This window comes from Oncorhynchus masou, chromosome 30, assembly GCF_036934945.1.
Source record: "Oncorhynchus masou masou isolate Uvic2021 chromosome 30, UVic_Omas_1.1, whole genome shotgun sequence".
Classification (NCBI taxonomy): domain Eukaryota; kingdom Metazoa; phylum Chordata; class Actinopteri; order Salmoniformes; family Salmonidae; genus Oncorhynchus; species Oncorhynchus masou.
In genome coordinates this window covers 34,330,870-34,402,958 of record NC_088241.1, presented here as the reverse complement: position 1 = coordinate 34,402,958, position 72,089 = coordinate 34,330,870, and the positions used below count along the sequence as shown (strand labels likewise).

Sequence of the window (72,089 nt, the reverse complement as noted above, 5' to 3'; positions counted from 1 at the left end):
CCCGAGCTGACAAAGTACAAATCTGTCGTTCTGCCCCTGAACAGGCAGTTAACCCACTGTTCCTAGGCCGTCATTGAAAATAAGAATTTTTTCTTAACTGAATTGCCTAGTTAAATAAAGGTAAAATAAAAAAAAGACCCGGATTCCACACTGACCATCCCAGTAGTATTAAGATGTCAACATACCTGTCTTAGGAGCACAATGACTCAAGATAGAATGCATCATCATGACAGTTGACAAAGATATACTAACATGCTTCGGAAAGAGTGATATCATAGACATGATTGCACAGCTGACAAATGCTACCCTCAACTGGTAAGTAGTTTTGTTTTACTGTAGTAAAGCAACACACAAAGAGTTGAGGTTTTACCTACAGTATAATTTTTAAAATGTAATTTCTAATCTGCATGGATGGACACTAACATCCTATTACTGTGTAATATAACCCCCAGTTATAATACAAGTCTACTGTGAATGTGAGTTTACGCAGTTCCATTTACAAAATAGCCTCCAACACTCTTCTCAACAAATTGCATGCAGTCTATCACAGTGCCATCCGTTTTGTCACCAAAGCCCCATATACTACCCACCACTGCGACCTGTACACTCTCGTTGGCTGGCCCTCACGTCATACTCGTCGCCAAACCCACTGGCTCCAGGTCATCTACAAGTCTCTGCTAGGTAAAGACCCGCCTTATCTCAGCTCACTGGTTACCATAGCAGCACCCACCCATAGCACGCGCTCCAGCAGGTATATCTCACTGGTCACCCCCAAAGCCAATTCTTCCTTTGGCCGACTCTCCTTCCAGTTCTCAGCTGCCAATGACTGGAACGAACTGCAAAAATCACTAAAGCTAGAGACTCATATCTCCCTCACTAGCTTCAAGCACCAGCTGTCAGAGCAGCTCACAGATCATTGCACCTGTACATATCTCATCTGTAAATAGCCCATCCAATCTACCTCATCCCCATACTGTTTTTATCCATCTTGCTCCCCAGTATCTCTACTTGCACATTCATCTTCTGCACATTCTACCATTCCAGTGTTTAATTGCTATATTGTAATTACTTCGCCACCATGGCCGATTTATTGCCTTACCTCTCTTATCCTACCTCATTTGCAAATGCTGCATATAGATTTTTCTACTGTATTATTGATTGTATGTTTGTTTATTCCATGTGTAACTCTGTTGTTGTATGTGTCGAACTGCTTTGCTTTATCTTGGCCAGGTCGCAGTTGCAAATGACAATTAGCCTACCTGGTTAAATAAAGGTGAAATAAAATAAATAAAAAACATAATCCAAAAGGATGGCAGCCTACAATCTCAATCCTGCTATATTGCGTAACCACAACATGTTGTGGTCTAGGCTGCCACCCTTATGACAGAACTGTACAGTGTGCGCAGCACTGACAAACTCACATTAGTTAGGAGTAATATGACCAACAAGTTTTTTTATTGCCAAAATAATGCTAAATACTTTTTCTTCATGGAAAATTACAATAGTCATGCACTTGTAATTTGTACTTGCTAATAGATTTTATCAATATTATTAACAGTAGCTATGGGTTTACTGACCACAATCCATTTAATTAATATTAAGAAGTGTTGATTATTACTGCGCAAGTGTTAGAGGGGGTGACAAAAGACTTTAGGCAAGCCATTTGCTCGACTCACGACCACACAGCACAGCAATGACTTTCAAAAAGTTGAGGACAAGCGAGAGTGGGGACTGTAATTTCACATTTATGTCAGAATATTTTGAAATATTTTGCGATCTGTTCAAGTCTCTAGAGTGAAGCTGCTAGCTAGCTAAGTAGCTAGCAAACTTTACAACACAGACAGAAGTGGGTAGCTAAATATATTAGGCCAGCTACAAAGCGTGAAAGTATAACTAAGTGATTTGCTAACTATTTAACTTGCTGTATGGGTTAACTAGCTATCATAGTTTGTGAGAGATGGGCATTAATAAGCCACTAAGAAGGGGAGATGAAGACAATGAGTTGTCCATATGTAACTACTTAGATAGATAAGCACTAATGTAGTGGAAATGTCCTGTATTACCAAATCACAAGAGAGCAAAACCCACACACAAGTCAGATATCATAAAGTCCATCTTTAATTATATGAGCTCCATAACAACCCTGTGACTCTCCGATCAATTCAGTGTCTATAAATGAATTCTCTGAGTGCTTACACATTGCAACTGAGATCCTTTATAGCAAAGACACATAGCCAGACAGCATTGGCTATAAATTATCGTTCAGCTTTGTCTCCTAAACTATGTTCTTATCTCACTCTTGGTACCAGTCAGGACCAAAAACAAAACCTCATCCACTAGCATATATCAAATACACCCCTCCTGGACATCAGAGACAGTGAGCCTCCTAGGCCATATACTAAATCAAGATAAGGGCAACCTAATATGGGACATGTAAATAGTTAGATACATTCCCATAAGACAAGCCTAACCTCTCCCCAATGGGAAAAGTAGGGAGTGACTGGCACACAGACATTGTGGAGCCAAGAGATAATTGGTTCCCCCTCAATCATCCCTTCACATGGTTTAAAAGATACGTTTACATATGAAAATTAATAAAACATCTTATTTAGAAATGTTACCTAAAGGTTTCTGATTCTGTCACGACACTAATCAGGTCAACATTTTGTTTAAACCCCCTCTCGGTGTGTGCATGTATGTCTGTGCGCACTCTCACTGACAAAAGCAAGAAAAAAAATGTTGAGCTGTGTATTCGCCTTACAGGTGTTTTGTTAGGCTGTTCTGCACTTCACTTTATTGCTGAGTGACAACTGTAATAGCTAGCTAGTGATATTATCGTCATACCAGTGGCATAACTGATTAACGGTCATGGTAGGATAATATCAACAGAACTGTTTTTACAATATGTTGCTATGCCAAGGCTTATTTGAGCTTTTTTCACAGATCAGCATGGTTTTGGTGGGCTGTTACACAAGTTACGTTTTTGCATAAAACACATTTGAATCATTTATTCTATAACACTATATTATGACAATCTGATACGTAATGTAGATACGATACAAGAATGCGTTTTATTTATTCATGAATTCTCAGTTTTACAAACAGAGATAATGACAGCAAACAATACATTGAGAATACCCCCCCACCTCTCAACTGGAGACAAAAAAAAACAGTTCTTAAAGAATTGGCACCTTGCTTCATTGATATTTGACATGCAGTACAGTATAAGGACTATGCTCGGCGTTTAAAATAATGACTGTGGATCAGAGTTGGTTGCATGTTGTGTTGCCCATCATCACGTGAAAGATAGGCAATAAATGGCTGACATATCCAGAATGTGTGCAGTTTGGTGCATGACCAGAAGAGGTGACCTAGGATACCCTCGGCAGAAATGCACTTAGGGCATATCGGAGAGACCGAAGGGTAAAATGAGTAATTTGGTACAGGAATATTGTAGTTTGTGAATCACTTTGTATTGAATAAGTTGGTGTCAGGAGTTTATTGAGCACAAGTGAATATCTTTAAGGCAATCAGCCCAACATTCATCAGTAATCTCCATACCAAGGTCTTCCTCCCAGGTCTCCTTCAAAATGTTGTGTGGATACAGAATATTATGTTGTAAAGTGATCTACAAATATGGAGATCAAACTCTTGGAGCCAGGGGCGAGGTTAATGAAAATATACAATTGGTGGGCAGTTGTAAATGTGGTATATTTAAGCGAACGTAGTTTCTTATCTGAAGATATCGGGAAGAAGTTAGATGCGGGGAGATCGTACATTTCCCTCAACTGTGCGAATGTGGCAAAAATATTATTGATGTAAAGGTCTGCAATAGTAGTAATGCCCTTTCTCTTCCAAAATAAAAAAAAGTGTTGCAGTTAGTGGGGGAGCATGGTCAAATAGGAGTACAGACAGAGGTCTCCGGGAGACCAAACGTTTTCCTTATTTGATACCAAATGGCATGATTTTTTTTGCATGAAGTTATTGCCGTAATACCTGTTAGTTGATGAAAAGAGAAGTCCTGGAAGAGAGATGTTGTGTTTATCTTGTTCAATAGCAAGCCATGAAGGGGTGGAGGGTTCTACTATGCCAGGGTATGCATCCTGCCAATAAAGTCAGTGCTCTAGCATTTGCTGCCCAATAATAATGCTGAAAATTTGGCAGGCTCAGACCCTCTAATTGTTTGGGCTTGATTATATGTTTAGAGATACGGTGTACTTTGTATCCCCACACAAGAGGCAGATAATAAAATCCAAGGATTTGAAAAAAGCTTTACTTAAAAATATAGGCAGATTCTGAAAGAGAGAAAGAAATCTGGGGAATGTTGCGCTTCAACTTAGAGGTAGTTCAATTTAGAGTCCTTAGGGATGATAACCCCTAAATATTACATTTAGTCACGTGTGATTTGAAAGGTATATGTTTAAGGAACTCTGGGTTTAAGTCACCTTAAGGAGGCATGAATTCACTTTTATCCCAGTTTATGGTGTACCCAGAGTTGTCCAAATTATTCAATGAGATCCAACTCGACTCTTCGGGGCGTGAGACCAACAAGATGATGTACATAGAGCGAGAATCGGTGATCAACCTTGCCTATGTTTAGAGGAGCAATGGCAGGATGGCTTCTGATACTGATAGCTAGGGGTTCCATAGCAATGGCGAATAGCAATGGACTCAAGGGGCATCCCTGGCAGCAGGAACGTTGAAGTGAAAACTGAGGCGATTTATTGTAATTAGTGAAAACTGAAGCAGTCGGGCACGCATAGAGTATTTCAACCCAAGAGACAAAACTCACCCAAACCAATCTTGGTTAAATGCTTTTTGAGCGTCAAGTGTAAGTATTGCAACTTTAGAATCTTTGTCATGTCTGGAATACATGATATCCAGTCGACTAACGTTGGAAAATGAAAATCTGCCTGCGATAAAACCAGTTTGGTCATGATGAATTATAGTCGAAATGCATTTATTTAGTCTGTTCGCGAGTATTTTAGTAAACACCTTGAGTTCGCATCCGAGGAGGGCAATAGGACGATATGAAGATGGATCTGTTTCAGCTTTGTCTTTCTTTAATATTAGGGAGATATTAGCTGAGTATAAAGATTCTGCAAGTTTCAATGGAGTGTTTAAACAGAGGAGTAACCTTTTCTGAATAAACTTTGTAAAACTTCATACCAAAGCCGTCAGGGCCAGTCGCTTTTCCATTAGGGAAGGAACGTACTCTAGAGACAACCTCTTTGAAAGTTCTCTGCATTTAGCTCCCTTTGAGCAGCGCCGCATAATTTAGGTAGGGAAAGGGAATGGCGGAAATCAGACATTTTTGCGGTATCTGCAGTGGTCTTGGAGGTGTAGAGGTCTTGATAAAATGTTGTGAAACATGTTAATTCCTTTTGGGTCCGTAGTAACATCTCCTGTACTAGATTTAATTCTATGACTAGCTCTATTGATTGGCCTGTATACCTCTCAGCTGTTTTAGTTTTTCCCGGTTTGTCACCCAACTCAAAGTGTTTGTTTAATCTTTAATAGCATTGTGTTTACTTGGTTAGAGAAAATAGTGTGGTATTCATTTGAGTTTTATGACGTCATTCAACTTGGCGCTTCTACATTAACTCTCTCAAGCTCCGGGAGCTGGGCCTCAATTTCTAATCTTCTCTGCACCGAGGTAAAGAGTTTCAAGTTGGATATTCGACGGATATTCTCGTTTTCAAACTTCAATAGCTTTCAAACCACTTGAGCCACGAACTCCAAATAAGTGTCATGATGTAGGAAAAATTGCACGAAACATTGCACTGATCATATTTTCACGATTTGGAAATTTAATCACTTTCCAAAGCTAATTAACATTTGGAAATGTGAGCGACATTTTGTATTCCTAGTTGAATTAGTTAGGGAGTGTAAACTAAGTACAAACTATTTTTTACATTTGAATTTCAATAGCTCCTTGGTCATATGACCTACTGACCTCAACCAAGGTTCAGAATGTCCACTGACTACCAGTTAGTTTGTCCATTTTCACTCGATTTTACATGAATTTTTATAAAATGTTACATTTCAGTAGCTTCTTGGTTATGAGACCTACTGACTTCAAAGAAGGTTCAGAATGTACACTCAGTGGGCAAGTCAGATCCGTAATGTCGGGTTTAAGGATTGGCTCTAAGGGCTAGGTCAGTCGGGCTGGGGTGCGAAGCGGGACTCGAGCCGCGGCTGGGGAGCAGACGCTCCGTCGCCCTCTCACCGCCGGAAGTTCATTGTGCGGCCCATCTCGCGGTCTGTTGTGCATGGTCTCGCAAGTGGATGCGTGCGGATTCGTCAGGGTGGTGTCCGTCAGCGGGCTTGTATCCGCGGACAGGGGTTGGATCCGGCGGTTGGTGACGGCGACTCTGGACCGCGCCGGGCCCTCGCAGATCTCCCCAGCTACGGCGCTCGCCGGTCCTGTTCGTGCTGGGTCTCATCGTCGTCTATCAGTTGACTTAGAACTGTTGATGCAATGTGATTTCTCCCCAGTATTCTGAATGTCAAAGTGAAGAAATTCAATGAAGCGAAGTAACAATAACTCTTAAGGAGTCCTTAGCCTTAGTAAGGGAGATAACGAGGTAGCCTTCTAGCAGGGCTCTTCGAATCCCTCCCTGTATGTCACCTGTTGTCGCTAACGATGTAAACCAAAACGGGAGTTACCTCGTTACTAGTCTGTACGCAAAGATAGTCTTGCAGATGGTGATGGGTGTAGATTGTTAACGGTAGGCGGAAGTCGGTCCTGGAATATGGGACTTTCGGTCAAGCATAAAAATGTGAGGGGGGTTCCACCAGACTCAATGATTTGCTGCGGGGCTCTTGTAAACGAATCCTGACCTTGACAGGAAGCCAATCAGAGAATGATGTCTCAAAATCATCCCTGGCTTTGGCTGGGAGGGGGGTTTAGTCCTGGGAGACGGCTGATGAAAGTGTACTACTGGCATCAGTCTGATCACAGAGCGGCTGTGGTGAAACGTTTAAACACGCGTCCCTTAGCTAACTCTAAACTGCGAAGGTTTGAATCGAATGCGGGCATCGGCTGGACCCACTAACAGTGGAGCACTAAATTGAGATGGAATGTGCTTCGCGGTTATGGACACCGCCATGTCTCAGGTCCGCCTGGGTGCGGGACTCTACACATTCTATGTGGGAGCTCTCCTCCACGCTCTTTGGAGCATGTAGTGGAGATGGCATGTGCCTCACCATTAGCTGACACTACCAGGCCTCAGGCTTGCCTGAGGGCAGGACACCACACATTGTAGGTCGGGAGGTCTCCTCTATGCTCACTAGACTCGAGGCGGAGACTAAACCCATTGGCCCTGCAGTGATAGAGCATTGCATGGATCATGCCCTACGAAGTAGGGAGAGGTATCTCCAGCTTGTCTGGGGAGTGAGGCCTACATATGTTGTGGGTAGTACAATCCACATCCATTGATTTGCTGCAGATATGCACGCTCAAGTTCTCCATTTTTTTTGTTTTATTTCTTGTTTGTTTCACAATAAAAAATATTTTGCATTTTCAAAGTAGTAGGCATGTTGTGTGAATCAAATGATACAACCCCCCCCAAAAAGATCTATTTTAATTTCAGGTTGTAAGGCAACAAAATATGAAAAATGCCAAGGGGGTGAATACTTTCACAAGGCACTGTACACATTCTGTATGACTCAAAAAGGATAAACATGACAATGAGGCTATCCCCACGTCTTCTGAAGGTGTTTAACTAAACTGACACATTGTAGTGAGATAAGCCCTAGTCTCTTGTGACAGACCGTTACCAGTACTGGGTTCTGAGATTATACACTGCACAAAAAAATAAAGGGAACACTAAAATAACACATCCTAGATCTGAATTAATGAAATATTCCTATGAAATACTTTTTTCTTTACATAGTTGAATGTGCTGACAACAAAATCACACAAATAATCAATGGAAATCAAATTTATAAACCCATGGAGGTCTGGATTTGGAGTCACACTCAAAATTAAAGTGGAAAACCACACTACAGGCTGATCCAATTTTGATGTCCTTAAAACAAGTCAAAATGGGCTCAGTAGTGTGTGGCCTCCACGTGCCTGTATGACCTCCCTACAACGCCTGGGCATGCTCCTGGTGAGGTGGCGGATGATCTCCTGAGGGATCTCCTCCCAGACCTGGACTAAAGCATCCACCAACTCCTGGACAGTCTGTGGGGCAACGTGGCGTTGGTGGATGGAGCGAGACATGATGTCCCAGATGTGCTCAATTGGATTCAGGTCTGGGGAACGTGCAGGCCAGTCCATAGCATCAATGCCTTCCTCTTGCAGGAACTGCCGACACACTCTAGCCACATGAGGTCGAGCATTGTCTTGCATTAGGAGGAACCCAGGAGGAACCCAGGACAACCGCACCAGCATATGGTCTCACAAGGGGTCTGAGGATCTCATCTCGGTACCTAATGGTAGTCAGGCTACCTCTGGCGAGCACATGGAGGGCTGGGCGGCCCCCCAATGACTGACCCACCGCCAAACAGGTCACGCTGGAGGATGTTGCAGGCAGCAGAACGTTCTCCAAGGCGTCTCCAGACTCTGTCATGTCTGTCACGTGCTCAGTGTGAACCTGCGTTCATCTGTAAAGAGCACAGGGCGCCAGTGGCGAATTTGCCAATCTTGGTGTTCTCTGGCAAATGCCAAACGTCCTGCACGGTGTTGGCCTGTAAGCACAACCCCCACCTGTGGACGTCGGGCCCTCATTCCACCCTCATGGAGTCTGTTTCTGACCATTTCAGCAGACATCTGCACATTTGTGGCCTGCTAGAGGTCATTTTGCAGGGCTCTGGCAGTGCTCCTCCTGCTCCTCCTTGCACAAAGGCAGAGGTAGCGGTCCTGCTGCTGGGTTGTTGCCCTCCTATGGCCTCCTCCACATCTCCTGATGTACTGGCCTGTCTCCTGGTAGCGCCTCCATGCTCTGGACACTACGCTGACAGACACAGCAAACCTTCTTGCCACAGCTCGCATTGATGTGCCATCCTGGATGAGCTGCACTACCTGAGCCACTTGTGTGGGTTGCAGACTCTGTCTCATGCTACCACTAGAGTGAAAGCACCGCCAGCATTCAAAAGTGACCAAAACATCAGCCAGGAAGCATAGGAACTGAGAAGTGGTCTGTGGTCCCCACCTGCAGAACCACTCCTTTATTGGGGGTGTCTTGGTAATTGCCTATAATTTCCATTTGTTGTCTATTCCATTTGCACAACAGTATGTGAAATTTATTGTCAATCAGTGTTGCTTCCTAAGTGGACAGTTTGATTTCACAGAAGTGTGATTGACTTGAAGTTATATTGTGTTGTTTAAGTGTATAAGGTCTGACTCATGGCTGATCAGAAATTAGTCTACACAGTTTGAGACAATTTACAGATGTAGGATCTTAAGGAATGCAGATGAGCTTCATGATTTCCATAAATTCACTGAAAACCAGGCCTTCCGGGTGGCGCAGTGGTCTAAGACTGTGACACTAGAGATTCTGGGTTGGAGTCCAGGCTCTGTCACAGCCGGCCGCGACCGGGAGACCCATGGGGCGTCGCACAATTGGGGAGGGCTTGGCCGGCAGGGATATCCTTGTCTCATCGCGCACTAGCGACTCCTGTGGCGGGCCGGGCGCAGTGCAAGCTGACTAGGTCGCCAAGTGTATGTTTCCTCCGACACATTGGTGCGGCTGGCTTCCCGGGTTGGATGGGCATTGTGTCAAGAAGCAGTGCAGCTTGGTTGGGTTTCGGAGGACGCATGGCTCTCGACCTTCGCCTCTCCCGAGTCCGTATGGGAGTTGCAGCTAAGAGACAAGACTACTACCAGTTGGATACCATGAAATTGGGGAGAAAAAAAGGAGTGAAAAAAATAATTCACTGAAAATCCACACTAACACATAGTTATATTAACTCTTTTGCACTTTTCATGTAGCCTACTTTTGACCAATAAAAATATTACCATTTTGGACAAAATTTAAAAACTAAAATCTGCATTTATTCACATTAAAAGTATTCTGTCTTAGATAAGATATTTTCTTGCACACATTGTTGTTTCCTCACCCTCTCTTCTGCATGTTCTTCCCAGTGACTGACTGCCTTCTTTTCTGATGCAGTGGTACGTCTACTTTTAGAACCAATGATCACGTTTCCTTCAGCATCAGTCAAATAGGAGGTCACTCCCAAGTCCCCTTTGACTTCTGTTACAATCAACTGGTAATTAGAAAAGGTTTTAGGGTTAACGCGCGCACACACCACACACTTTGCAAACACATTTTCCCGAGCTACTTTTAAAAATTGTTTCGTGAATAAAATGTTCAATTTCATCAAGCCATGTTTGCAAATGTGCTCTGCTTCAAAGACAACTTTGTTTGCATTTGAGATTACTTACCAGACTGAAAAACATTCCTAATGTGATTTATACAAATGTAAATGACATTAAAACTCATAACTTTAGCTCATGTCTGAAAGCAGAGAGAAGCTTTTTCTACCACATAGAATTGCCTACAGCGAAAATTTTAAGAATACAACAGAGATAAGTGACTGGAACCTGGGCCCCTATTCATAAAGCATTTCAGAGTGCTGATCTATAGGATCAGTTTGTTTTGGCCTTTCAGAGTATAATGAATATGAACAGGTGGGACCTGATCCTTGATCAGCACTCCTACTCTGAGACTCTTTACGGATACGGGTCCTGGTATGTTTGTTTCAGACCGATGGTCATATGGTTCATACTGGCTCACCCACATCCTGGTCTCTCCACATGTTAGAGGTATGTGACAGGCTGCTCTCATTATATTCTGGTGACTTAACGCATCATATGTTTCTACCATCCATCTTTTCTGGTGGCCCAGACAGACATGGTCATGTGTGTAAGATGCGGATACGTTGTTTCCTTTATCGTGGGGGATTGGCGCACTGTTGCATCATAGCCCCTATATAGCAGTTTACAGTGCAGTCGGAAAGTATTCAGACCCCTTGACTTTTTCCACATTTTGTTACAGCCTTACTCGAAAATCGGCACACCTGTATTTGGAGAGTTTCTCTCATTCTTCTCTACAGACCCTCTCAAGCTCCGTCAGGCTGGATGGGGAGCATCGCTGCAAAGCTATTTTCAGGTCTCTCCAGAGATTTGATCGGGTTCAAGTCCGGGCTCTGAATGGGCCACTCCTGGACATTCAGAGACTTGTTCCGAAGCCACACCTGAGTTATCATGGCTGTGTGTCTAGGGTTGTTGTCCTGTTGGAAGGTTTTTGCTCTGACATGCACTGCCAACTGTGGGACCTTATATAGACAGGTGTGTGCCTTTCCAAATCATGTCCAATCAATTATATTTACCACAGGTGGACTCCAAATCAACTTGTAGAACCATCTCAAGGATGATAAATGGAAGCAGGATGCACCGGAGCTCAATTTCGAGTCTCATAGCAAAGGGTCTGAATACTTATGTAAATGTTACATTTCCTGTTTTTTTTTTTTTTTAAATACAGGTCTAAACCGGTTTTCGCTTTGTCATTATGCAGTATTGTTTGTAGATTGATGAGCATTTTTTTTTCCATTTAATCCATTTTAGAACAAAGCTTTAACATAACAAAATATGGAAAAGGTCAAGAGGTCTGAATAGTTTCCGGCTGCACTGTATAATGTCTGCCTCCCAAAGACTCCCTATTTATTATTTATATTTTGACAAGGGCCCATAGTTCTGGTGAAAAGTAATATGAGGAATAGGGTGCCATTTGGGACACAGGCAGTGTAACCCACATCCTACTCGTGGTCAATCCTTGATGAGAAATCATGAACAATAACATGAAGGGTGTCTGAGGGTCACTCAGGGGATTTGTGCTTACCTTTCAAACACTCAGTACAGAGACATGTGATGAGAAGACCGGTGCTCACTGGAAGTGTGTGTGGACAGAGACAAGGTACAGTTAGCTGATTGTATTGCGAGACAAAGGATATGGTATAAAGCAGCTGGGTTGTCAAGTCCTCAAGGGCCACACATCTGCAGCATCAACACACCCGATTTCCCCAGGTGTAAATGAGACAAAGCAGCAGGAGTGCAGCCCTCAAGGAGCGGAGTTTGAATCCCTGGTGTAAGAAGAGAAGTGTGTGTGTGTGTGTGTGTATGTTCCTGATAGATGCCTTCTTGGCCTTCGGAGACTCGATGACAGACAATATCAGACAAGGGACCAGGAGTGCATTGGTGAAAAGGAGACTGAAGAAGAGTGTGAAGAGTGGAGGTAGAGAACGGAGAATGAAGAGTGGGGTGCCATTGAGAGGGAACAACGCAGTGAAAACAGAGGTGGTGAGGAAATACATGCTCCATTTTATTAGCCCTTCCCGTGAGATGGGACAGAGGAAGTTAATTCATAATCACTACTACGTGTCAGGGGAGGTGATGTCATAATCAGAAGGCATGGTGTCATAATTCAAGGAAGTGGAGTAAATCACTACAGTGACAGGAGTGATGTAATAACACTACTGAGTAATTTGAATTAACACAAACTGTCTACGTGCCTTTTAAGTACCTAAATTCATATTTTTGTTAGCTATAGCAACATCCCACTGGGCTCAGACGTCAATTTAATGTCTGTTACATGTTGGTTCAACTTAATTTCATTGAAATGGTGTGGAAACATTGATTCAACCAGTGTGTGCCCAGTGGGATATTGTAATTAGGGCTGTCAAACAATGAAAAAATGTAATCAAGTTAATGCCAGGATTTAATGTGATTAATCACAAATTCTGAATTTGCTCAAATTGAGCTGTATTTTAAGATTTTGTCTTTGATGTTGTCCAAAGTAACAGTATTCAAAATCAAGTAGATGAATTAAGCACTTTCTTTAACCTAAATGTCAACTTGTTTTGACATCGCATTGTTTTTAGCTGAATAGGTGATGTATTTGGGATGTTTTCAGTGTATTTTGAATGCTTTCAGACAATATGATTAGTTGTGAAAAATAAGTGTGTGTGCACTTAACTCGAGTTAGCTGATTGACAGCCTTAATTATAATACATGGGGAAAATGCTATTAATGTATAACTAAACTCATAGTTGTGTCAAGATAAAGGACGATTGGACCGTTGGTATATATATATTTTTTATAATTCTGAAAGATAAAATGCTGAAACGGCTCTCTGATTTCTCTCTGAACCTTTGGACATTTCATGCTCAGAGTAAAACGATACACCTTTTCAAACTGGAGTTAAATACTTTGTATAGTCCCATAAAAACCATCTCAAACCAATGCTCAGGACTCAATCTGTTTTTTATACATGATATTTACGCAAAGATTGAGGTCTCCCTTATTTCTTGCCGGCCTTCTTTCTTTCTCCCTTATTTCTTGCCGTCGGGGCTGAAGACACTTATGGTGAAGTCTGCGCTCTCTGTGCCGTACTTGTTCTTCACCAGGATGCTGTACTTGCCCGAGTCTGTCGTGTTCACCGTGGTGATGGTGAAGCTGGCGTACTTGCCCGACTCGAACTTTATGATGTAGTGGTCGTCCGACACTATCTCCCTCTCGTTCTTCAGCCAGACAACCTCAGGCACGGGGTCGCCTGAAATGTTACAGGTCAGGTTCAGGGCCTGGTGAGAGAGAGAGAGAGACACGGGATCACATACATATACAGTAGGGTACCGCCGAAATGGCACCCTATTCCCTCTATCGTGCACTACTTTTGACAAGAGCTCTGATCAAATGTAGTGCACTATGTAGGGAATATTAGGGTACTGTAATGGGACATTTTTTGAGTTCTCCTTTTCCTGTATTTGATATGTAATAAACATGATTGTATGTGCGGGGAGATGCACACCGATGCATTCCCTTGGGGAATGGAAACAGGAGTTAACCATGCATCTTTAAGTACCATATTTAAAGTAGTTTTGCGCCCAGGGGTGGAAAGAATACTGAAATATCCTACTCAAGTAGAAGTTATTTTAATCAAAAATTAAATTAAAATTACTTTAAAAACACACGTGTATGTAAAGAAAAAAAAAAGATTTGTCAAAAATATACTGGTGTTCTTTTGCCCATCTTAATATTTTATTTTTATTGACCAGATTGAGATATGGCTCTTTTTTCCTCAGTTGAGGACTTGTGAGATGTCTGTTTCTCAAACTAGACACTCTAATGTACTCAGTTGTGCATCGGGACCTCCCACTCCTCTTCTATTCTGGTTAGAGACGTTACAGTCCTGTAGCTTAGCATCCGCCTCATCGGACCACATCCGTATTGAGTATATCACTGGTACTTCCTGGTTGAGTTTTTGCTTGTATGCAGGAATCATGAGGATAGAATGGTGGTCAGATTTACCAAATGGAGGACGAGGGAGAGCTTTGTGTGTCTGGAGTAAATTCGTTTTTTTCCACCTCTCGTTGCGCAGGTGACATGCCAGTAGAAATTAGTTGACAGATTTCAGTTTTCCTGCATTAAAATCACCGGCAACTAGAAGTGCCGCCTCTGGATTAGCATTTTCTTGTTTGCTTATATACAGCTCGTTGAGTGCGGTCTTAATGCCAGCATCGGTTTGTGTTGGTAAATAGATAGCTTCGAAAAATATGGATAAAACTCTTAGTAAATAGTATGGTCTACAGCTTATCATGATGCATTCTATCTCAGGCGAGCAGAACCTTGAGACTTCCTTAATATTAAATATTGTGCACCAGCTGTTGTTAACAAAGAGACCCGATGCTGCCGTTCTGCCCTGCCAATGCATAGAATAACCAGCTAGAATATTATCCATGTTTTTGTTCACTAAATATCAGAGAAACACAGGATATTAGTTCTTCAGGTCACATTGTTAGGATAGTCTCGAACGGAGCTCGTCCAGTTTGTTCTCCAGTGATTGTACATTCGTCAATAGAATAGAGGGTAGATTATTTACTTGCCAGCATAGTTTCATCAAGACAAATGCTATTCAATTACAGTAGTTATAATTCGTTACTTTACACCTCTGTTGGCACCCGTTAGTCTATAATTATCTGTTGTTACTAAGGATTGACCTGTTTAACTGCCAGTATCAAATGTCTGCCAGTGTTGAAAGTTATGTTTAAAGTTTGACACCAGACTAGATTCAAGGACACACTGATAATGTATCTGTGACACTGTGTGATTCTGTATTAGCTGATGTTATGATTTCCTACAAGCCTGACAGGCTGGTGTTTACAGAACATTCGGTGCTGTGTGATTAATATATAAAAGGGCCTTCTCAGAGAGGGCCCTCTAGACATTTTCTCTGCTTCTGTTCTGGAGGTGCCTCCCTGTTACAACTTGTATTAAACCAGATTGATTTTGATTGGCTATCTGTGATTGTTCTGCTGTTGTATTCACTTTGAAAATCCCTATTACAGGTACCATTTCAGATGCAACCATAGTAGTGTCATACACTATCAAGCCTGCATGTTCAGTTTGGGACTGTGGACATGCATACACAGATACAGATCCATCCAGACATGGTTACCTTGAGCTCCTGTATGGTGACAACATCAGGCAGGCCTCCCGCCACACGAGCACGATCTTAAAAAAGGAGCACCAAAATTAGGCCACTGAGCTCAGATCAGTTTGAAAATATCAGTACCCACTAAAAATACAGTGAGCAGTCCTCTCATCACCATCTTATAATAACGTTTTTAAAAGTTGAGGTGTGTGCGTATGTGTGTGTGAGAACTTACTTCTCTCTGCAATTGCGGCCGCTCTGACAGTGAAAGAGACAGAACAAATTGAAGAACAAAGATAAGAGAAACGAATGCAGAGAATGTGTTTGGAGCCAGGAAGCGTGTCTAAGCAAAGACTTCATCTGTCTACCCACTTCCCTTCCTCAAGTCCTATCAGAGACTGCCTGCTATTTAAACAGTACATGCAAAGAGAGAGTGGCTGGGCAAACAGGGAGGAACACCAAAAATAGCAATGACATGAAAAGAAGGACAGTACTTACTGACACATCCACAACATGTGGATAGGCTTACACAATGTGTTTTTTTGTTGTTGTTGTACAAAAATCTACACATTTCGGTCACTTACTTGAGCCTCTGGAACTCAGCATATGCATCATCAAATGCTGCAATAAAAAAAAGATGGTTAATAAGCCTATCAAAGCACTGTGGTGTGGTGGGAAGCTGCCTAATTCAAACCTAGATTTAGGCCGCATCCCAAATGGCACTCTTTTCCCAACATAGTGCACTACTTTTGACCACAGCCTTATGGGCCCTTGTCAAAATTAGAGCACTATATAGGGAATATAGGGTGCGATTTGGGAAGCAGATGTAGTCTCACCCTGGCCGGCCAACTCCACAGTCCTCTTCAGACCGCCCTTCCCATCGTGGAACTCAATGGCATATTTGCCCTTGTCTTTCTCTGTGGGTTCTGTGATCTGTAGCCACAGCTGCTCTCCTACCACACCACTCTTAATGCGGTCTGTGAAGGCTATCGCTGAATCCCTACGAGAGAGGAAAACAGGTCACTGACTTACACACATATAGGCTGCATCAGACGACACACACCTGAGAGTTAAATTTACTTGCAAATATACTCACACATGCAGACGCGCGTAACGGACTTCACACTGTTTGCTTAGCGAGTGCTGCTTCCTCCTGATTTCGGCTCACACCGAGGCTCAAACCCAGGACCGCTGCCTTGCTTGCACATGTGACCGCTCTCCCGAAGCGTCTTAGCGGTCAGCACCACCAAAAAGCTAGCTATTCTGCAGTGCTAGTAGGGACACTTCAGGCTGAGGAGCATGTTTCAAAACATCTCCATGCACTACATTCACCCCCCAAACTTACAACACAGCGGCCCCAGTGTTGAGCTGAGCACAACTGCAAATCCGGGTCACGGCACCATCTGTAACTGACATCACGCTGCTTGCTTAGCGAGTACCATTTCCTCCCGATTCACCTCACACAGAGGCTCGAAACCCAGGACCTCTGCCTTGCTAGCACACATGAACGACATCCCAAAGTGTCTTACCAAGTCGGCGCCACTGAAAGCTTGCTATTTGGCAGTGCAAGTGGGGACACTTCAGGCTGAGTAGTAAGTCTTTATGTGCTACATGCACACACACACACACACCAGAGGATGGTGGGTTGAGCTATAGGAGGTCAGGCTCATTGTAATGGCTGGAATGGAATTAATGGAACAGAATCAAACACATGGGAACCACATTAGACTCCGTTTAAATTCATCCATTCCAGCCATTAAAATATGGCAGTCCTCCTATAGCTCCTCCCACCAGCCTCCATTGACAGACATAAACACAGAGACGTAAGGAGAGTACACACTTGTGGTGCCAGGTGACCTGGAGCGCTTCGTTGTAGTAGCTGACAAAGGAGTACAATCTGATGCCCTCCTCTGTGCTCTGGATCTTCAGTGCGGTGGAGGAGTTGGCTAGCAGAGGTTACAGAGACGTTACACAGTGCAACATTATAGAGAAGTTACAAAGTGCAACATTAAAGACTTTACACAACAAAGTTACACAGCTCCACATTACAGACGGACACTTTAGGGATGTTTTGAACACAAGTAAAACTTAAGATGATGCTTCTACTACGACAGTGACACATGTACTTACCAATATGACTGAACATTTCATTCATCAAGTCTCTGAAACCTGGAGAACAGAAATGTGACCATAATAGAACTTGGTAAAAATGACAGACTTGTAGCATTACTGTACAGACAATGAGGTATGGCTTTGAGGGTTTAGTCACCTTGGTCTGTCAGATTCAATGTAGATGTGTCCTTCCCTCTGTCATCCTTCATAACAATCTCATAGACACCGGCATCCTTCTTTGAGATCTATAAGAGAAGGCTAGGTTTGAGACACACACACACACACATCTAAAATGCACAGCCACCATTTTGTAAAGGAAGAAAATGAAAATCTCAAGCAAAAAGACAAGCTTTTCTCCCCTGCTATGGGTGCTGCAGGACACATTTATAGGACGCGAAAGCAAAAAAAGCATTCTCAAAAACAAACAAAAAACCAGATGGCAGAATGACCACTTTTGGCAGGGCTGGGCAATTATTTTCCACGGAGGGCCATATTTTTGCCATAACGGGCCAGAATCATATTACATGATTATACATAATGTGCATGACTGTTGACAGCTATATCTACTGTAAATCATGTCCAGATATGCTTCTTATTTTACTTTTTTAACATGCACAGAAATAAACCACATCCATGTTCTCCTTTTGATAGGAAGTTTCATTATTAAAACATGCAATGAACTACACTTAGGTAAAAGTACACTTTGCATTCAACACCACGGACAGAACTCTTGTTAACGGGTATACACAAAAACACAAGGGAGAGCTCAACATTACATTTAAACAACCCAATCAGTGTGAGGAGTGAAGTCTCTGATGGGCATTGACTAGAGCAGTGAAGTCAGGTATAGTTTTTGACGTCGCTATGCGCAGGATTGCTGAGAGGTGAGTCAGTAAGAGATGATCTGTGCCTTGACCTGTTATAGTTCCTCACAGAAAATGTCTGTTCATATACAGAGATTGGTGAAAACATCTCCTGAGCATGACTCATAATCTTTGGAAAGTTTTGCTCATCGAGAGATGCATAGAACCTTGTCAGTGACATTGGAGAACTATTCAAAACAATCACTGCATCAGACTGAAGATCTATAAGCTCAAGTTGCAGGTCAGTGGGAGCGTTATCCACATTGAAGGTGGAAGGAGAGGAAACCAACAGCATGTCATTTTCCAACACTTCGAAATCCTCAAAACGACGAGAAAACTCACCTTTCAAAGCACGCATCAGCGATGTATACTTCTTCCGCTGGTCATCTGATAGGGAACAGACTAGTAGTGTCGGAAGGTGGGTGAGATTGTTGGCTTCTACTTGATAGGTCAGTAGGAGTCATTTTCCCTTGAAGGCTTTGATAAAGCTGTACATCTGAAGTGAAAAAAGTCCCTTCCCTTGTAGTTTGGAATTGGAGTTTATTCACGAGGGCCATGATGTTCATGGTGAAGGCAAAATCAGACATTTTTTATCTTGCAGTTGAGGGAAATCCACATATTTTCCTTTCATTTGCAATACTCCTCCTTTTAAGCACCTTCCCCAAACTCAGCCATCTCACATTTCTGTGGTAGGGAAGATCTGCAGGACCCGACTGTCTCTTCCAACAGAGACTAACTGCCTGTGGTTTAAAGACTTTGCCACTTTAGTGACTGCATCCACAACATGGCTCATTTTCAGAACACATTTACAGAGCACCTCCTGATGAGTAATGCAATGCAGGAAAATACTTTTCTGATCTGGGTTCAGCTCAGCTAATTGATCTTGCATCCTTTTCAAAAGGCCAATGTTTTTTTCCTGTCAAGTTTGGTCACCCGTCAGTGGTCACACTGGATAACTTTTCAAAACGCAGTCCCAGCTTTGCCACACACTTATATGAACCTCCCCCAATAAATCTTTCCCTGAGGTTGTGCTCTTCATTGACTGCACTGAAGCTCCTCTGTCATTTCAAAGTCTGGGGTTTTGCCTCGTAAAAATATCAACTGTGCTATGTCACGTGCATCACTGCTCTCATCCAGGGCCAAAGGCGGAATCTTGTCTTTCAACTGTTGTTCCATATTCTCAGTGACAATGTCCTCAACGCGCCGTGTCACTGTTCAACTTGACAGGGAAACATTTCCAAACAGCTCTTTCTTGTCGGGGCAAAGTATTGCTTCAGAGCCAATTAAACATTCTTTAAATGAATTCGCCCTCAGCGAATGGCTTGATATGTTTAGCAATTTTGTGGGACAGTACATAGCCATCTCTCGCAATTCCGTCATTTGCTGAATGCAGTTTTGTGAAAAGTCCTTGCTGCTTGTGTGCGCGAGCGTTGCAAAATAAATGTACACATACATGTTTTTCAATCATTGCACCCACACTGCTCGCGCCCGCCAATGAGCGTCTGTGTTGCCAAGCGCTAAAATAGAAGTCAGTTCTATTTGTGACGCTGAACCAGTGCAAGTCTTGCCTCTCCCATCTCCTCATTGGCTCCTCATTGGCTTTTAGAAGCACACACAGTCAAAAAAATTCAGAACACATACTCATTCCAGGGTTTCTTTATTTTTAGTGTAAAATAATATTAAAATTGAAAACATCAAAACTATGAAATAACACATATGGAATCATATAGTAAAAAAGTGTTAAAAATCAAAATATAAGTAGCCACCCTTTGCCTTGATGACAGCTTTAAACTCTGGGCATTATCAAAACCAGCTTTATGGAATGGAATGCATTTCAATTAACAGGTGTCCCTTGTTAAAAGTTCATTTGTGGGATTTCTTTCCTTCTTAATGTGTTTGAGCCAATCAGTTGTGTTGTGTCAAGTTAGGGGGGTATACAGAAGATCTCTATTTGGTAAAAGACCACATCCATATTATGGCAAGGACAGCTCAAATAATCAGAGAAATGACCGTCCATCCTTACTTTAAGTCATGAAGGTCAGTCAATTGGGAAAATTAGGAACTTTGAAAGTTTCTTCAAATGCAGTCACAAAAACCATCAAGAGCTATGATGAACCTGGCTCCCATGAGGACCGCCACAGGAAAGCAAGACCCAGAGTTACCTCTGCTGCCGAGGATAAGTTCATTAGAGTTACTGTAACTTCACCTCAGATTGCAGCCCAAATAAATTCTTCACAGAGTTCAAGTAATAGACATCAACTGTTCAGAGGAGACTGTGTGAATCAGGCCTTCATGGTCGATTTGCTGTAAGGAAACCACTACTAAAGGACACCAATAATAAGAAGAGTCTTGCTTGGGCCAAGAAACACGAGAGGTCTTCGCTATTATTCTACAATGTAGAAAATAGTAAAAGTAAAGAAAAACCCCTGGAATGAGTAGGTGTCTCCAAACTTTTGACTGGTACTGTATAAGGATGTTAAATTATTTACAGAAGCGTGGCAATAATGTGCCCCAAAAGCTGTCAGAATCACCAATGTCTGAAGATGTTAGGATCAATAATTGTTATATTCTTGAATTAAATTTTCATAATAGATGGGTTGTTTTAGCAACAAAACCGACTGGGTTGGCTTAGATTGTTGTCATGTAAACTATACTTCGTCTCCAAACGTTTATTGAAAACATAAATACATTTGCACTTGTTGTCTCAAATACATTGTTGTTGTTGTTTAACTAGCTACTGTAGTGAGGCTTTTCCATATTATTAGTATAAAAATGACATGAGTCAAAACAAGACATGGTAGCAATAACAAGCTACAATGAGCTGAAACAAGCCACATACGATTCCCCACATGACAACTTCTTGTCATTGTTGCTAGCTATCTGACAGTTCAGAATCTTAACGCCACATGGCTCATTGATGTGCAGGCACGCATCATTTTTGTGACCGTCAGCCAACCCCTCTACAGCAAGGACCGATGATTTGGTTAGCTAAACTAACAAGTCTCTTTGTTTGGTTACAAAGGCAACTACTGTAGCTACCTAGTAAAATTGCTAGCTACTTCAGTGGATGTTGGAACACATTTCTAGCAGCAAATGGGTTACATTATAGTGTGGTATAATCAAATCGGGGCTCTATACGTTCACCTTCCACGTCATGCATTATTCTCCATAGAACACATAGCTAGCACCTCATAGGGTTGGGTTAGATGCTGGAACTGGAAATGTGAGAATTAGGCTATTGTATAAAGACATTTTTTTAAATTAAGATTACTGTAAAATAAACTTCTTTAATATAATAAACTTCAACCTCTTTAGACCACCTGATGCTCAACTTATCACCAATGAACCTTGTAGCCAGTAGAAAGTAATATGACGTGTGAGGAACATATACAGTATTTATGATATATGAACAGACGTGCAATGATACAGTTTCATAGTTACATACAGTATGCAAATGAACAACACATAATGTTTGTATAACATCACTAAAATATTCAATACGTAGTATGTTAATACATGTGCCGTATAATCATTGAAACATGATATTTTCCAACCTTTACCTAGCCTTTAATGTACACAAGAGCCATTCAAAAAGTATACAGAAATCTGCAAAACAATACTCTCTAAGCTGTAAAGACAGGTGTTGTGCTGTATGGTCTTACAGTCCCTGTACTTTCTCATGTATGAGGTGCATGAAACATTAGAATTCCTCTCACCTGAGCAATCTCCATGTTGAGCACTCCCTCTGTGAAGGTGAGATTCCCGTCTCCCTTGACCTCACGCCCATCCTTGTACCACAATGCAACCGTCTCCTTCTTTATGTTTCCAACCTGCGGGAGGCGAAAGACACCTATAATGTTCAGGTTGTTGTCCAGATGTTGCCCGGCTGCACCCTGGTAATACCATCTCATCTGGAAAGTTGAGAGCTAAGCTGATCGATTTTCATAAAACTCATACTTCACTTTGTGTGTTCTTTTCCTACCTTGCACTTCAGGAAAACACAGCATTCTGGGGTCACTTCATAACTCAAGTACTCAACAAAATGAGGTCCTGCAAAAAACAAAACAAAGCAGGAACTATTCAGTAGTCTACAATTTTGTGTCATAACATACCGCTATTCTATTTTCTTTATTTAAAAAAATCCCACCTTGCTTTCTGTGCCACTCTTTGCACATGAACTCAGACTCCTTCTGCAGCCCTTTGAACACTGGGGAAAGGAAACAAAACTGTATCTATAAATCATATTCTTTCTTGTAATATAGTCACTATGATGTGTTTTGTACATTGATGTGGATATTATTTAAACAAATACATTTTTCATACATTTGTATGTAGTTCATTCATAGAAATATTTTACTGCCCCCTAGTGGAGTATGTTAAGATGTAACTTCTGATCCATAGTGGGGCTTGTTTTTTTTCTTTACAACAGAGGGGTGATAGCCTGGTCCCAGATCTGTCTGTGCTATTGCATACTCCATTGCTGTACTTGTCAAGACATGACAATGAGTTGGCATGATAGCACAAACTGGCACTCAGGCGAGAGTGAGAATGATGGAAGGTGATTGGAGGAGGCGAAAAGGACAGCCGGAGTTAATCCTACCTTCTTCAATCAGCACCAGGCTGGACTGGTTGGTGGCTTTTCCGTCCTGCAGCTGGAAGGTGAAGGTTCCCTCGTCCTCTTTGAGCAGAGACTCCATGATCATCTCAATCACACCTGTGTCCTTGTTAAAGTTCATCTTGTATTTCTGAAAAGAAAGAAAGGCCACAGACAGAGCATTTTCAGTATTGTCTAATATACTTTACCTGAACAACATCAATTACAGTAGTTTTTTTAATTCTATTTATTTATTCTTCCAAGACGTCTGAGGTCAGAAGACCTCTTTCGCACACGTGTCGGAGAGTATTTTTTCATTTCAGTCCCAAAGCGTGCCAACTTACCTCTCCCTGGGAGAGAGTGTTGTCATTAAACACATATTCTATTTTGCCATTAGCAGAGATCTTCTCAGCCTGCAGCCAGAAGCGAACTCTGCCCTTCTCCTGCAGCTCCACAGCCAGCTCGGTCTTCAAGGGAATAACTGGAGGGGGGGGAAGGAAAGTGCAACAGTACGTGAGAGCAGGGACGGAGGAACATGTAATAATGAACAACGGGAAACATTTTTGAGAACATTGGTAATAATGTTACTTACTGGGGAATTTGTGGTCATGGCTGATCTCCAGCAGTTTTTTCAACTCTGTCCAAAAAAAAGGACAAAGATTAATCAGAGATTAGAAAGTATAAATGAAACCAGAAGCAATGGAGCTCTGCTAACCTCTTAGCCTGCTAAGTTAGCTTCCAAAGTGATAACGTGGACAGTGTTACAGTACCACGGACACACGGTGGGACTCACCCTCCGCTGAGAGGGTGTAGCTGGAGGATTCACCATTGGTGTGGGTGACGGCACAAGAGTAAATGCCGATGTCATCCTCAGCAGGCATGTTAAAGATGGCCTTGGACCTGAGGGGATACAATTAACACAGGCTACTGTAGAAACGTTAGCAAACATTATATTCTTTCACACACACACACACACACACACACACGCGCACTTCTCCCCACTGGTTGCCACAGTAATGCGGGTTTCGTCAGTGATCTCTTTGTAGTTCTTGGACCACACGAATTTGGAGTCTGGAGTCAGGTTTGAGCATGCAAAGTTCATGGAGATCACGCCATCATCATCAATGTCCACAACAATCTCCGTAGTGCCTGAGAGAGAACACAACAAGAGTCAAATATGGATGGAGACTCAAAAGACACTAATATGCAAAGGTGCAGGATTACATAAAGGTATGACTTTACTGGTAAAACAATGTCATTCTCTGTCCATCCCTCCCTCCCTCCTACCTGCTCTGTTGAGGGGTCTTTAACATGGTCCTACCTGGTTTGGTTTCAGCCAGGACTGGTTCTGTGGGCTCAGAGGCCTTTCCGACACCTGCCTTATTCTGAGCACGCACACGGAACACATATGTCTCCCCCTCCTTTAGAATCTTAATCTGTTTATAAAAGAGTCACATTATAGACATGTTAGTCACATACATCAAATATGTTACTACTGATACAAACTTTCTCACATAGAAAAGCAGTAGTGTTGAAAATCCCTTTACACGCACCCTCTAACTGACAAACACCTCCACCAATCACATCCTATTTACATGTCGACTATGTCACAATATTGCATCACACAATCTGGATTCAAATGTTTAATTAGAATGCTCAATGGTATGACTGACTAAGTGGATAGAAATAGTGTAGTTGCCCTTAGACGCTGATCCTGGGTCAATTTAGCATTTTCAACACTAATGGTTAAGGTTAGTATTGGGGGAGGGGGAAGCTGAAATCGGTTACAGGGGAAACTTTAGTGATTGGAGTGATTGGAGGGGATAGGGTCCTGACCTTCATGTAGTTGGTGGAGATAGCCTTCTCATTGACTCCTCTCCAGGCCTCCTCCTCAGCATCAGCCTCCTTAATGTCAACGTAGAATCCGTTGACTGGGTCACGGCCCTGGTACACTGGTGGCTTAAAGAGCAACACCAGAGTGTTGGCGCGCACCTCTGTCACCTGCAGATCATGGGGAGGTCCTGTGGGAAATTAGGGGTAATATGTTTCAGAGTTGAAGAAAACTGACATATCATAGGCTAGTGTCCCAACTCGCACCCTATTCCCTTTGTAGTGCACTACTTTTGACCAGGGGCAATAGGGCTACCATTTGGGACGTAACCATAGACAAGGTAATGTACAGAAATAATGTCCTATTACCACAAAAGATTATAATACAAGTCAATGATTTCATTTTTTAAAATGTATTTTTACACGTATCTTTTAGGTGCAACTTGTACTGTGATGTGTTATATGTTAAAGTGTAATTATCATACTTCATCAGGCTTGCGAGTGAATTTTAGTGGCACTACCCACCTGGCACAGCAATGGTCCACTCCTCACAGATAAACGTCTCACTGGGCAGAGACGGGATGCCCACACCTGCCATGTTGGCAGCGCGCACTTGGAACTGGTACTTCCTGTTCTCCTTCAAGTCGGACACCTGGACAGACAGTGAAAAATCATTCTCCCTTTTCTCCCGATATGACAAAAGGTGGCTGAAAATTCAGGTTAAAGAGTGTAGCGAAATTATAAAGAAGCAAAATGGCTGACTCACTCGGTAGGCTCGGTCGCTAACAGCTTTGACATTGGCCTCGTGCCACTTCCCTGGCACCCCATTAATGACCTCACGGTAGTCCACAAAGTAGCCGGTGATGTCAGCACCTCCGATGAAGGTGGGCTGCTTCCAGGCCAACACCATAGAGTCCCGCACGCACTCCAGAACGCTGATGCCATAGGGTGGAGTAGGGGACGCTGGAACAGCAGAGGACTCCAGTTAGCATCATGCTGTGTCAACTCTGACACTATGAAGTCATGGGAGACAGAAGCTTAATGCTCTTGGTTGAGCTTCAGTCTTCCATCACTTAGACCTACTAACATTCTCTTTTCTTAGAGCAAGTATTGGGCACTCATTCCCTTGTACATTTCTGAACATTCCACTGGGCACAGACGTCAATTCAACGTCTATTCCACGTATTTTCATTGAAATGAAACAGCATTGATCAACCAGTGTGGGCCCAGTGGGTTGGTTCGAAGTTCTTTAAAATGTCAGTTAACATTATTATGCCATACAGTTTGTGTCACAGATACTGTTTGTAAGAACCTTTAACCTTAAGCTATGGTTCAACCAGACACTATGTCATAACACATTGACACAATTATGGGGACACACATTTCAGGGACCTTGACTGAATGGGACAAACTATTTTAGCCACAGGAGCTGTGAGGACACATATGATCTCAGTGGCTGGTCTTCGTGGGGGGGGGGGTATTTGATAGAGGGAGCGCATATTGCTGACTGGATAATATTACATATAATAAATTGACCTGTCACACAGTCACATGGACATGGTGTTCTCCATAATTTGGGGGTGGGGGTATGGCAAAGAATTGGACTTGGAAGTACACTACCAAAAAGGTCTCAGGTCATAGGTGTCCCTTTCTGTCTTGTGATTGGCTGACCCACTTCAGAGACAAGCTGTGATAGGCTAGCTCCAGCTATATCGCAGTGCCTGTGTGTTCATGTGCACTGATCTCCCAAGGTGACGGTGGGCCAAAAGAGCCCAGAGTGTGCATGAGCCAGCCAGACTGCAGTAAGTTGAGAGGTGGTCATCACAGTGCCTGAACACTGAGGGTGTGGAGGGAGGACCAAAAGCCCCTCTGTATGTGTGAGGCAGCCCTGTGCTAGAGGTGGCCAGTAGATCGCCTGAACGGCACGGGTGACGGTGTAGTTAAACCTGTGAAAGCTGTTATAGAAACTTACCTTAGGGTAAAAACTGAATTTTACCAGTTGAATACTTTCACTATAGATATTGTTTTAATGATTTACCTGTGAATATTACAGTAGAACCACATGCATTCAAACTGTGACCACAATACTAATATTACAATGGCAGATTATTTTTTCAAAAGTCTTCTACCTTCTTACCAAAGTGATAAAAATGTTTCAAGATAGATTAATAAAAACGGTTTAAAACACGAACAAAAATCCTTGAGGTGAAAAGATTACATTTTATTTCTGAGGACATAAGGGTTGGCGTGGCCTGAATGAGTGTAGTTCCATGTGGCTCAGTTGGTAGAGCATGGTGCTTGCAACATCAGGGTTGTAGGTTTGATTCCCACAGGGACCCGTACAAAAATGTGTGCACTCACTACTGTAAAATCACTCTGGATACTAAAATGTACATGTTCTCACCTGAGTCTGTCCTGGGCTGATTCTTTCTCTGTCCCCTGTTTGGCTGAAGCATCTACAGAGGACTTACGTGTTTGCCTGGCCACTGGCACTAACCTCATTGGAGGTCTTGGCCTGGCTCTGACCAGGCCACTGCCTCCCTTGCTTTAAATTACTGCAGCCTTGAGGAGCTTGAGCTAGTGGCCCCATGCCACAGGCACACTGTCAGTCTGAGCATTGAACTTCAGCGTAGTGTTTGGGGGTTACTGAACAGCCTCATGCGTTCCCGTCCAGCGTTAGTCAGCCCACGCTACCACCCGTTGGTAACTCCCCCTCCGGCAACACACCGTGAGGAATACCGCCCCCTACAATGAGTTAGCAGAGAAAAGCGAAAGCCATTTTACACGGGCAAAGAAGAACAACCATTCACACAACCAAACAGCTCAAATCAGAACACTCAGAAGGTAGAGGAGAGAGCAAGAAATGTAACCAATACCCTATCAAATGCAGTAAAATATCTTCATCTGACAGACTATGAAAAATGAAGACAAGATGACCAACAAGTGACATCTGCGTGAGGAAGCAAGTTGCGGAGTTAAAAGACAAAGCACGAGCGTGTGAGGGGAGAAAGTGAGTGTGTGCGGTCTTTGTGCCAACCCTTCATGAAATAGCCACACTATATGCCAGTGAATTTCATTATATGCACTACATTGGCCTAAACTGATCAAGTGTATGTACTGGGAGACAACTATTGGAAATTGTTATGAGTAAGATCTATGGTACAGCTATTCTTTCCTAATATATTCTGATAACATGTGTGACAGAAAAGTTCACTAACAAAGGAAGGAAAGGGGATACACCAGAATACATTCAACCAAAAATGTGTCTTCCGCATTTAAAACCAACTCCTCTGAATCAGAGGTGAGGGGGGGCTGCCTTAATCGACGTCCACACCGTCGGACCTGGGGAGTAGTTGTTAATGGAGGGGGGGGGGTTAACAATACTAACCCCGCCACAATTGTGAGTATTATTTACCTTTCATCGTGTAAGACACTACCACAAATGGGTCTAAGCCCATCTACAAACTGCTATTAGTTGTAATGGACTGTGGAGAGAAATCCATTGAACTTGTCACTAAGTGTGGGGAGAACAGAGCCTGATGCGTGGCAAAGCTTGCCAATGACTGAGTGACGTCTCACAGCTGGAAGCCTGGTTAGTCACAGCGCAAACTGACATTATGGGACAACTGTGTAAAGGAGCAGGGCTGTCAGGATAGTATATATCCCTAGCTCTGGTCCAGGGCATTAGTGCACCTTGTATCACTGAGCCGCACTAATGCCCTGGACCAGAGCTAGTATTCCCAGATGAGAGTGAGTAGAATGGACAGACACGCAGCATAAATCAGGGGGATTGGTGGTTGGGCGTAGGGGGGGGGGTACCTTTAACAACAGGTGGGGTGGTGGTGGCTGACACATCTTGTGCCCAGGACAGGTAAGGGGTGGGGATGGTTGGTTGTTTGGGTAGGGGGTGGATTGTGCGTGACAGAGGAACCAAGGGGGGCTGGTTTGTAACAACCGCGGAGCTGGAACACACTGACCCAAGTTAGAGGAAGTCTACAACTCCTGACCCTGGCCACGCCTCAGGTTGTGCAGGGAGGGTGGGATAGATGACTCATTGGGGGGGCATAGAAAATAACATGTGGGAGGAGTCTAATGCTGATGGTACACAGAGCTGACAATGTGATGTCTTGATGGACAGAAAAAAATAGAAGGGTACAACACATCAGCTCAACCCATGTTCAGTGTGGGCACATTGCATTTCTTTCATCATGAACATAAACTAAAAAGTAACAGTGAAGAATATGCAGAAGACTCAATAATCAAATCTCCATAGAGCTAAGAGGCTTCCCTGGTCCGACCATAACATCATACCTTACTGTAGATCCCTTCATAGTATTTCATCAAACATAAACAAAAATAGGTTCCTTGTATAGGCCTGTGGCTCGTCATAGTCTTCCTAAAAAACACTACCAATCCTATCCTGTTGTGAGGGTGTGCCATAACACCCTCTGTCTCACTCACCAATAGCAGCCTTCACCTTGATAGCCTCAGACTCCTGAGAACACTCGCTGAGCCCAGCGGCGTTCAGTGCCTTCACTCTGAACACGTAGCTCTCTCCTGTCACCAGACCGTGGCAGACAAACCTGTGAGTACCAGGACACAGAAACGCTTTGAGAAAAACATGCCTTTTCATTTTATACATTTTTGGACATTTTCATTTGAGTGAGGAAATTGTTTTGTCAAACTTGAGCTCAACATAATTTACGGTTTTAACACCAAATTTGAGTTTACGGTCAGCATTTCTGTAAAACAACAATTGAAACAGAGAGGACAGTAAGAAGGACCATTGTACCTGGTGGCTTTGACAGGCTTGTTGTTGCAGGGTTCAAACGTGTTGCTGCCCACGATGCTGGCCTCGATGTAGTATCCCACCAGCTCCTTTGCATTCCTGGAAGCCTCCCAGGACACCACCACGGACGTGTCAGTGTTCCTGGTGGGAACTACACGGCCTGGGGCAGATGGGATATCTGGGGACAGAGGTTTATTCAACTAAGATCAAATGAAAGCACATTAGGATTCCATTTTGAATGAGTGCGTGTCAAATTAGAATTATAATGTTTATTGATAGCTTGCTAGAACCCAGGTAGACTGATAAGGAGGGGATTGCACATTAGGCAGAATCCTAACTTGAGGTATAGATGCATTGATCTAAATGCAGGATGTACAGGATGGTTTGTGTTACATGTGTATATTTTACATTTTAGTAATTTAGCAGACGCTCATATCCAGAGTGGCTTACAGTACAGTAGTGAGTGGATACATTTCTGTACTTTTCCTGTACTGTATAGAATGTTAGGATTCGGTCCATAGGTATTCGTGTTGCAGGGCCGGAGGTTGGTGCCGGTGGCGTGTGAATTGTGACCTGTGACCCCTCACCCAGCTTGTCCACGACAGTGGTGGCCTCGGTGGCCTCTGAAGGCTCGCCCACACCAGCGGAGTTGCAGCAGCGCACACGGAATCTGTAGGCCTTCCCTTCAGCCAGGTCAAACAGGGCGTAGCGAGGAGACTTCACCGGGATCTCTGTGTTCACCCTCTGCCAGCTGTCTGTACCGGACACACACTAACCACACAATACAACGCAAAGCAGTTAAGAGTAGGGCTCCAACCCTCCAAAAACCAACCCTCCAAACCTGCAGTACCACAGTATATAATACTCTATTTCCAGATAGAAAATTAAATTTAAAAAAAATAACAGAATCATGATTACTTATTGAATTATTTTGATATGGTGGTTGTTATGGATAACAGTGATGGTTAAGTTGATCAGATGAGTCACGCTACAGATAAGGTATATGATTTCAGTATTTATTCCTCACCTTCTCCACATAGTACATGATGCCCTCGTGGCCTCGCTCTCCAGGGGGTTTCCAGCTCAGAACCACATAGTTCTTGGTGGCCTCAGTGACCTCCAGTTCTTTGGGTCTGCCAGGGACTACACCCTCTGATAGGAAGTAATGTGAAAAATAATGTATAAGGGGTTTGATCTCAAAGCCTGGTCCCAGATCAGTTTGTGCTCTTGCCTATTCCAGTGTCATTGTTAAGCCAAACGTGACAATTCCACAAGGAGTTGGCAAGAGCAACAAACAGGCAACCAGGCTATTGATCTAAACTAGAGCTTTCATTATCCTTCCAATCAAAGAACACTAGGTATTTTTTTAGAACTATAGCAGCATGAGAGTATTGATCATCATTGAAGAGTGCAAAAGCATTTCCTTCCTACCTGCAGGCTCCTCCTCAGTGACAATGATCTGGCCGGTCCAGGGTGCAGAGGTACCTGAAGGCCATGGGAAGAGGAGAATGTTACTGATGCATAGTTACAAACAAGAAAAGATATGCATAATACTAAAACCATTTAGACATCACAAAATTACATACTCACGACATAAGACTTTAGCAGTACCATAAGACAATGAGAGAGAAGACAGACAGACAGGGAGGGGCAGATGCCAGATCGGGGTGCCCACCATACCTCTCATACGCGTGCGGTCGGCAGGATCCATAGCTGCCACCACCTCAGAGGTGCGGGACGGCCGACTCATGCCAGACTTGTTGACGGCACGCACACGGAAGGTGTAGGAGCGCCCCTCCACCAACCCAGTCACGGGGAAACGGGCAAACTTAATGGGGGTGTCATTACACTGGCTCCAGTGTGTGGTACCAACCTCACACCTGAACACAGGGCGCAAAGAGACAGAATTCATTCCATCAGACATTCGGTAACAAACTTGGTACGGGCTTCTTGATAAGGCCCGGAGTTAGGTCTATTGGTAAGATCGGGAAAAACTCTGGGCCCTTGTTATAGCCATAACGAGGTCATTTCACGTTTTTTTTAGAGGTCAGGTCACATGATCAAGAAAAACATCTGTCCCTCTTCTTCTAGGTTATCTGCAGTTGTAACTGGAGTGAATGGCGGTACAAGTGGCGCTAAAAAAGGGAGAGAAACGTTCTCCTCGCCGTGTCATGATAAGCCAAGGGATTTTCCCTTCGACTCCACTCTTGAGGTCTCTCATCCGGGTGGCACGGTGGAGCCTAACCTTAAGGTTAGGGGCCCTACCAGAACGGGCATGTAGTGATGGGGGATGGTACTGACCGGTCCACAAAGTAGCCCAGGATGGAGTTGCCACCGTCCACAGCTGGCTGCTTCCAGGTCACGATGACGTAATCCTTATTGGCGTCCTGACATGTCACATCCAGTGGGGCACCAGGGGCTCCCTCCACCTCCGCATCGGCATCTGATACAGGAACATACACATTGCCAGTCAAATGTGCTGATGTAGCATTTTCTTCCTCCCTTCTCATTAGTTCTCGCTCTCTCTCTCGCAAACACACACAGTAAAATATCTTATCAGACTAACACAAAACACACAACCAGAGTGTGTACAGAACATAGTTGATGTACATCTCCTTGACTTTTTTGTATTGAGTTATAGGCATAGAATTACATATAGAATCCATAGTGCATTATAAGATCTCTATAGTGTACAGTACTTTTGATTGAGGCTTGTTGTTTTGATACAGTGCCGACATATAGTGCTGTACCCCGCCTGCTGAACTACGTGGCTCCACAGCTAAGTGCCAGGAATGCTACTAGCCTTTAAGTTACACATCCCAGTAATAGCAGCAGCGTGCCTCTCAGTTAAAGGGGACAAGAGAGGTGATGCTTAAAAAGACAGAACACATGTTTTCAATAAAGTGAGAAACAAAGTTAGCCACTTATGTGGTCTGGGGACTGTATGTCTATGTATATGTCTACGTTAGCTGTATATACTGTAGGACTATATACTGCCTGGTATTATATTTTACTGTGTGTGTGTCTGTAAGATAGAGAGAGTGAAAGAGACAGATAAAAGATGGAGCGAGAGAGCGAGAACAAGAAAGCCCTGTGGCTTATAAGGAGACTCAGTAGGCAACTGTCTCTCCTGGAAGAAGAGACATATACACTATCTACCTCTGTTCCTAGCCAAACCCATTTCACATCTGAGCTCACTGAGAATAGCCTAGCCTTGTCCGTCTCTCGACTGCAATGGAGTCTCTGTGTCCACAGAGAGCGACTGTACATGGCCTCTCCTTTACAGAGCAACCCTGAACCATGACAGAGAGAGCAAGGCCGATTTCCATCCACTCTACAGAGCACAAGTTTCATCTGTTAGCAAGAGAATGAGTAACATGGAACAGAGGTCAATACACTCTTAGAAAAAAAGGGTGGTTCCAAGAGGGTTCTTTGGCTGTCCCCAATAGGAGAACCCCTTTGGGTTTCATGTAGCAAGCCTCTGTAAAAAGGGTTCTACATCACAGGAGGTTTGTGGCACCTTAATTGGGGAGGATGGGCTTGTGGTAATGGCTGGAGCAGAATCGATGGAATTGTATCAAATACGCCAAACACATGGTTTCCATGCGTTTGCAATTCCATTCGCGCCATTCCAGACAATATTATGAGTCATCCTCCCCTCAGAAGCCTCCACTGTTCTACATGGAACCGAAAAAGGGTTATCTTATGGGGACATGGTTCTAGATAGAAAACAAAGGTGCTAAGAGTGGACCTTAATGAATAAATTGGCAGCGTCAGTGTGCATCATTTTTCCCATGATACACAAAACCAGGCCAGAGATTGTGACAGGAGTTGATTGACTCTACTACAGTCATAATGAGTGAGTTCCATTATATGCGGAGGTAAGTTTAACCAGAGACTGCTATGGTTCAACTCCAATGTATATTTAAGAACACACACACACACGGACCATGACGACATTGTTATCTGGTGCCAGTTGAATGTCTGCGTGACGTTGATGATAAACTGTTAATCACACTATAGAACATGAGACAGGCCAATGGAAACAGAGAGGGGGTAAACAAGTGGCCATACTGTCTGCACGCAAACACACACTGTGCAAAATAAAATCAGTTAAACTTGCAAATCAGTAAAAAAGGCATGTATTCGACTGAGGAGTGATAATGTGACAGAGAGCAGTGGTATTCAGTTTTGCTCATGGTAAAGGTCCCCACCTCTGACAAAGACGTAAGCAGAATATGTCTCATATTTAGTCTTGGTGGTAATGCGCAGGGTGTAGAGCCCCTCGTCCTCCTTGTTCAGGTGTGTCAGGGTCAGCGTGGCCTTGTCTCCACTCCAGTGCATCTGACACCACTTGGAGGGCTGCAGAAGAACATCTGATAGACAAAGAAGCAAAGGAGAGCGATCAGGTTAAAATGGCTGCATCGTCAGAGGCCTTCCTCATCAAGGAGCATCTCAAATAAATCCCATAGCCCAGGGGCATATGTATCAACTAGCTCAGAATAGGTGTGCTGATCTAGGATCAGATCTTCCCTGTCCATGTAACCTTATTAAACCTCCGCCAAGAGTTCCTAGAGCTCTGGGGCGTCACCTACCGTCTCTGTACCACTGCACCTCGGGCTGGTAACGTGCCAGGTTGGGGGAAATGATGACCATGGCACCCAGGCTCATGGTCTCGCCCTCCCGTCCGAATGACACGCCAAACCCGTCCACGATGTGGGTCTCGAAGGTAATGCCGTACTCAGAGACGATGCCATCTGACAGGAAGGAGCATCAAGTAACATTAGGTTAGAGATCAGGTTGCTATTTTATTCCCATCATGCAACAGTATGCGTTGTGTGACACACCTCAAATTTAGGAAAAAGGAAAGGGGGATACCTAGTCAGTTGTACAACTGAATGCATTCAACTGAGAATGTGTCTTCCGCATTTAATCCAACCCCTCTGAATCAGAGAGGTGCGGGGAGCTGCCTTAATAGACACCTGTCTGCATTATTATTCAAATCAAAAGGGATGGACGAACAAAGAGCAAGTAAATACTCTTAAAGGGATAGTTCACCCAAATTCCAAAATAACACAGATTACTTACAGGGAAGGAAATCAATGAACAAGGTTAGACAGCAAAGCCATGCATTGGTTTTGTTTACCTGGCCACTGTCTCTTTGCATGTGTCCAACAACCAAAGTCAGTATCTCCTATAGCAGTGTCCACGAGTATCCTCAACAGGACACTTCTTTTGTAACTCTAGAAAAGCACACCTAATTTAACTAATTGAGGGCTTGATTAGTTGACGAATTGAATTAGGTGTGCTTGTCCGGGGCTATAACAAAAATATGTACTATTGGGGTACTGACGAGTTGGGAAACACTGGCCTATAGCATTTTCTCCCATTCACATTTCATGTCCATCTAATAGTAACTTTATTGAGATACAAAATACATTTTAGACACTTTAGAATGATTGATGATGTAACTAAATATTATCCGGTAGCATTACATTTTAACCTTCCAAGAACAAGTGAAATAAAAAGAAGCCTACACAGACTCCGGCCAAGCGCTTCAAACAGACAGAGGCGTGTACAGGGAGACCATGTACCTCGAAGGACAACACAAAACCCCCATTATCATCATTAAGTAGTGTTCAGACACTAAAAGAGTCACTACAGATTGTGTACAAACAGCACTGGGGAAACTGGGGGGGGGGGGGGGGGGTCACATCACACAGTAGACAGTGATGCACATTTGACATATTAAACCCAGTAGGAGATAAAGACTTCAAACCCACGTGTCCGATTTTAGAATCCTAAAGGGTAATGAATGTGACTAAACAACTACTAAGTGCAGTAATCTATAGTCTCAAATCAATGATCCAGGTTGTAAACTACCGTGTACGTGTCTCAATGTATTCTCTATGTCACTCTAGTTTACAGTATTTAACTTTCAAGGCTCTATGACTTACATACAATTTCAAAAACCCCACACTTGCCAAAATGTTCAGGTATTCGGTTGTTTATGTTTATGAAAAAAGCACCACATTTGTCATGCCGAACCATTGGTGGGTCTTTCCCAGGCAATTGAAAGATATTATCACAGGATCTTTCCAAACAGATGCACATAATAGGGATTGTGCACACACATTGAGTGACACTCAGTGAATTCACCAAGTTGACCAAAACCAGCGCAGAGCTTTAGTGACCCTGTTACCTTCGTTGTCTGTTGACTTTCCTGCACCCAGTGTCAAGGGAACGAAAAAGCTGTTTGTGCAATAGCACCCATAGCATCCCCAGGTCCCCCCCACCACCTCCCTCCAGCCCTGTCCTCAAAACTCACCACAGTGTTCCAGCTTAGCATACTCTGAATAGGTTATGTTAATACTGTATAGTAAGGTGGTATGCACACATCCATAAATACATATGGATAGGTATTAATAAAATATATTATTTTATGAGTATTGAGTATATTTTTCCAATAAATGATATTCCTCTGACTTACGTCTGGGCATAGGGAGAGCCTCCTCTACCTCTCCTTTGAATCCTAGAGTAGAATGAACACAGGTACTTATTATTAGCATGTTATTGCGGTGTTGTAGTCAACAGAAATATGTGATCCTTTCACACAGAGGAGACTTGAAACCGGACCAAGTTAAAGCAGCACTAAGAAAGATTGTAAACTAGGTTAAATCACTGCATATCTACTCAATGGGGTGATACTGGGGTATATTGTCTAGTTCATTGTGGAAGCACCAGACTTTGAGAACTATACTTTATAAACATACTCTTAACAACGACAGAGGCAAAGGTAGAAAGTTCTCCCCTGCTGTTCATGGCAGAAACACGATACTGTGCAGTATCATCAAAATCACATCTGAAACGAGAAGAGAGAGAAGACCAGCTGAATCAATGTCTCGTATACACACACACGTTTCTGTCTCCTAATGGTTCAAGTGTACATAAATACCCCCACCCCTCCCAACTCAGCCATATAAATCAACACACAGCAATGTGAGCTGGGACTGTAAAATGCTCCAGAACTCCAGGCTGGGAATACTCTGGGAATAAATAGACACTGATGTCATAACGTGTCAGGTGGTATGGGTTTCTGTATGAAAGTTATGTGTGGTTAGATTCTGTCACAGAAACATGCTATCCAACTTTCCATAGCTGATTACCTACACTGCTTAGTACATACAACACATATGGTTGTGTTTGAGACTGAGAGAACTTCAAAGCCTGTTCTGTCTGAAACAGCTCGAGACACTTAAGTGTTTAGTCCTTGGTGAAATGACTTAAAAAACAAGCCACAAGAGGATCCCTCTATCGCCAGAGAATTTATCTTTTGACGTCCTCTTTGTTATCAAAAGGCAAGCTGCGAAAAGGCCCGGTTAATGTATGGCCTTCACCAACAGCTTTCTGATGTCTGTCGATACATAACAGAGCAAAGGGCACTGACGGATGGACAGGCAGACGGACGGACAGACAGACCGACAGATACAGTGTGAGTCAGAGAGGGGTATTGATTTCACACATTTCAAATCATATTTCTAACAACTGAAATCCACTGTCCCACGAGTTCACAGTGTGAGCCCATCCAAGCATTCCCACGGTTGTCAGTCTGCCCACACACGCTGGCCTACTATGACCTTTCCTGAGAGGGGTGATTGTATTACACCATGAAGGGGTGAACTTCTACAGGATCGGTGGGTCCCTCGCAGGACGGTTGAGCTAACGTAGGCTAATGTGATTAGCATGAAGTTGTAAGTAACAAGAACATTTCCCAGGACATGGACATATCTGATATTGTCAGAAAGCTTAAATGATTGTTAATCTAATTGCACTGTCCAATTTACAGTAATTATTTCAGTGAAATAATACCATGCTATTGTTTGAGGAGAGTGCACAGTTATGAAAATGTATAAACCAATTCGGCACATTTGGGCAGTCTTGATTCATCATTTTGAACAGAAATGCAATGGTTAATTGGATCAGTCTAAAACATTGCACATACACTGCTGCCATCTAGTAAATTGCGCCTGGGCTGGCATAACATTATGGTCTTCTCTTGCATTTCAAAGACAGTACAAAAAGAAATACAAAAAATAACATTTTTTTTCCTTTGTATTATCTTTTACCAGATCTAATGTGTTATATTCTCCTATATTAATTTAACATTTACACAAACTTCAAGGTGTTTCCTTTCAAATGGTATAAAGAATATGCATATCCTTGCTTCAGGTCCTGAGCTACAGGCAGTTCAATTTGGGTATGTCATTTTAGGCGAAAATTGAAAAAAAAGGGGCGGATCCTTAAGACTTTAGGGACGTGGTGGTGACATCATACTGACATTAAACCATGGCCAGAGATGGCTGTTGTTTAATAGTATCTGTTAATTCACAGCAATGAGCCACCACAGAGAGAAGACCTGGCCCATATGCAGTGTCAAGTTGTTTCCACATATATTCTTCTTTAAAATAACTGATCTCAGTCCTCTTTAAAGTGAACTCTGGGGTAAAAAAAAAAAAAGCAAAATAAATCCGTTCTCTTTGTATTCACACTGCCCTTACCTTTGCATGAGGACTCAACTCTTGCTAGTTAACTTCACCTATTTTGTGGTCTGAGTCCTGTTTGCATTGACATTGCTATGTTTAGCATTCACTCAATGCCCCTCATTTTGGGGCGGCAAGTAGCCTAGCGGTTAGAGCGTTGGGCCAGTAACCTTAAGGTTGCTAGATTGAATCCTGAGCTGACAAAGTAAAAACAAGGCAGTAAACCCACTGTTTCTAGGCTGTCATTGTAAATAAAAAAATTGTTCTTAACTGACTTGCTTAGTTAAATAAAAAGGTGAAATAAATCAACAACAAAAAATGCACTCTGGGTAAATACACAGTGCACGACAAGCCATACCATCAGAACCTGTTATCAGACAGCCAGAGATGTACCTACATACATTTGGGAAGTTAATAGTTTGCATTCAGTTTAAAAAAATAAGACATACAAATTATAATTAAATATAATATTTGCATGTAAAATTACTGGTAATAGGATAAATGGCAGAATAATTGCAGATTAAATAATGCTTTAATTGAAAATTGTGTACTCCAAATTGTACTGCCAACCTGCACATTTGTTTTTGGCACCAATCTGATGGGTTATAGCAGGGAAAACTGTGTTACAGTAGCCTAGTGCTAGGTGTGAGAATAATTATAAATGAACCTGGTAAGCTTTGTGTTCACATTCTACTAAAAAAGGGAACCAAACCGGAGACTTCAAGTGAACCGAACTCAGACCAGCTCTCGAGATGGTCTCAGTTTGGTTCGCTTTTGGGTTCTTTGAGTTTCTTTGGAGCATTCACACTGCACATAAATTTAAGCAAACCGCACTCAGTTCACAACAATTGGCTGAAAGGAACCAAGTGTGAAAGCACCCTTAGTGTATGAACGCAGATCTAGGATCAGAGCACCACTGTCCATGTAATCTATTTCATTGTGATCTAAAAATGAAAAACTGATCCTAAATCAGCACTCCTACTCTGGGACGATTGACACATACTGAAAGACCCTGTGGCTTTGGGGGTGTGCCTACCTGTCGATCTCCAGTGAATGCACGTTGTAGCTGCTTTGTAGCTTATACTTGCCGGGGCGGGCCATTGGATCGATTGTCACATTGTTTTTGTACCTTGTTGTGAAATGAGGACAGGAGGAGACAAGAGAAGGCACGGGAAGCAGAGAGGATTATGAAAAGGAGGAAAATAGAGTTCAAAAAGTACAGATCAGAATCAAGGAGAGACAAGACAGAGAAGCTAGGTAGACACCAGAGATGTATAGTGCGTTTTATAGTGTTTTAGTGCAATGACATGGGGATAGGATTGAGAGGACAACAATTGCTGATGCTCTATCCATAAGGGATTGATTTGGTGTGTATTGTGTTAGTGATCAGTTGGTCACGTCAAGGTTTATCCAGGGTGGTGTTTGTGTGCGTGCGTAAGTGTGTATGTGTGCAGTACTCACCAGACAACGCGTGGGTCAGGCCATCCAGAGACGGTGCAGTGCAGCCTGACACACTGCTTCTCCCACACCGTGTGGGAGCGAGGCTTTATCACAAACTCCGGGGCATGCATCAGGCTATCCTCATTCATACACTTGTGGTACTCCTCGTTCTCATAGATCTGGGGATCAGTGTGTTCAATTAACCTTTATAGAGCCTTCGTGTGGCATTTAGAGCCTTTACAATAACACATTCTCAGGTGCAACTGTAAAACACTATACCCCCAGAAGTCTGTAGAAAACATTTGAGGCATCCCATGACTTCATAACACATTTGCGATGCATCCTTGAAGCAAACAAAGCATTTACTAGGCATTTGCTTGGCAATTCATTTCTTAGAGCTGAATCCAATAACCCTCAACACATAATCCTATAATGCTCTCTGAACACTGAATGTAGCAACCAGTGGCATGAAGTGCTGGCAGAAAAGCAGAAAGCTTTTATGATCCTCCTGAGTGAATGGGGCAGGATATGCCTTGACATAAACATTTGAATGAGGGACACAAGTAACCTTCCAAGGGAAGGGGAAGCAGAGTAGAATTAATCCATGGAAAGAAACATTGCTCTTATGACAATACATTTCCTGTGATACTTTGCTAATATATTTCTTACGGTATTCCCATCTATGATAGTAATTTAGTGATTATTCTCCTCTGTGATGTCACAAAAGTGAATATCCTTCTCTGTGATGTCATAAAGGTGAAAAGGTCGTTATCAATAACATGTCATAGTGTAAAACAGTGCAGAGCGTTTGATTTGGCTGCTGGGGGCCAAGGAGACCCCAGCTCCGCTAAAAAAAATTGATAACTACGTGCCGTTTAAGGGATTGTTAAATAAATGTTATAACTATTTGGTTTTAATATCATCACCTTGAAGAAGAGTATAGTCAGAACTACGCATTTACGATTATTCCACATTTAGCTCTATTATACTGCATGCTTTTCATGACCAGTAAACATTCATTTATCATTTATTTTCTATTTTAGAAGCCTTTTAAAACCTTGAATACATTACAAGTTTGCATTTACTGCTGTCTAATTAACAAAATGTTGATCAAATTAAGATCATACATTTGTACTCTTCTCTTTGTCGATGAGGGAAATAATGTCGCTCTGTGGTGTAACAAGAGAAGGTATTGTTCAGTCGGAAGTCATCAAACGACCCCCTTATGATGTTACGAGGGAGAGCATTATCCAGCATTCCCCAATGTGATGTCACAAAGGAATTCCGGCATCTACTGTAGGGCTGCACGATATGGGCCAAAAAACCTAATTGCGATTTGTTTGACCAAATATTGCGATTGGACATGCGATATCATTCCAAACACGTCGGCAAACTGTTGGAATTCTAGAAATACAATTATTTATATTTAAAGAAGCAACGTTCATGTTTGGAACAATACAGGGGTTTGATTAATCTCACCTGGCACCTGTGTAGGCGTGATTTGCACCGGGCAATAGTTGATTGCATTCGTTTTGGAACTGGGCTGCCTCCCAGGCGTGAGCCAGGTGCCCCGTTTAAAACACACCGCGAAAATCGGCTCAAAACAAAGTGACGTAGAAGCAAGTGGAGTAATGAGTAGGATTCACTCAAAGAATTTTGAATTTTGTGTTTTCACATGCAAAAGTGGATTGCCCTCAAGCTTTATCTCCCTTCCAAATGAAAACGAGTTAGAATTTTCTAACATTTAGTTTTTGGAAAAGAGATGGTGTATGTTTCTTGGCGATGCACCGTGCTGCTTTGTTGACAAAATGTCAGAGCCGCACAGGTCTGTTTGATTTGAGAATGGCGCTCCTCCTCTTCGCCCGAGCATAATCTAATCCCGCCCAATGTGTTGACTGCATTTGACCTAACAAAACAGCATGCAACTTTAGCGTGAATCTAACAACTAGGAGTGACTGCGCTGCTTGAGTGACAGGGGGTGGGGTTTTGTGTGACGCAGCTACAAGAGGGAAGAGTGGGTAGCTGCAGTCCAATATTGCAACCGGAGTATGGGCGAGTGGGTGTGTCGAAAGGAAAGTAGTGGGCGTGTGGAAAGGAGTGGGTGTGTCGAAAGGAAAGTAATGGGCGTGTGGAAAGGAGTGGGTGTGTCGAAAGTGCTCTGCTATTGGTTAGACGGTTTTGATTGAGCTGTGTTTTTTTGTACTTACGTTTCTTACCATTAAACAACCTTACATTGATCTACCATACCGCGAAAGATTGTACCTCTGTTTCGAAGCCAGAGGATGAGTCGGACTTCACTGTTAGTTTAACACAAATAATTGTGCATTTTCAGTTATAAACCTATACATGTTTTTATTAAAAGTACTGATGGGTGTACTGTTGCTTCATGAGTTTGCTTACTTTGACTGTTCCCTTGATTTAGGGTATTAGGTAGCTACTTCCCACACCATTGCCAGACGGTAGTGCTTGTCAAGCTGGAGCGAAGGGCACTCTGTCCCATTTATTAGTAGGCTGTATGTAATCAAGGTGACATCTAGATGGTTATCAATATTAGTTATTTCTTGTGTAGGCTGCTATTCTACTTGACATGAAATAATGTGAGAGAAAACAAATTGGCACGATAGCTACCGCCGGCAACACGATCGTGATACCCAGTAAGAAGCAACTCGGTTCGGGTCGCTCTGCAGCCTAATCAAACCCATAAAACAGTCTTGAGTGGCAACAAATATGCCCAATTAGCTGATTTGCTTTACATACACCCACTCCTTTCGACACACCCACTCGCCAATACTCTGGTCACCAAATTGGACTGCAGCTGGAGGAGAGCCTGTTACATGCGGCTGAGTGGCGTTTCAAAATATTGAACGCTTCTGCAAAATGGATAATGCACATGTAAACATTGCGATTTTGATGTGAATTCGATTAATTGCGCAGCCCTACTGACATCTATGACATGACAAAGACTCAATATTCCCATTATGATGTCACGAAGGAGCACATTATGCCGTATTCCTCAATGTGATGGGATAAAGGAAAACTTCCCTCTATGACATCAAAATCCTCCACTAACCCGCTTGCTCAGGGAGATGTGCTCGGCTGATTGGCGCATGGACACCTTCCTAGACGTCTGTTCCGTCCTCTCCATCTCTAACCCACTGGTGAACAGATTCCTCCGGGCCATGTATCCAGCACTCTCCTTCATCCGGGCCTCCTCCGTATCTGAAAGCCCACTGGCATACTCCTGACTAGGGTGGGGGAGCAAAGCCAGGGAGGAGAGTGGGGTCATTTTCATGGTCATTGGTCAGAATCACTCACTGAAATCAAAATGTCTCTGAATTCTCTGCATCGCTAAGGCTCATAGGTCGTTGATTCGTTTACCTGCCCCTGAAGATGGGCACTACATAGCCGATGATCTGGTTCTCTTTGTCCATAGCCAGGTAGGTGGGCTTGGCTCTCTTGGGGATTGGGCTCAGTCTGCTCTCCTCCAGCCCAGAGTACGATGCACTAAGTCTAAGACACAGGATAATGTCAAAACAGCAGTGTCAACCTAACACAGTGTAATAACATCAAGTCATGCCAATGTAATCTGAAGGGCTGGATGAGGAGGAGAAAGGTTGTATTATTGGGTATATTAGTCATCAACAAGGGAGGGTGGCTTGGATGGGTTTAGCTGTGTTTCTAATAAATATCTCAAACTGTGCAAAGAAGAAAGAGAAAACCCTTTGCACAGCAGAGCGATGACTACCAACAAACCTGGTCTAGCTATAAGAGATATGCATTGCTTGTTCATGCTGTATAATGACATGTCTGCAATGACAAAATAAAAGACTGAGATGGACCAATGAGATGGAATGAAACTAAACATTGTGGTCATAGGAGAGTAGGTGTCCTGTCCTGTGAATAAAAAAAAAAACTGGTGGCGATCATGACCAAAGGGTTTAAACACTGTTTCCCAAGCTTGTTCAATGTACCATAAACAATGTCCGTACTGTGAGATGCCTAAGACAGCGCTACAGGGAGACAGGACGGACAGCTGATCGTCCTCGCAGTGGCAGACCATGTGTAACAACCCCTGCACAGGATCGGTTCATCCAAACATCACACCTGCGGGTTAGGTACAGGATGGCAACAACAACTGTCCGAGTTACACCAGGAATGCACAATCCCTCCATCAGTGCTCAGACTGTCCGCAATAGGCCGAGAGAGGCTTGACTGAGGGCTTGTAGGCCTGTTGTAAGACAGATCCTTTCCAGACATCACCGGCAAAAACATCACCTATGGTCACAAACACACTGTCGCTGGACCAGACAGGACTGGCAAAAAGTGCTTTTCACCGACGAGTCGCGGTTTTGTCTCACCAGGGGTGATGGTCGGATTTGCGTTTATTGTTGAAGGAATGAGCGTTACACAGAGGCCTGTACTCTGGAGCGGGATTGATTTGGAGGCGGTGTGTCACAGCATCATCAGACTGAGCTTGTTGTCATTGCAGGCAATCAACACTGTGCGTTACAGGGAAGACATCCTCCTCCCTCATGTGGTACCCTTCCTGCAGGCTTATTCTGTCATGACGAATATGGTCCCGTCCATGAGGAGGAGATGCACTGCAGTACTTAATGCAGCTGGTGGCCACACCTGATACTGACAGTCACTTTTCATTTTGATCCCCCCCCTTTGTTCAGGGACACATTATTTAATTTCTGTTAGTCACATGTCTGTGGAACTTGTTCAGTTTATGTCTCAGTTGTTGAATCTTATGTTCATATAAATATTAACACGTTAAGTTTGCTGAAAATAAAACGCAGTTGGCAGTGAGAGGACGTTTCTTTTTTTGCTGAGTTTACAATGGATCTCAGCTGAAAACCCACACACCTGACAATACAAACCAAACATCCAAAACAACCATTATTTAGGTTCCACCAAATTGATTCTCACAAGTAAATCAACACGTAATTAACAGTACAGTGCCTTATAGGAAAAAAACAAAAACAAATCTAGACAATATGAAACATTGCCATATGTATCTCCTATGTGTGCATACAATGTACACTGAGTGAACAAAACTTGCTCTTTTCATGACAGACTGACCAGGTGAATCCTATGATCCATTATTGATGTCACTTGTTAAATCCACTTCAAACCAGTGTAGGTAAAGGGGAGGAGACAGGTTAAAGGTTCTTATTCTTACTCATATTTTGTTTAAACTGCATTATTGTTTAGGAGCTCGTAAAGTAAGCATTTCACTCTGAGGTCTACCACCTGTTGCATTCGGCACATGTGATTAATAAAAATTTATTTGATTTAAAATTCCAAATCTGTCCCTCATACCATCATGGCTACCTAATCACCACCAGCTTCCTATTGGTTCATTTATCCCCTCTCCTCCCCCTGTAAATCTTCTCCAGGTCATTGCGGTAAAAGAAAATATGTAATCTTACCTGGTAAAATAAAGATCAATAAATAAATAAAATGTTGATAGATTACGATAAGGGGGGATGGGAATGCAGGCAAGGCAATCCTCATTCAATGAGTATTCCTAATGGAACAATTGGTATGTCTGCACAATACCAGGAAAATCTCCATAACTTCTGTTATGTCACCATCAGACTATATTAACAGCAAAAGGCTATTCAATTCAAACATCAACAGGGGAGAAAATGTCACTTACTGAGGCTTTTTGGTTTGATTTGAATCTGTCTTGTCAATACACAATTTCTATTCCCTATGCCATAAGTACATTTCTATGTGACAAGGTAGAGTACTATGGTTCAACCAATGGTGTCACTAATCATAAGGCAGGGAAAGCTGGGTAAATTCCTGACAGCATGAGGTTCAACCATAAAGGCCCAAATGAGGGACCATTCACTCCACAAACACCCTTTGACCTCCATTGCACACTGTCAAGGCCAGTGTATTTAGAGATGCCAGGTGTCCATAAGAGTGAGACCGCCAACATTTCAACACATCATTCAATATAGTCACAACCACTGTTAGGCCGGCCATAGATTGCCAGAATAGTCTCGTAAATACTCCTATATATCATCAATAATTCCTTAAATAAAATAATTCAAACAACAAACCACTGAAAGAGATTAATGACCACTGAATTCAACAGTTCTGGGAAATCCACAGGTGGAAAAAATCCACACCCCCAAAAAGGTTTTATGGGCACATACACCTGATAGGTGCAGTGAAATGTGTTGTTTTACAGGGTCAGCCATAGTAACTTCACAGATCTTCATTGTAAAGGGTTTAAACACAGTTTCCCCTAGAGAAAATGTGGGTTAAGTGCCTTGCGAAAGAGCACATTGACAGATTTTTCACCTTGTTGGCTCGGGTCTTCAAACCATCGACCATTCAGTTACTGGCCCAACACTAACCACCAGGCTACCTGCTGCTGACCCCAAATACAACTTTACCTCATAGCCAACTTCAAACCATGTCTCCAGATCACAACGCAGTAGAAGGCTCTAAGAGAAGCATTCTGAAAAGCCTTATGCACTCACGCAAAAAAGCATCTTTGTTGAGTGCGAGAGGAAGCCCCCAATGGATGTACTGGCTGAACAATGAACCAAGGTCATCGATCCAAGATGGCGTAGCAGTCGGATGTCGGTTTTGTCTTGTCCCGTCCCGTGTATATATCGTTTTCATTGTATATATAATTTATATTTTTAATCTCAATTTCCATCTATGGACTGAACAGAGGTAACCCGCCTCTCCAACGTGGTGCGTGTCTGAATTTTTTTAATAGTTTAAAACCGGAACCCCCATCAGAAGCTAGCCAGCTAACTAGCTAACTAGCTACTAGCTAGTAGTCAGTTAGCGGTCATCACCGTTAACTCAGACATCAGCCAGCCTCAGCCTGTTCAATTCCGGCCAGTCTGCACAGCGTGATATCAACCCAGAGCATATCTGGACTGCCTTTTGTCTACCACATCTCCGGATTCCTACAGCAAGCTCTGAACCTTTACACCGGATCATAGCAGCTAGCTAGCGAGTGGTTACTCCTGGCTAACGCCTCTGTCCCGAAGCAAGCACCAGTTAGCCTGGAGCTAGCCTCGAGCTAGGCCCATCTCCCAGCTTGCCGAAGAGATCCTTTAGCCAATTCCTGGGCTACAATACCTTCTTTGCAAATTGGCCTGGACCCTTTACTGCCAACACGGAGGCCTGCCGATCCATCACGACTGGTCTGCTGATATAACCGTCCGAGGGGGTTTCAACAGGCTCTTCCATTGGGAAGTCACCCGGAAGCCCATCTGCTAGCCTGCTAGCTGTCTGAATCGGCGTGTCTCCAGCTCGCCGAGCTACTCACTGGACTCTATGATCACTCGGCTACACATGCCTCTCCCTAATGTCAATATGCCTCGTCTACTGCTGTTTTGGTTAGGGATTGTCTTATTTCACTGTAAATCCTCCAGCCCTGCTCAATATGCCTTAGCTAGCCCTTTTGTTCCACCCCCCACACATGCGGTGACCTCACCTGGCTTAAATGATGCCTCAAGACTCTCATTGTCACTCAATGCCTAGGTTTACCTAAATTGTACTCACATCCTACCATATCCTTGTCTGTACATTTTGCCTTGAATCTTTTCTTCTGCGCCCATAAATCTGCTCCTTTTACTCTCTGTTCCAAATGTACTAGACAACCAGTTCTTATAGCCTTTAGCCGTACCCTTATCCTACTCCTCCTCTGTTCCTCTGGTGATGTAGAGGCTAACCCAGACCCTGCAGCTCCCAGCATCACTCCCATTCCCCAGGGGCTCTCATTTGTTGACTTCTGTAACCGTAAAAGCCTTGGTTTCATGCATATTAATATTATGAGCCTCCTCCCTATGTTTGTGTTATTCATAGCTTTAGCACACTCCGCCAACCCGGATGTCCTCACCGTGTCTGAATCCTGGCTTAGGAAGGCCACCAAAAATCCTGAAATTTCCATCCCTAACTATAACATTTTACGACAAGATAGAACTGCCAAAAGGGGCGGAGTTGCAATCTAGCGCAGGGATAGGCTGCAGAGTTCTGTCATACTATCGAGGTCTGTGCCCAAACAATTTGAGCTTCTAGTTTTAAAAATCCACCTTTCCAGAAACAAGTCTCTCACCGTTACCGCTTGCTATAGATCCCCTTCAGCCCCCAACTGTGCCATGGACACCATATATGAATTGATCACCCCCCAACAGTTGGTACTGTTAGGTGACTTAAACTGGGACATGCTTAACACTCCGGCTGTCCTGCAATCTAAGCTAGATGCCCTCAATCTCAAACAAATTATGAAGGAACCTACCAGGTACAACACCAAATCCATAAACATGGGCACCCTCAGATATAATCCTGACCAATTTGCCCTCTATTTATACCTTTGCTGTCTTCAACCAGGAACTCAGTGATCACTGCCTCATTGCCTGCATGCGTAATGGTTCCGCGGTCAAACAACCACCCTTCATCAATGTCAAACGCTCCCTAAAACAATATACTCAGTCAGGTAGGAAAGCAAAGGCTAGCTTTTTCAAACAGAAATTTGCAGCCTGTAGCACTAATTCCAAAAAGTTTTGGGACACTAAAGTCCATGGAGATTAAGAGCACCTCCTCCCAGTGGCCCACTGCAATGAGGATAGGAAACACTGTCACCACCAATAAATCTATGGCAATCGATCATTTCAATAAGCATTTTTCCACGGCTGGCCATGCTTCCCACCTGGCTACCCCTACCCCAGCCAACATCTCAGCACCCCCTGCAGAAACTTGCCCAAGACCCCCTCCCCCTTCACACTCAAATCCAGACAGCTGATGTTCTGAAAGTGCTGCAAAATCTGGATCCCTACAAATCAGCTGGGATAGACAATCTGGACCCTCTCTTTCTAAAATTATCCACCGAAATTGTTGCAACCCCTATTACTAGCCTATTCAACTTCTCTTTCGAATCATCTGAGATCCCCAAAGATTGGAAAGCTGCCACGGTCATCCCCCTCTTCAAAGGGGGAGACACTCTAGACCCAAACTGTTATAGACCTATATCCATCCTGCCCTGCCTTTCAAAATCTTCGAACACCAAGTTAATAAACAGATCACCGACCATTTCGAATCCCACTGTACCTTCTCCACTATGAAATCTGGTTTCCAAGCTGGTCATGGGTGCACCTCAGCCACGCTCAAGATCCTAAACGATATCATAACCGCCATTGATAAAAGACAGTACTGTGCAGCCTTCTTCATTGACCAGGCCAAAAGGCTTTCGACTTTGCCAATCACCGCATTCTTATCGGCAGACTCAATAACCTTGGCTTCTCAAATGGCTGCCTCGCCTGGTTCACCAACTACTTCTCAGATAGAGTTCAGTGTGTCAAATCGGAGGGCCTGTTGTCCAGACCTCTGGCAGCCTCTATGGGGGTGCCACAGTGTTCAATTCTCGGGCTGACTCTCTTCTCTGTATACATAAATGATGTCGCCCTTGCTGCTGGTGATTCTCTGATCCACCTCTATGCAGACGACACCATTCTGTATACATCTGACCCTTCTTTGGACACTGTGCTAACAAACATCCAAACGAGCTTCAACGCCATACAACATTCCTTCTGTGGTCTCCAACTGCTTTTAAATGCTAGTAAAACTAAGTGCATGTCCTTCAACAAATTGCTGCCCGCACCATCCCGCCCGACTAGCATCCCTTCTCTGGACTAGATCGACCGATTAATCGGAATGGCCGATTAATTAGGGCCGATTTCAAGTTTTCATAACAATCGGAAATCGGTATTTTGGGGCGCATATTTTGCAGATTAATATATATGTATATATATATATATTACACACCTTTATTTAACTAGGCAAGTCAGTTAAGAACACATTCTTATTTTCAATGACGGCCTAGGAACAGTGGGTTAACTGCCTGTTCAGGGGCAGAACGACAGATTTGTACCTTGTCAGCTCGGGGATTCGAACTTTCGGTTACTAGTCCAACGCTCAAACCACTAGGCTACCCTGCCGCCCCGTTCATTGCACGCAGAGTCAGGGTATTTGCAACAGTTTGGGCAGCCTGGCTCATTGTGAACTAATTTGCCGAATTTTACATAATTATGACATAACATTGAAGGTTGTGCAATGTAACAAGAATATTTAGACTTAGGGATGCCACCCGTTAGATAAAATACTGAACGGTTCCGTATTTCACAGAAAAAATAAACATTTTGTTTTCGAAATGATAGTTTCCGGATTCGATCATATTGATGACCTAAGGCTCGTATTTCTGTGTGTTATTATGTTATTATTAAGTCTATGATTTGATAGAGCAGTCTGACTGAGCGATGGTAGGCAGCAGCAGATTCGTAAGCATTCATTCAAACAGCACTTTCGTGCGTTTTGCCAGCAGCTCTTCGCAAGCACAGCGCTGTTTATGACTTCAAGCCTATCAGCCTAATGGCTGGTGTAACCGATGTGAAATGGCTAGCTAGTTAGCTGGGTGTGCGCGAATAGCGTTTCAAACGTCACTCGCTCTGAGACTTGGAATAGTTATTCCCCTTGCTCTGCAAGGGCCGCGGCTTTTGTGAAGCGATGGGTAACGCTGCTTCGAGTGTGGCTGTTGTCGATGTGTTCCTGGTTCGAGCCCAGGTAGGGGCGAGGAGAGGGACGGAAGCTATACTGTTACACTGGCAATACTATAGTGCCTATAAGAACATCCAGTAGTCAATAGTCAAATGGTTTAGAGAGAAATAGTCCTATAAATACTATATTAACTACAACCTAAAACATCAAACCTTGGAATATTTAAGTCTCATGTTAAAAGGAACCATGTTCTCATGTTCTGAGCAAGGAACTCAAACGTTAGCTTTTTACATGGCACATATTGCACTTGTACTTCAACACTTTGTTTTTGCATTATTTAAACCAAATTGAACATGTTTCATTATTTATTTGAGGCTAAATAGATTTTTTTATGTATTATTTTTAAGTTAAAATAAGTGTTCATTCAGTATTGTTGTAATTGTCATTATTACAAATCTATTTTTTTTAAATTGGCCGATTAATCTGTATCGGCGTTGAAAAATCATAATCGGTCGACCTCTATTCTGGACGGTTCTGACTTAGAATATGTGGACAACTACAAATACCTAGGTGTCTAGCTAGACTATAAACTCTCCATTCAGACTCACATTAAACATCTACAATCCAAAATGAAATCTAGAATTGGCTTTCTATTTTGCCACAAAGCCTCATTCACTCATGCTGCCAAACACACCCTCATAAAACTGACTATCCTACCGATCCTTGCCTTCGGCGATGTCATTTACAAAATAGCCTCCAACACTACTCAGCAAACTGGATGTAGTCCATCACAGTGCCATCCGTTTTATCACCAAAGCCCCATATACTACCCACCACTGCGACCTGTATGCTCTCGTTGGCTGGCCCTCACTACATATTCGTCTCCAGGTCATCTATAAGTCTTTGCTAGGTAAAGCCCCGCCTTATCTCAGCTCACTGGTCACCATAGCAACACCAACCAGTATCACACACTCCAGCAGGTATATTTCACTGGTCATCCCCAAAACCAATACTTCCTTTGGCTGCCTTTCCTTTCAGTTCTCTGCTGCCAATGACAAGAACGAATTGCAATTTAGTTTTTTTATCAAATCACTGAAGCCTTATATCTATCTCCCTCTCTAACTTTAAGCATCAGCTGTCAGAGCAGCTTACCGATCTGTGTACCTGTACACAGCCAATCTGTAAATAGCACACCCAACTACCTCCTCCCCATATTATTACTTACCCGCTTGCTCTTTTGCACCCCAGTATCTCGACATGAACATCATCTGCACATCTATCAATCCAGTGTTAATGCTAAATGTAAATGTTAATGCTAAATGTCGCAGATGTAAATGAGAACTTGTTCTCAACTGGCGTACCTGGTGAAATAAAAAATAAAGAAATATCTTAATAGGGAAACAAGTCCTCAAGGAAGTAAACCATTCAAACAACTAAGGCAGAGAATCTACACCACAGCTCACATTCCCAAAGACATGTTATGCATGGGTCAGGATGTTATTTCAGTCTATAGGTCATGGCAAAGGTCAATAACACTTCATTATGCAACACAGTGCATTCCTTTATTAAAGCTTGATTATACCCGGCTCGCACCAAACATTTATGACGACAGAGCCGATGTGAATCTGAGATGTTCTATTTGTGTTTAACTGAACTATAGCGGGAACTAGGAGAAGGTTGTCTTAAAATAAAAAAAAGTGCATTAGTTCAAAAGCAGACAGAGCAGTGTGCAACAGACACCGATATACACAGTATCCATGCAACAGGCTACTTGGAACCTCATGCAGGATTCACAGACATTATATTTGTGGAATGTTTTAGAGAAAACAGATAAGGCTGAAGAATGTTACTGGGAGTGGTCAAACATTAATACCGCAGGTGTAGAAGCAGGAAATAGAAGAGTAATTATTTAAACGCAGAGAAATGAGGGTTACTAAGCATGACCAACTGATTTGGAGGCCATGGATGGCATGGGGAAAGTTGCCAAAAGTATGAGATAGGAAGTAAGGTGGGTGGGGTTGATGCGGTTACAAGAGCAGCAGGGCCATCTTCTGACACCAGCATGGAGAGGATGCATGGATATGGGCCAGAGCTACTGTGCTGCAGGGCATCCTGTTCCTCCTTACCCCCTGCTGGCACTGAGACTGGCACTGGCTCTGCTGCGGGTGGCATAGCTGCTGCTGCTCGACTGGTACTGGCTAACAGCCGACTCCACCTCCTTGCTGCGGTAGCAACGGTCATAGTGGCGGTGCTGTTTCTGGTAGAAAGGTATGGATCCAGACATCCTGCACGGTGTTCCTGGCACGAGCACTGAATTCTCAGTCTCTTGTAGTCTGCCTAGCTAGTGTCTGAGAATGGTTTTGTTCAATACAGATAAAGCATTGCTTCGAAATGTACTTTTGTAAGCTATTAGTTGTTTTAATGTTTCGGTTTCATTTACAATTTGTCTTGGTGATACTTGTTGTTATTGTATTATGTTACTTGAAATAATCACAGAGGAAAGGTCATGACCTTCATTGTCTCTATTGGATTGGGGGGGAAATTATATTGATTGTGCAAGATCAATATCTTCATGCTCTGTACACAACTCAAGTGTAGCCTACTATCAACATCAGTGGATAAGGAATAAAATGCACAACTTTTTCTGATAGTAAAATTAGCCAAATGGATTTGGTAGATGTAGAATTAAAATATTTTGTGGGTTTTTCCAAATAACTTGACTGGTGTAGCCTAGGCCTTTTTCCTGTTAATGGACATCAATACATTTCCAGATTCCATTGATTTGAAAATACTTTATGGCTGTTCTAAACGGCAATAAGCATAGAATGTTAACTGACACGAGTGGAGGGCAACAGGTGCACTGGTTCAGTAGTTGTTCAATCCAATAGGGCATGATTTTAATATGAGAAGAGTCTGTGAATCTGAAATTCCTAATTGCAGTGTGCGACTGAGGCTGGCATAGCACAGGATTCACATTGCAAACAATCACACCATCAAAATGCACACTAAAACATAAAATACTCAACAACGAATTATGAAAAAATGACCTCTGGTTACTTATATTTTGCTGATGATGCAGAAATAGTATCAGATACTCGTATCGAGATAACTTACCTAGGCCCAAAAGCCACAAACTGCTGCAAGCAAAGGAAAAAGTGATCCAACTCCAGGTGTAAGTCAACGAAGCTTGATATCCAGGCAACACCGCAAGTAGGTGCGGTAGCAGAGGACAGGGCAGCCGTCGACACAACAAAAATAATATTGGCACTCTATGGAATAGCCAAACCGCAGTTACGTCCTTTTATGGCGTGGAGACCCGATAAATATAGACGAGTGCAGAGCGGATTGAAGCTATCGCAACTGCAGGAAGAGAACGGCAGTCCCAACTTAGTTCCAGCGACGTTTGAATATGTTGGTCATTGACGAGTGCGACTATTCGCAACGCCAAAAAATGATTCTACCTACCTGTTGGCCTATATTTTAGACAAGGCCTACTGTACAAACAATGTGTAGCCTTTCATCATCAGTCAGTGTTACTGTATTTTTGACACCACTTATTGGAAAGAGTATAGCCTAACTCATCATCAGTGTCCCAATAATGGAATACTTTATACATTTGGTATTTAAACACGGGTATTTCCACTTACAGAAGACCTTAGATGTATTAATGACTATCAGGGTTTTTGTCATTGTATTATATTCACATTTAGAAAGGTCACTTTCGGCCTCACACCTCAACATCTGGTTGCCTGGCAGCCCAATATACTACTCTGATCAATCTTATTGGGCTGACCCCATAACTTGGACTTTATCTTAAAAATGAATAAATGGTGTAATTTCCATCTCATATTGTGCCAATGTTCGATATCCTACACTTCAATAGCGGTTGTCTTGGCTGCTCACAATATCTAAGAGAGCTTCAGATGTGTCTGTGACTAACTATAGCCATGCTATTGTTGCCTGTGTCACATATAACAAATGCCAGTTAGCATTGTATGTGCTTGCATGAAAGAGAGAGAGCACATCCCCATGTTTTATCGTGTGGGTGGATCCCTACTCCTTGCCTTTTGACCCTGCATGTGAAACAGACAAATGTGACATCCTCTGAGTAGTGATTGAATACTAAGGCTCCTGCTTTGATGTAACTTTATTTTCGTTTCAAATATTTTTTTGAACACACACAAGAATGGTGTATAGGAAAACAAGACAGGTATACAATTCTTATCTAAACATAAAAGAGCAGACAGGAACAACAAGACCCAGAGTTCTACAAATAATACAAAACACGACATACAGAACAAGGACATGTAGAAAGAAAGAGGGTAGATGTCACCCCCACACTTATTCCCCCCTATTCCCCCCCAACTGCTCAAAGGTAGATTAAAATTTTACAATTGAGAGTGCGTTAATAAGTACAAATTCACAGCGCCGACCCGTCCAAGTAGGAGAGGAAACGCTGCCAGATTTGATCAAATGTTAATAATTTATTGTTCAGAATATATCTAAGGCTCCTGCTTTGTTATGGCTCCTGCTTTGTTATGAGGTGATGAATGATCTTACAGATTACACAAAACACTATAAAACCACTAGTCTGTGATTCTTTCTTTGCTTGAAAAACTTTCCAAGACCGGTCATCCACTTTCAGCCTTTGCCTTATTCCTTGCATCACTATACACATGTCTTTGTAATGCTATTTCCAGAATACAGATCATGAATGCATTTTTTGGTATCTTCAGTAGTTCCTACTGATAGAGAGAGCATTGACCAATCAGACAACTATGGAGGTACATTTACCATAGAACGTCATATTGAATCACATATCTCTATGGTACATACAACATAACAAAAGACCAGCTGTCTTTGTGTGACTGAACATCAAAGGAAATTGTGTTGCTTTTCAATAGAGTTTCAACTAAAACTACAGTAATTTACTCTAATCTAAAGATAACCCCCAATTACCTGACAGCATGGCAATCATAACTCATATGGAGGATATTTTCCTCAAAAAATTCTTCACTCTTCCATTTAAAGCTCAAGTGCCTTCCCAGCCAGGAATGTGATATAATTGTGGCCTAATGACTTCATCCTATCACAACCTGCAGTAAATCATTGGGATAGTACTACTATGTTCTGTGTCCCAACTTTATTTAACTAGGCAAGTCAGTTAAGAACAAATTCATACTTACATTGAAGGCCTACTCCAGCCAAACTCCGATGACACTGGGCCAATTGTGCACCGCCCTATGGGACTCCCAATCACAGCCAGATGTGATACAGCCTGGATTTAAACCAGGTACTATAGTGACACCTCTTGCACTGAGATGCAGTGCATTAGAGTGCTGCACCACTCGGGAGCCCAAATGGCACCCTGTTTCCTATATAGTGCGCTACTATTGACCAGTGGGTAGGAGTGGGTGTATTAGAACATGGAAAGTCAGAATGATTTCATGTGAAAATCCTACTGGAAGTTGATTGATTGTAATGATGAATGGAAACTTTGTTTTAGTCCCCCCTATGAGACTAGTACCCTCAAGTGGTTGAATATGGGCAGTGCAATATGAGGTCATGTTTCCAGGCAAGATTCTTTGATTTTGGTCAGACAGCAACAACACACTAAATTCACTAATCAATGACTTATTAATGAACTGAATCAAGTGTATTCGTATTGGTTTAATGGTCTAGAGATTTACTATTATTTTATACATGTTCATGTTATTGTTTGTCTTCATGGATCCCAGAAATACTTGAAAAAATGTATTGTTGTTACTTGTTTAGACATAGCCTAGAGCTTGTTTTTTTTTTGCGAATGTGAAACCATGTTAAGCTCTCCTCACCATCCCAGTTTGGAGCAGCGACCCTCTGTCTCCTTTCAGTAAACATGAACACATTATGGCCTCAAGATGAGTTCGCCATTGCTCATTCCTGTCATTGTAGTGGTTCCCATCTGCTGAACTTGCTGATGAAGAAAGTGTTATACTGTTCAACAGATTAAGAACCATTCCAGCTCTCTTGGGAACAGGCAGAATGCATTGCTTTTTCATTTAAAAGATGGTTATTGGATCATAGTAGTAAACTAGCAGTAGCTCATACCATGAACAACCAAACTTATAAGTAGTTAAATAGCACTATTAGGGATAATTCTGGTCATCTCTGTATATCCGTCGCAAGACCCACTAGTTGATGCTTATTTATAAAAACCCTCTTAGGCCTCACTCCCCGCTATCTGAGATATCTACTGCAGCCCTCATCTTCCACATACAACACCCGTTCTGCCAGTCACATTCTGTTAAAGGTCCCCAAAGCACACACATCCCTGGGTCGCTCCTCTTTTCAGTTCACTACAGCTAGCGACTGGAACGAGCTGCAACAAACACTCAAACTGGACTGTTTTATCTCAATCTCTTCATTCAAAGACTCAATCATGGACACTCTTACTGACAGGTGTAGCTGCTTTGCGTGATGTATTGTTGTCTCTATCTTCTTGCCCTTTGTGCTGTTGTCTGTGCCCAATAATGTTTGTACCATGTTTTGTGCCTCTACCATGTTGTGTTGCTACCATGTTGTTGTCATGTTGTGTTGTCATGTGTGCTGCCTTGCTATGTTGTTATCTTAGGTCTCTCTTTATGTAGTGTTGTGTTGTCTCATCGTGATGTGTGTTTTGTCCTATATTTATATAAACTCAGCAACAAAAAAAGTCCCATTTTCAGGACCCTGTCTTTCATTTGTAAAACTCCAAATAACTTCACAGATCTTCATTGTAAAGGGTTTAAATACTGTTTCCCATGCTTGTTCAATGAACCATAAACAATGAATGAACATGCACCTGTGGAACGGTCATTAAGACACTAGACGGTAGGCAATTAAGGTCACAGTTAAGAAAACTTAGGACACTAAAGAGGCCTTTTACTGACTCTGAAAAACACCAAAAGAAAGATGCCCAGGGTCCCTGCTCATCTGCGTGAACGTGCCTTAGGCATGCTGCAAAGGAGGCATGAGGACTGCAGATGTGGCCAAGGAAATAAATTGCAATGTCCATACTGTGAGACGCCTAAGACAGCGTTACACGAGGCCTGTACTCTGGAGCGGGATCGATTTGTAGTGCAGGGTCCATCTCGGTGGGGCGGTGTGTCACGGCGTCATCGGACTGAGCTTGTCATTGCAGGCAATCTCAACGCTGTGCATTACAGGGAAGACATCCTCCTCCCTCATGTGGTACCCTTCCTGCAGGCTCATCCTCACATGACCCTCCAGCATGACAATGCCACAAGCCATACTGCTTGTTCTGTGCGTGATTTCCTGCAAGACAGGAATGTCAGTGTTCTGCCATTGCCATCGAAGAGCACGGATCTCAATCCCATTGAGCACGTCTGGGACCTGTTGGATCGGAGGGTGGTCTCTAGGGCCATTCCCCCCAGAAATGTCCGGGAACTTGCAGGTGCCTTGGTGGCAGAGTGGCGTAACAGCTCACAGCAAGAACGGGCAAATCTGGTGCAGTCCAAGAGGAGATGCACTGCAGTACATAATGCAGCTTGTGGCCACACCAGATACTGACTGTTACTTTTGATTTTGACACCTCCTTTGTTCAGGGACACAGTATTCCATTTCTGTTAGTCACATGTCTGTGGAACTTATTTTGTCTCAGTTGTTGAATCTTATGTTCATACACATATTTACACATGTTAAGTTTGCTGAAAATGAACACAGTTGACAGTGAGAGGACGTTTCTTTTTTTGCTGAGTTTATATATATATATATTTATTAATCACAGCCCCCGTCCCTGCAAGAGGCCTTTTGCCTTTTGGTAGGCCATCATTGTAAATAAGAATTTGTTCTTAACGGACTTGCCAGGTGAAATAAAGGTACAAATAAATAAGTAATTATGTTTGCTGTTCCTTTGGCCTATGACAAGGGGGTGAGGCTCAACTCGTGTGGAAGTGTTGAAAATGGCTTAACTATAATCATTCTATTTTTGTATATGTTTTGTGAAATCCGAGTTTTAATTTAATTAAAATCGTGTCACCAAAGCAACGTTATCTTACTCATGATTTGGCACGGGAAGATGCATTTATTTTCTCCGTATTTGGGCATATGTCAAGAATGTCTTTTGAGAAAACACCATTACCTCGTGGGGGTTTACCAAAGTAAAAATGAAATGATTTACGAGCATTTACATAAACTATGTATAGTCAAAGGTAAAAAAAAAACAACAACATTATAGACATATCTAAATATGTATTTTATTGTATGGTGCAAAATATAATTGAATACCATTACAAATGATTTAGACATTGTAAAGTCCTCCCCATTTCCCGAAGTTGGTTTGGCCTGCATTTCCTTTGCGAAACCATTATTAGGAAGTTAGGGCGGTGGTTGAGAGAGAGGGCAGCACCGGCTAACTGACTATCCATTTTTTCGGAATTAGGTAGGTCTTATATATGCTTATTTGAACGGAAGAAGTATTACTTCACTTGTTAATTCCATGCTACTTTTGAACTGTCAGTTATATAGCTTAGAATGTCGAAGCTACACGTGTGTTACTATCAATGTATGTGTTTTCTGGCTGATTTAGCTAGCGGGGTTAGCAAGCTAGCTATATCGGCTTGTTAGCTGCCAAAATTAGTATTTCCTGCATGGGGAGAAATTAACATTTCGTTTTAACTAGCACATTTATCGTTTTAAATTACATATAACAGACCGTACGGTAGCTGGGGAAGTATTATAACGACGCAAATGTGTACCAAAACCAAGTATCTAGCGTAGCGGACGTCCTGGGATTCGTAATGTTATTATCTCAACAATGTCGTCAACGTCACCAGTGTGTTGCGAACCGGGTGAACAGTGGAATCGGTGTTTGCCTTCAAAATAAAAGTTCCCAATTGAAACTGATGCAAACGGATAAAAATGGTGGAATCATGACACAATTGGACTACATCATGCTACCTACCCAAGGTTGGCATGTTATAAGTTCAACAAGCTACCGTTAGTTTGACCCCATAAAATAAAATCTGAAATCGCGCTGTGGGTGTATTTGAATTCAGAGTTGCATTGAGCTATGCACTGTACAGTCTGTGTTGTGCACCTATGAAATGGGTTATCAGCCTACTCAGTGACACTCAAGGAACACAACTGTAGAGTTTACGCACATGTTAGCGTCTTGGCTCTTATAGCGGTCCGGTATGAAGGAAGTTTGCATTGGCTCACGAAACTACCTCTATCTAATGTTAACGCAATGGCTGAAAGTCCATGGGTATCTGCTAGCATGACTTCAGTGGCTGTTTCAGAGTCCGGCAATAAGAGCTAAGACGCTAATATTTGTGTAAACTCTACAAAGTTGTGTTCTGTGTCACTGGGTAGGCTGATACCCCATTTCATTGGAGAACAATTCATAGGTTAGTCTGTAGAGTGTTTATAAGTATGCCCCCAATGAAATATTGTATTCAAATGCAGTGGGACTAGATCATGATTTCATTTGTCAAATTATAACTTTCTATAACGCTAAACAAGGTTTGAACGTTATCTAGTCCTATTGTGGCATGATCACAGTTGTAGTTGTTTGCATCAGTGTCAATGGGTGTCTTTTATTTTGAAGGCTAACTGCAGATTCCAGTATTGGTGTTCATGCTAATGTTGTTCAGGACACAAGTCCTAACGTCAGCTGTCTATCTGTAGCTTATTGCTCATAGTCATTCCAAATTTGTGTGAATTGATATTTGTGCTTAATGTTAATATCTACGATACTACTATCTACATTACTTTAGGTTACACAAGTATTAACAGCTGGCAGCAGTTTTTGGCCCCATTCATGACGTAGCCCTAACTTGGCATGAGATTTTTTTTTTCCCCCTAAATTATTTCTCAAAATATCATAGAATGTTAATGATGCCTAGACTGTCACTAGATTTCTCACCTACCCTCAATAGAAAAGGATATGTGGTCTTGGAAAGAACTTCAGCCTGAATTCAGTCCCCCTATCATTGTTCAACCTCAAATTAGGTCACTGAATCGGTTTTATCCAGCTGTGTTGCCATAATAGTGAATCAATGGCATGGACCACTGGCTCCCTCTTACTTGCTAGGAAGGGAGGCATATTCGAGGCAGGGGCCTTCTAACTCTTCGAATAAGACGGTGTTGAACTTGCCTGAAAAGGGAATTCTCACTTCTGTAGTTTTTCCTATCCTGTGCTAGGAAAGAGAACAGCTAGAAACAACCTTCACAGCAGTAGAACATTTCCATTTATAGCACAGTGAGGACACATCTCCGGGGAATCATTTGCCAGAGTCCGACTTAGATTAGCCCATAGCCACAAAGCTGGGCATGACTAGTCAAATCTTATTTTGGGTAATGACACGAGCCAGGTTCCCTGTTTGTTTTTGTAGACCCTAATGTATCCTCAAATGTTAGTGTCCCTAGAATTGAACTTCATTGACATCATAACACTATTTCTAAGTCTGATTGAAAGGGTAAGTAACTTTTTAGGATTTTACAAATCTGGTGCTGTGGTCTTATTCAGGAATATTCTCTTTTCAGCCTCGCAGGTAAACACACAAAACAGACAAAATGTCGAGCAAAAGGGCCAAGGGAAAGACCACCAAGAAGCGTCCCCAGCGCGCTACCAGCAATGTGTTCGCCATGTTCGACCAGTCTCAGATCCAGGAGTTCAAAGAGGCCTTTAACATGATCGACCAGAACCGCGACGGGTTTGTCGACAAGGAGGACCTGCATGACATGCTTGCCTCACTAGGTGAGTCTCTGAAGCCCCCCTTAGCTGAGCTGAAATCTGTCCATGGTTTTCTTTTGAATATTGAGTGAATTAATGTGAAACTGAGGCACTGGATGATTTGTGATATCTCTTGAGTGTGCTTGTGTTGGACTCCCTTTTAAATGATTGCATATCTCTTTTGTTCAATGCTTAGCGTTAAACTTTGTAGTGTTTGTGGACCCAGTCCGTCTTGCTGAAAGGGTGTGGGTTTGTTATGTAAGGTGATGCAGTATAGTTACCCCCAGGCTAAGGTTGGGTTTGTCTCCCAACTGGTAAGTTGGTTTTAGAAGAGGCATTCCATTTAAACAGTCGCACATTCACAAAGAACATGCATTTGTCCAACATTCCCTACTACCCTGTTACCATTGTTTTATATGATTGAAACAATTTATGCTGATCTTATTGTAAAACTAACGGAGTTGAATGCAATCTGTTCTAATGTGTCACTTTTTGTTCTTTAGGGAAGAACCCGACTGATGATTACCTGGAGGCTATGATGACTGAAGCGCCTGGGCCCATCAACTTCACCATGTTCCTCACCATGTTCGGAGAGAAGCTCAACGGCACAGATCCTGAGGACGTCATCAGAAACGCTTTTGCCTGCTTCGACGAAGAAGGCACAGGTAAGCCTATAACAAATCATTGGGTTTTTCTTCAAGGAATTATTCCAAGTGGAAAGGAATGTTGTCAGTGTCGGCCTGTATTGATTCATACTGTTGTAGAGACTGATAATGGATGCTCTAGTTGTGTAGAGAACTTAAGTTTTATTAGTCCTATGCATGGTCTAACGAAATGCTAAGTTGCACATTCCTTCTCGACAATGCAACAATGACAAGTAAATGGCAGTAGAATAAAATGTAAGTTACACAGGAAGGTGCCATTTATAGTCCAATATTTCCACGTGTAGTGGGGGGCAAGTGTGTAAATTGAGCAGTATAATTGGTCTGGTGGCAGCAGTTGTGGTGTGTGTAGCATGAGTGTGCGTGCAGAGAATCAGAGCAGGTGCTTAGTCCGGTTCAAGTGCTCAGCAGTCTTTAAGGCTTGTGGATAGAAGCTCGCTGAGCCTGTTGGTCTCAGACGTCATTCTTAGATGCCGTCTCCATGACCGGTAAATGTGAGAATGTGTTTGTGGGGTTCTTGATGTAGATGCAATTCCTGAGGAGTCTATGTCTTATCTGCATAGACTGGATTTTTGGGCTGTCCCAGTAATATCAGGTCCGGTGGGTAAACCATGACTCCCAGGGGTTTATTCCCAAAATGATTAAACCAGAGGTGTATACTATGAAGCAAGATAGATCTACTCAGGCTTTTATAAAGCTCGCCAGCTTCAGTTAGCTACACATTCCAGGTCAGGCTTCAGCCATACTACAATGGATGAGCAATATCCATCGTAGTATGGCTGAAGCCTGACCTGGAATTCTTGTATTTCTAGCAGGCTTATAATTAATTGCGGGTGCATGTTGCACATGGCTAGTCGAACACCAAACTCTTCGTTGAGACAATGTTGAAACATCAATCCATGGGCCACTCTGTCATTTTAATTTGTGCTGCTTTCAAAATGACAGACTGCTATGGTGTTAAATGGGCTCGTAGAATTGTGTTGATTTTATTACTTAATGGTGTCTTTGGTGTGCTTTTTCCCACTACTTTCGCGCCTATCTGTGGAACACGTTGTGGCTATAGACACATCTATAGAAGGGTTTGGAACCTCCAACCCTGGCAATTTTAATAAAACTAGCCATGGCTGCCAGTCTTGATTTGAATGGGAACTGCCATCGATGGGTTATGTCTATGGTTGGTTGGCTGTCAGTTATCCTTTCGCACATTTCTAAATACAATAGTGTGGAACAACAGTTTGGAATGCAAATGCTGCCATTCAATGTGTAATGGGTATTTTAACAGATCTTTTTTTACTTTAAATTGTAAATACTTTATCAGGTGTCTTTCTCAAATGAAGGGGATGATGAATTTCTTTGCGAGAGGGAGGGTATCTGATTTCATTGGTCCCCAACTCATGGCTAAGAATTTATTCAGGCTAAAGGGGGTTAGCCCTGAGTTAGCCTGCCCCAAGATTTGTCATAGAAATTTACTAGGCTAAAAGGTGAGGGCTCTGGTCCATATGGGAAATTCATGCTTACAAATACACATTGGGCATTTTTGTTCTATTCCTTTAGTATCCCTACTCCGAAACTTAATTTCAAAATATCACCCTTGAGCGGGTTGTGGATTGTAAATACAGAAATATGCTTGTCAACTTCGATAAATGTCTTGGTTAATGTTATTGTTTCATATTGGGTTGGCCAGATGCTTGGCATTAAAAAAAAAAAAATGCTGATGGGTTGGTTGTGAGTCAACAAATGAATAACCCATGCATCACCACCCGATGGGAGTAACCATGACATGGGCATTTTCGCATACCTGTCTCACTGCAGCACCCTGTCTGTCCTCAGGTGTCATCCAGGAGGAATACCTCAGAGAGCTGCTGACCACAATGGGTGACCGCTTCACAGACGAGGAGGTGGACGAGCTCTTCAGGGAGGCACCCATTGACAAAAAGAGCAACTTCAACTATGTGGAGTTCACACGCATCCTAAAACACGGCGCCAAGGACAAGGATGATTAAGGCCATAGCCATGCCAGTCGTATTATGGTTTCTCTCTGACCCCTCTACTCTTTTACCCCCAGCTAGATCATCTTGCTGCATGTCTCAGCTCTAATAAATCCATGTTTAGCAAGGTGAAACAATGGCTTTGACCGTATCTGAGGTCCCATTTCAATACTACCAGATTTGCACATCTGTATTGAGAATTGTAGCGGGTGATGGTGAATTTGCAAAACAATGTACTTGTCTGTGATGTGAAATGGAAAATGCAACTCTGGAAGCAAGCTCCTATGCTACTCAAATGGTCTGATCTAGCTGAATTTTTACATTTTATAATAAATATAAGCTTTAAATAAATTACTCAACTTGTATTTGCTCTGTTCTTTACCCTATTTAAATAATGAATTACCTGTTGAAATATGCTATGTTTAGTAAGCTGATGGTTCCCTTCCTCCTGTGCTGGTATGTTTCCCAACAAGGAATTTTCTCAGTCATTACACTTTCCACCTAGCGTGTGTGGACGTGTCGAAGAGGGTTACAGTGACGGAGTTAGAAATGCCTAGATAACTGTATATAGAGTTAATACTAAAATCGTTTATCTTAAAGATGGCAACCACACATTTCAGAGGAATCTCTAGGAAAAAGGATTGGCCAAAGATCTGAATTAAACTGCCTGTGTAAATGCAGCCTGGCTGTTATCTAGATACATTAGTTTTAGTATCAGATCCTCGTCATAAGTTAACTCTTAATTAATTCCTAAAGATGCACATAGCAGCAGGCAATCATCTGGCACTGTTACAGCAAAAAAGACCAAATCATACTGTAACATTTGTTGCTTCACTAACAACCATTACCGCTTGCACTTAACTGTTTCGTGAATTATTTTGTTGCCATATTTAGAGAAAGTTCAGATGTAAATTTCACTTATACTTATTCTAACTTCAGTGAGTCCATTTTGGTAACTGGCATTGTAGTGCCCCCTAGTGGCTTAGTGAAAAAATGTTAACAAAGCCCATTGGTTAAGATAAAGGGGCCAATCACTACTGAGCACCTTCATTACAGAACCACGCTGGACCGGTGGTTAGATCTTACGTGTTTTGCGGCATCCCCTGTTAGATTATGGGTTGCACTGTGAAAGCTGACATTTGTATGAATTTTCTAACAGTATGGCTAGGTCATGGTATATTTTTAGTCATGTTGCTTGTGGTTTGATCACCACCAGCAAGCAAAGGTCAATTAACATCAAAATGAATGGGGCATTCCATGAACCTGTGTTTATGGAAAACACTTGGATCCAATGTAAATATTTCACAGCACCGTAGTCTTTTACTGTAGTGATTCTGGTAACTAAACTATAAGAGTTGCACCCTATCAACCTAGTAATTTATTGGGTAAAAGAACACTTTTGGCCTCACTGTGCCTTCAGGGTGTTCTGGTAACTAACAGGGCTTTGAAGGTTCATCTTTTCTTGTGCTCATACAGGTTGGAACCACCTGGTGAGTCCTGGAACAGAACCATGGCTTTAAAGGTGATCCAGAGGCTTCAGCTACTTGGGCAGACAAGTGCACACCTCAGTCCTCCAGGTGGGCTGGGTCGCATCTCCAGACTTCTGTGTGCTCCGGTAGGGGAACCCCTGTGTGTGGCGTACCTATGGACCTCAGCGGATCGCTGTATCCAGAGACCGTTGTCAGACTCAGTCAGCCAGCTTGTATGAGTTAGTCCACCATTGCCAAGGACTCTTTCTACGCCACTGGGTCAGTCGGCCAGCTGCACCGATCCACTGTCGCAGAAGAGAAATCCTTCCTGGACCGCCTCGGCAGTTGCTCTTCCTCCAGACAGGTCCTACACTCCTCTGCACTATGACGATCACGTCTGACACTATGGCAGCGGCAGCCTTGCACCGCGTGGCTGACCCAGAAGGACCGTTCAGTGTGCTGTGCTGCCAGTTAGAGTAGGTTTCTGAAGGAGACCGGGCTGGTTTCTGCCCTGCACACACCTCTACGTGGACCCCTGTAGCACGCTGGCAGTGCGGCTGGTATCAGAGTGCCAGGAGCGGCTGGATGGGAGCCAGATGAGCGTGGGACAGCTGTGCACGTTTGGCCAGGCACTGTTGGCCCTGGAGGGCCCGGGCTGTGGGATGCTGGAGCAGGTACAGAGGCAGGAGCCAGGCCAGTGGAGCCTAGCAGAGCTCACTGCTGTATACGGACTGCTGCAGGCAGGAGTAGGGGAGTAGGGCAGCTACCAGGACCTCCTAAACGCTATGCACACTCCTTGGTGGAGGTCATGGAGAGACACGTGCTCAAGATGGCTTTTACTTCCCACCCAGAGACAGTTACCAAGGTGATGCAGTACTCCTCAACCTGCTGCACTCCTACATCCTGGTAGAGAGGTTCCCTGTCAACTTTGTGTCCAAGGTCTTCAACCTCTACTTCCTCCAGAAATTACAAGGTACTCTCATTGATAAGTCCACAGGGCAATTCCACTGTAACGGAATTATGCTGAGACTCACTTTAAAATGTATACCAAACAAAAACCATTGATTTCAAAGTTTAACAAACAATGCTACTTTACACACAATGACTACTTCGAACAATTTACACATTAAATAAAATAAAAAAGGATTTAAAGTTTGAAAACATAATTACGGTAAAATCAATTTTATCTGTTACCAAACTTTATCTGCACAGTTCTTGTCTGGAAATTGTTAAAAGCTAGTTATTGTGCATAGTTAAATGGTTTGTTTGGTATGTTTTTTTGTGTTTTACCCCTTTTCTCCCAATTTCAATTACAATCTTGTCTCGTTGCTGCAACTCCTCATTGGGCTGGGGGAGAGGCAAAAGTCGAGTCATGCATGCTCCAAAACATGACCCGTCAAACCGCGCTCCTTAACACCAGCTTAACCCGGGAGCCAGCTATGCCAATGTGTCAGCCTTCAGGCTTCAAAGTCAGCCTTCAGGCGCACGGCCCGCCACAAGGAGTCGCTAGAGCGTGATGAGTCAAGTAAAGCCCCCGGCCAAACCCTCCCCTAACCCGGGTGACACTGGGCCAATTCTGCGCCGACCTATCGTACTCCCGGTCACGGCCGGTTGTGACACAGCCTGGGATTCCACCCGGATCTGTAGTGCCTTAGACCGCTGCGCCATTTGGGAGGCTTGTTTGGTATATTTTAAACAGAAAATTGTCCATTACCATGGAGTTGCCCCACACTTACTTTACTCTTCTTCATAATTGCAATTGTTGCAGTATCTTTGGTTTAACAATTGTAAATTAATTTGTGTTCCAGAGCAAGGCATGGGAGTTGACCGGATTGTACTGGCCCAACTCTACATGACTGTGAAGCTTGAATGGCCTTTCTATGAGGTAACGAGTTACTACAAATCAATATTAATTACAGTTGAAGTCGGAAGTTTACATACACATAGGTTGGAGTCATTAAAACAAATTTTTCAACCACTCCACAAATTTCTTGTAAACGAACTATAGTTTTGGCAAGTCGGTTAGGACATCTACTTTGTGTATGACACAAGGAATTTTTTCAACAATTGTTTACAGACAAATTATTTCACTTATATCATAATTTGTATCATCTGTACCCACTGTATCATAATTCCAGCAGGTCAGAAGTTTACATACACTAAGTTGACTGTGCCTTTAAACAGCTTGGAAAATTCCAGAACATTATAATGGCTTTAGAAGCTTCTGATAGGCTAATTGACATCATTTGAGTCAATTGGAGGTGTACATGTGGATGTATTTCAAGGCCTACCTTCAAACTCAGTGCCTCTTTGCTTGACATCATGGGAAAATCAAAAGAAATCAGCCAAGACCTCAGAAAACAATTGTAGACCACCACAAGTCTGGTTCATCCTTGGGAGCAATTTCCAAATGCCTGAATGTACCACGTTCATCTGTACAAACAATAGTATGTAAGTATAAACACCATGGGAACACGCAGCTGTCATATCTCTCAGGAAGGAGATGCATTCTGTCTCCTAGAGATGAACGTACTTTGGTGCAAAAAGTGCAAATCAATCCCAGAACAACAGCAAAGGACCTTGTGAAGATGCTGGAGAAAATAGGTACAAAAGTATCTATATCCACAGTAAAACAAGTCCTATATCGACATAACCTGAAAGGCCACTCAGCAAGGAAGAAGCCACTGCTCCAAAGCCGCCATAAAAAAGCCAGACTACGGTTTGCAACTGCACATGGGGACAAAGATCATACTTTTTTGGAGAAATGTCCTCTGGTCTGATGAAACAAAAATAGAACTGTTTGGCCATAATGACCATTGTTATGTTTGGAGGAAAAAGGGGGAGGCTTGCAAGTCGAAGAACACCATCCCAACCCTGAAGCATGGGGGTGGCAGCATCATGTTGTGTGGGTGCTTTGCTGCAGGAAGGACTGATGCACTTCACAAAATAGTTGACATCATGAGGGAGGACAATTCTGTGGATATATTGAAGCAACATCTCAAGACATCAGTTAAGAAGTAAAAGCTTGATCGCAAATGGGTCTTCTAAATGGACAATGACCCCAAGCAAACTTCCAAAGTTGTGGCAAAATGGCTTAAGGACAACAAAGTCAAGGTATTGAAGTGGCCATCACAAAGTCCTGACCTCAATCCTATAGAACATTTGTGGCAAAACTGAAAAAGCGGTTGCAAGCAAGGAGGCTTACAAACCTGACTCAGTTACACCAGCTCTGTCAGGAGGAATGGGCCAAAATTCACCCAACTTATTGTGGGAAGCTTGTGGAAGGCTACCTGAAACGTTTGACCCAAGTTAAACAATTTAAAGGCAATGCTACCAAATATATTTCGTCGTCCTAACGTAGTCTACACTGCTATCTGCCCAGCAGCTAGCTAACGTCCACCGTCTACCAGCACTGTTGAAACTATTACACTCAACTGAACGACTCGATTAGTGTAGTGTTGTCTTTGCTGTCTTCGTATCCAAGATAATTGTGTAGTTTAGAGTGTGTAGACTTAGAGTGATTATCTTAATTTACCGAGGTTAGCTAGCCAGCTATTTGTCGTCCTTAACGTAGGAGATACTGCTAGCTAGCTAGCCAACAGCTAGCCAACGTCTACCGAATAGAACTTCAACAACCCGGTCAACATTCCGCTTCGCTCCACAGGTAGTATCACATTTTCATTTCACTTCATTACAGTACAACGGTTTGATTTGTTTGATCGTAGCTAGCTAGCTACATAGCCGTCTTTGTATCTAAGACAATTGTGTAGTCTAGAGCGATTTTCTAGGTTAGCTAGCCAGCTATTGTCGTTCTTTTAACGTAACGTAACGTAATCAACACTGCTAGCTAGCCAGCTAGCCCCCGAATAGCAGCACTGTAGAAACTATTACACTCGACGGAACGACTTGATTAGTGTAGTGTCAACAACGCAGCCACTGCCAGCTAGCCTACAAAGTCAACAACGCAGCCACTGCCAGCTAGCCTACTCCAGCAGTACTGTATCATTTCAATCATTTTAGTTAATAAGATTCTTGCTACGTAAGCTTAACTTTCTGAACATTCGAGACGTGTAGTCCACTTGTCATTCCAATCTCCTTTGCATTAGCGTAGCCTCTTCTGTAGCCTGTCAACTATGTGTCTATCTATCCCTGTTCTCTCCTCTCTGCACAGACCATACAAACGCTCCACACCGCGTGGCCGCGGCCACCCAAATCTGGTGGTCCCAGTGCGCACGACCCACGTGGAGTTCCAGGTCTCCGGTAGCCTCTGGAACTGCCGATCTGCGGCCAACAAGGCAGAGTTCATCTCAGCCTATGCCTCCCTCCAGTCCCTCGACTTCTTGGCACTGACGGAAACATGGATCACCACAGATAACACTGCTACTCCTACTGCTCTCTCTTCGTCCGCCCACGTGTTCTCGCACACCCCGAGAGCTTCTGGTCAGCGGGGTGGTGGCACCGGGATCCTCATCTCTCCCAAGTGGTCATTCTCTCTTTCTCCCCTTACCCATCTGTCTATCGCCTCATTTGAATTCCATGCTGTCACAGTTACCAGCCCTTTCAAGCTTAACATCCTTATCATTTATCGCCCTCCAGGTTCCCTCGGAGAGTTCATCAATGAGCTTGATGCCTTGATAAGCTCCTTTCCTGAGGACGGCTCACCTCTCACAGTCCTGGGCGACTTTAACCTCCCCACGTCTACCTTTGACTCATTCCTCTCTGCCTCCTTCTTTCCACTCCTCTCCTCTTTTGACCTCACCCTCTCACCTTCCCCCTACTCACAAGGCAGGCAATACGCTCAACCTCATCTTTACTAGATGCTGTTCTTCCACTAACCTCATTGCAACTCCCCTCCAAGTCTCCGACCACTACCTTGTATCCTTTTCCCTCTCGCTCTCATCCAACACTTCCCACACTGCCCCTACTCGGATGGTATCGCGCCGTCCCAACCTTTGCTCTCTCTCCCCCGCTACTCTCTCCTCTTCCATCCTATCATCTCTTCCCTCTGCTCAAACCTTCTCCAACCTATCTCCTAATTCTGCCTCCTCAACCCTCCTCTCTTCCCTTTCTGCATCCTTTGACTCTCTATGTCCCCTATCCTCCAGGCCGGCTCGGTCCTCCCCTCCCGCTCCGTGGCTCGACGACTCATTGCGAGCTCACAGAACAGGGCTCCGGGCAGCCGAGCGGAAATGGAGGAAAACTCGCCTCCCTGCGGACCTGGCATCCTTTCACTCCCTCCTCTCTACATTTTCCTCCTCTGTCTCTGCTGCTAAAGCCACTTTCTACCACTCTAAATTCCAAGCATCTGCCTCTAACCCTAGGAAGCTCTTTGCCACCTTCTCCTCCCTCCTGAATCCTCCTCCCCCTCCCCCCTCCTCCCTCTCTGCAGATGACTTCGTCAACCATTTTGAAAAGAAGGTCGACGACATCCGATCCTCGTTTGCTAAGTCAAACGACACCGCTGGTTCTGCTCACACTGCCCTACCCTGTGCTCTGACCTCTTTCTCCCCTCTCTCTCCAGATGAAATCTCGCTTCTTGTGACGGCCGGCCGCCCAACAACCTGCCCGCTTGACCCTATCCCCTCCTCTCTTCTCCAGACCATTTCCGGAGACCTTCTCCCTTACCTCACCTCACTCATCAACACATCCCTGACCGCTGGCTACGTCCCTTCCGTCTTCAAGAGAGCGAGAGTTGCACCCCTTCTGAAAAAACCTACACTCGATCCCTCCGATGTCAACAACTACAGACCAGTATCCCTTCTTTCTTTTCTCTCCAAAACTCTTGAACGTGCCGTCCTTGGCCAGCTCTCCCGCTATCTCTCTCAGAATGACCTTCTTGATCCAAATCAGTCAGGTTTCAAGACTAGTCATTCAACTGAGACTGCTCTTCTCTGTATCACGGAGGCGCTCCGCACTGCTAAAGCTAACTCTCTCTCCTCTGCTCTCATCTTTCTAGACCTATCGGCTGCCTTCGATACTGTGAACCATCAGATCCTCCTCTCCACCCTCTCCGAGTCCTACCTGACAGGTCGCTCCTACCAGGTGGCGTGGCGAGAATCTGTCTCCTCGCCACGCGCTCTCACCACTGGTGTCCCCCAGGGCTCTGTTCTAGGCCCTCTCCTATTCTCGCTATACACCAAGTCACTTGGCTCTGTCATAACCTCACATGGTCTCTCCTATCATTGCTATGCAGACGACACACAATTAATCTTCTCCTTTCCCCTTCTGATGACCAGGTGGCGAATCGCATCTCTGCATGTCTGGCAGACATATCAGTGTGGATGACGGATCACCACCTCAAGCTGAACCTCGGCAAGACGGAGCTGCTCTTCCTCCCGGGAAGGACTGCCCGTTCCATGATCTCGCCATCACGGTTGACAACTCCATTGTGTCCTCCTCCCAGAGCGCTAAGAACCTTGGCGTGATCCTGGACAACACCCTGTCGTTCTCAACTAACATCAAGGCGGTGGCCCGTTCCTGTAGGTTCATGCTCTACAACATCCGCAGAGTACGACCCTGCCTCACACAGGAAGCGGCGCAGGTCCTAATCCAGGCACTTGTCATCTCCCGTCTGGATTACTGCAACTCGCTGTTGGCTGGGCTCCCTGCCTGTGCCATTAAACCCCTACAACTCATCCAGAACGCCGCAGCCCGTCTGGTGTCCAACCTTCCCAAGTTCTCTCACGTCACCCCGCTCCTCCGCTCTCTCCACTGGCTTCCAGTTGAAGCTCGCATCCGCTACAAGACCATGGTGCTTGCCTACGGAGCTGTGAGGGGAACGGCACCGCAGTACCTCCAGGCTCTGATCAGGCCCTACACCCAAACAAGGGTACTGCGTTCATCCACCTCTGGCCTGCTCGCCTCCCTACCACTGGGGAAGTGCAGTTCCCGCTCAGCCCAGTCAAAACTGTTCGCTGCTCTGGCCCCCCAATGGTGGAACAAACTCCCTCACGACGCCAGGACAGCGGAGTCAATCACCACCTTCCGGAGACACCTGAAACCCCACCTCTTTAAGGAATACCTAGGATAGGATAAAGTAATCCTTCTCACCCCCCCCCCCCTTAAATGATTTAGATGCACTATTGTAAAGTGGCTGTTCCACTGGATGTCAT

The 72,089-nt window shown here is 43.3% G+C and overlaps 2 protein-coding genes and 1 pseudogene across 3 annotated transcripts; 2 read left to right on the top strand and 1 right to left on the bottom strand.

Moving 5' to 3' along the window:
• Positions 1-12,314: 12,314 nt before the first annotated feature.
• Positions 12,315-53,463, bottom strand: LOC135522568 (M-protein, striated muscle-like). 2 transcript variants are annotated; one of them, XM_064948951.1, is made up of 37 exons: positions 53,256-53,463; positions 52,268-52,489; positions 42,987-43,118; positions 42,679-42,853; positions 39,630-39,787; positions 39,205-39,297; positions 36,402-36,490; positions 36,119-36,160; positions 34,224-34,385; positions 33,843-34,004; positions 31,930-32,071; positions 31,309-31,508; positions 31,060-31,113; positions 30,656-30,780; positions 30,216-30,399; positions 29,632-29,806; positions 29,301-29,422; positions 25,606-25,802; positions 25,365-25,491; positions 24,846-25,030; positions 24,331-24,445; positions 24,002-24,158; positions 23,803-23,909; positions 23,602-23,646; positions 23,354-23,490; positions 23,016-23,160; positions 22,563-22,622; positions 22,398-22,465; positions 22,132-22,245; positions 17,710-17,797; positions 17,571-17,609; positions 17,281-17,386; positions 16,277-16,440; positions 16,025-16,061; positions 15,676-15,698; positions 15,465-15,520; positions 12,315-13,590 (listed from the first exon to the last, which is right to left on the bottom strand). In XM_064948951.1, exons 2-37 carry the CDS (start codon positions 52,423-52,425, stop codon positions 13,342-13,344), a joined length of 4,392 nt encoding a protein of 1,463 aa, XP_064805023.1. In that variant the 5' UTR covers positions 52,426-52,489; positions 53,256-53,463; the 3' UTR covers positions 12,315-13,341. The 2 variants fall into 2 exon arrangements, with proteins under 2 accessions (XP_064805023.1, XP_064805024.1); XM_064948952.1 differs by lacking the exon at positions 52,268-52,489 and having other exon boundaries at positions 53,256-53,402.
• A 5,008-nt stretch (positions 53,464-58,471) lies between these two features.
• On the top strand, positions 58,472-63,862 carry LOC135522567 (myosin regulatory light polypeptide 9-like). The gene is made up of 4 exons (XM_064948949.1): positions 58,472-58,563; positions 60,669-60,882; positions 61,362-61,523; positions 63,351-63,862. Exons 2-4 carry the CDS (start codon positions 60,699-60,701, stop codon positions 63,521-63,523), a joined length of 519 nt encoding a protein of 172 aa, XP_064805021.1. The 5' UTR covers positions 58,472-58,563; positions 60,669-60,698; the 3' UTR covers positions 63,524-63,862.
• Positions 63,863-64,975: 1,113 nt separating this feature from the next.
• On the top strand, positions 64,976-65,735 carry LOC135521640 (FAST kinase domain-containing protein 3, mitochondrial-like; annotated as a pseudogene).
• The last annotated feature ends 6,354 nt before the right edge of the window (positions 65,736-72,089 follow it).

What these genes read in the sequence shown, in the direction of transcription:
- LOC135522567 (XM_064948949.1), top strand. Translation starts at nt 60,699, where the DNA reads ATGTCGAGCAAAAGGGCCAAGGGAAAGACCACCAAGAAGCGTCCCCAG. An exon ending in TGACATGCTTGCCTCACTAG is followed by an intron (nt 60,883 to 61,361) that starts GTGAGTCTCTGA and finishes TTTGTTCTTTAG; the next exon opens with GGAAGAACCCGACTGATGAT. An exon ending in CTTCGACGAAGAAGGCACAG is followed by an intron (nt 61,524 to 63,350) that starts GTAAGCCTATAA and finishes GTCTGTCCTCAG; the next exon opens with GTGTCATCCAGGAGGAATAC.
- LOC135522568 (XM_064948951.1), bottom strand. Translation starts at nt 52,425, where the DNA reads ATGTCTGGATCCATACCTTTCTACCAGAAACAGCACCGCCACTATGAC. An exon ending in TGTGGAGTTGGCCGGCCAGG is followed by an intron (nt 16,062 to 16,276) that starts GTGAGACTACAT and finishes TTTTTATTGCAG; the next exon opens with CATTTGATGATGCATATGCT. An exon ending in GGCCGCAATTGCAGAGAGAA is followed by an intron (nt 15,521 to 15,675) that starts GTAAGTTCTCAC and finishes TCCTTTTTTAAG; the next exon opens with ATCGTGCTCGTGTGGCGGGA.